At 36.8% G+C, this 72,089-nt stretch overlaps 2 protein-coding genes across 3 annotated transcripts; both read left to right on the forward strand.

Annotated features, from left to right (window-relative positions):
• Positions 1-840: 840 nt before the first annotated feature.
• Positions 841-28,974, forward strand: LOC114295455 (SEC12-like protein 2). 2 transcript variants are annotated; one of them, XM_028239684.2, is made up of 10 exons: positions 841-1,291; positions 4,922-5,016; positions 14,319-14,469; positions 16,546-16,637; positions 16,753-16,852; positions 17,260-17,335; positions 17,445-17,565; positions 22,750-22,866; positions 22,981-23,048; positions 28,539-28,974. In XM_028239684.2, the coding sequence occupies exons 1-10, from the start codon at positions 1,016-1,018 to the stop codon at positions 28,619-28,621; spliced, it is 1,179 nt and encodes a 392-aa protein (XP_028095485.2). In that variant the 5' UTR covers positions 841-1,015; the 3' UTR covers positions 28,622-28,974. The 2 variants fall into 2 exon arrangements, with proteins under 2 accessions (XP_028095485.2, XP_082750176.1); XM_082894050.1 differs by lacking the exons at positions 22,750-22,866; positions 22,981-23,048 and having other exon boundaries at positions 854-1,291.
• Positions 28,975-37,467: 8,493 nt separating this feature from the next.
• On the forward strand, positions 37,468-45,040 carry NUDX25 (nudix hydrolase homolog 25). The gene is made up of 6 exons (XM_028201458.2): positions 37,468-37,703; positions 40,535-40,585; positions 41,422-41,514; positions 42,760-42,854; positions 44,583-44,694; positions 44,778-45,040. The coding sequence occupies exons 1-6, from the start codon at positions 37,638-37,640 to the stop codon at positions 44,880-44,882; spliced, it is 522 nt and encodes a 173-aa protein (XP_028057259.1). The 5' UTR covers positions 37,468-37,637; the 3' UTR covers positions 44,883-45,040.
• The last annotated feature ends 27,049 nt before the right edge of the window (positions 45,041-72,089 follow it).

A 72,089-nucleotide genomic window follows, 5' to 3' on the forward strand; every position in this document is an offset into this window, starting at 1 on the left:
TGATGGAATGTGGCTAAATTAGGATCCTCTCCTTGATTTTTAAGCTTAATTTTGATGATTCGAATTGTTCACATTTTTAGATTTGTTGAGTATATCATACTTATAAAAAATCAAGTTGATCGGATATCAGAAAGTATGTGTTCGAAAAACTATTTATTAAATTTAAAAAAAAATGATTTTTAATTTGATGATCCGAACATGTAATTTCTAATATCTGATTAATTTGATTTTTTACAAATATGATATACTTAATAAATCTTAAATGTAAACGGTTTGAATTATCTAAGTTAGACAAAAAAATAAACCCAATAAACCAACAAGTAGAGAGTCACCGAGAAAAAAAAAGGAGAGATCCTGATTCAGTGAGGCTATCTCCGCACAATTGTCCCTTTGGCCCCGTTTGTTTGGGGTTATAGGAAGGAGATTAAGACTATTAATACCTTGTTTGTTTTGAGAGATGGCCTTTGGCCCCGTTTGTTTGGGGTTATAGGAAGGAGATTAAGACTATTAATACCTTGTTTGTTTTGAGAGATGGCCTTGAGACTACTAATACCTTGATATTACTAATACCCTTGGAAGGGGAATTCATAGTGAGGAGGTAGAAATGGTATTAAAAAAATAGTGAGAATATTAGAATTTTTTTTATTTTTTATATATTGAGAATTTTTTTAAAAATATTAATGTTTAATTTTTATATTTTTTATTTTATTTTATTATTTTATATAAAAATAATTTAATAATTTCTCACTATTAATCCTTTCACTATTAATTCCCTCACTAATAATCCGTTTACTATTAATTCTCTCACTGTTAATACCCTCCCTTCTATCTGTTGACCCTAAAACAAACGGCGTTTATGTTTTCATCTCTGCCAAGCCCGAGATGCCTAACACAGACAGAGACTATAAATACCACTAACATTTTCAATCTCAGGAGCTTCACATAGCGTTTTAAGAGATTCTCAGAGCAAACGCACAGATTCTCCTCCCAACTGCAGATTCTCGGACACAGAGAAATGGCAAAGAGCACAGATTCTCCTCCCAACTGCAAGAAATACGGAGTTCCTATCTACGGAACTTCGTGGGTCCCACCGAACGCACTCAGATCTGCCCCCAACCCTACAACCGCCGACGCCGATGATGAACCCTCCGTCGAGCCATCCCCGCCGTCGATCGCCCCTCAAAACTACCTCGTCTTTGCCGGAGGCGGTGGCGAAGGCCGTAGCGGCATCCCCAACGCTCTCCTCCTCTCCCACTTTGATTCCGCCTCTAATTCCCTCTCCGATCACCCTGTGAGCCCCCCAAATTACTCTTTTCATGATTTATGTATATATGGATTTTTTAATAGAGATTTTTGACTTGAATATTGGTACATATTCAACTACTCAACTTGATTACCCTCATTTACGCTGTGTTGGGTTTGATTAGGGGATTTGGGAAAGGATTTGAAAATGGAAAGATAAATTGTGTGTGAAATTAGGTGAAATAGAGTATATTCTATTTAAATTTCACTTACCTTTTCCCGTTTTCAAATGCCTTCCCAAATCTCCCAGAGATCAAAATAGTGAAATGTTTTTAATAATGCGCATTACACCAAGAATTGACATGGGGATGCTTTTTCTAGTGCCAAAAAACATGTAGTTTTCTACATTTTGTGCTTGAATATTTGCATTACAAACATCAATGTTATGTGCGTCAAGATTTATCTTCGTCTATATTTAGTTTTTAAATTAATTATACTTTTGGTACATGAGATGGTGGTGTTACATATCCGATAACATTAACATTCTGTTTGGATTGAGGGATTTGGTAGAAAAGAAAGGGAGAGAACGAAATTTCTTATCACTTGTTTGGAATGATTAAAGATGTGAGAAATGGTAAGAAAGAAGATAAATGATGAGAAAGATAAATGATGAGAAAGAAAAATCCTTCATAACTTTTTTGTTTCTCACCAAAAGTGGTGAGATTTTGTGAGAAACCAAAATTACTCTTTACAACAACAATTACAATACAAGGAAAATTAACCAAAGTGGTCTATAGACCCTCCTACTGATTCATCATGGACTACAAGGAAAAATTTCAAGCTCAGAGAGATTGGACAGCCATTTATTAAGCACAAAATAGGTAATGGAAGATCTACTATTTTATGGCTTGACAATTGGCATCCTATAGGCTGTCTCTATCAACAGTTTGGGGATAGCATTGTACAAAACATTGGCAGAGCTCTGGATGCTAACGTTGCTGAAATAGTGAATGTTGATGGATGGTAATGGGCTAGAATGAGGAATAGAGCTGTTCAACAAGTTATGACCTTAACTCCTCAAATCTTTTGCCTAATCTAACAAGAAATGATGAGATTGTATGACTGCCTTCAATTAGTGGTACCTATTCCTATAAGTCTGCTTGAGAGGCCCTTAGATCAGTGAAGGTGGAAGTTGCTTGGTGTCATATAGTTTGGTTTACAGGGTATGTTCCTAAATGGGCATTTATCCATTGGCTTATCTGCTGGTAGAAGTTAGCAACTAAAGATAGACTATTAAAATGGGGCATGCAGGTTGATCCTAAATGCAGTCTATGTAGTATTGTGGATGAGAGCCATGAACATCTTTTCTTCTAATTTCTAATGTACCAAAAAAAATATTTATACATATTTTTTTCTTCCTCTGTCCCTTTTTCAAACAACTTTGGAGTAAAATGCTTCGAGTGAGTCGTATTAATATAGATCCTATGGGCTGGTCGGGGGAGCTTCAATGGGCTATCTCTCAAGGAAATAGTAGGAATTTGAGTACTGTCATAACCAAACTTTCTCTAGCTTGTTCTTTGTATCAGACATGGTTAGAAAGGAAAAACAGAGTCTTCAAGCTGAAAGCTAGACACCAGGATCTAATTCTGCATGAAATAATGAGGGATATACGAACTAGGGCCTATTCTCTAAAGGAGATTAAAAGTAATATGCAGAATTGGGAAGTTTTTATGGATTGGGGGGGGGGGGGGGGGGGATCCCTTCCTCTATCCTGCAAAGCTAAAATAATCTTTGTTTTTGTTTTTTTCCTTGTTGGTTTTGTTTTAGTTTTCTATGTTCATGTCTTGTAAGGTTTTCTTAATTTGTTTTTTTCTCTTTTTTGTTTTGCTTTGTTAACGGCTTGTAAGTTGTAGCCTGCGCTGTTCGTTTTTTTGTTTTTGAGGGGTATGTCTCTGTAGCAGTTTGTTTTTGCAGCTTCGCTAGTGAAATAAAATCATAATTTACCATAAATAAATAAATTATAATACCTAAATTATCCCTCTAAATACAAATAAAATAAAATAAAATAAAAAAACCGTAGTGTCCTTTTTTATTCGTTGTTCATCCAAACAAGAATGTGAGAAATTACAATCATTTCTTTTCTCTTCTCACCTAAGAAACTACAATCATTTCATTTCTTTATCCAAATAGAGTGTAAATATTTCAATGTCGTATATTTTTTAAAACTTTTTACAAATCATGTGTGTCCAACTACTAGTATATATATACATATGGTGCCTATATGGATTTGTTGGGTCATTGCGGGAATTTCTATGTGTTTTGGCTAAAATAATCTATTCACAGTGAATAAATCTGATTAAATCATTTATTTCTCCAGTTATTTATATTAGTGTTTAATTTCAAACCTTTTGTTGGCTTTTTAGCATGAGAGTCTTAATAGGAATTATGTACTATGGCATTGGTTTTGTTTCAGCTAATATGAGCCTTTCTTTTTCTAATTCTATTATTAGTATTAGTATTAGTATCAGTATTAGGGAATGCATAGAATAATGAACGTGTTACTAGCAATTTTGATGGGCATCTGTGATAGGATCTTGTATTCCAATTCAGCATTCTTGATCAAAGTACCCTTAGCTAGCATTTGGATTTTAATTTTAAAAGAAGAGGTTGTAAAAAGTCCACCCCTTACCATGATACAATTGGACTTGATAAACAAAAGTTGGCTTGGATTTATAGGCATCATTTGGCTACAATTTTTAAGGATTTTTATTTTCTTCAAGCAAAATTTGCTTTCATTCTTTGCAAGTTTTCTCCAAGAACTTAAAGAGTAATTTTTGAAGCACCCAGTGCTACCAAAAGAAAAAAATTGTCATGATTTTTATTTTTATTTTTATTTTTTGAAAGTACAGGAAATGGAAAAATGTCAGTCAAAGCAACTATAACCACCTCTAGAACCCTTGCTGTGGCAGCTGCAGAAGATTTTTCTCCATCCATGCTCTTATTTTTAAGTAGAATGTAATTTTATTTAAAGAAAAAGCATTTTGCTTACTTGAATTTTGACTTTTGCTTCAACTAGCAAAATACAGATATATCCTTGATTGCGTAGTAAAGAAACTCTATACACCATTTGGTTCTTTATTTAGGAGAAGAAGAAAAAATAGAATGAGGAGGTGAGGAGAAGAGAAGAGAAGAGAGGATTATAAAACTTTCATAAGTTTGATTCCAAAGAAGAAGATGCAAAGAGAAAGGGATGGAAGTAAAAGGATGGGGCTCTCCCTTGATTCTAAAATGTTCTATATGACTGTTTCTCCAAATCATATCATTTCTCTCAAGTACTTGGAACCACTTTACTTCTCCATTTTCAAGTTGTGGAATATGAAAGGATTTTAAATAGTCATCTTCTTTTCTCTTCTCTTCCCCCCAGGGGCCCCAACTAAACAGTGTGTTAAGAAAGCCCAACCGAATGTGCCCATGTAGTATTACTTAAGCTGCCTACACGTGGTCTTTCTTTCAAGGATTCTTTAAATGTACTCATATACCATTCCACAGAGTTACAACTGTGTGTAAAATACTTTATATTCTATGATATGAGATTTGTTGCAGTGTTCGCATGATTTAAATTCTAAAATTTTAGCCTTTTATTGACAAGATTTATGTCTTCATTAATCTTTTATTTTAGGTAGCAAAGCTTGGAACTGGTCCTGATTTGCCTTACAGAATGGCTGTCCATCCTGGAGGAGACTGTATTATTTGTTCTTTTCCTAAAAGTTGCAGGTACATCTCTCTTTCTCCCTCTCTCAGTGACAAGGAACCTTGCAATTCAAAACATTGCAAATTTTTTTTGAGGTTAATGAAGTCACATAAGCTAACTTAAGATGTTTATACATAGAACGGAACAATGGGCTTGATATTCTTTCTTTGGGATTCCAAAAGATGCATGGTAAATTCTTATTTGTTTGATATTCTTCCTACATCGTCTTGGTTACATTGAAAATTCAAATGAGTGCAAGTAGGGATAACAAGGTTCTAATACATACCTTGGTTACATTGAAATTTGAAATTCAAATATGAACAAGAGTATACATGTACCAAGGGTCAGCCTTAAAGTCCTTATTTGCCTTAATTATGGATGAGTTAACTTGGCACATTCAAGATGAAGTACTGTGGTGTAATGTTGTTCGTAGATGATATGTTTTAGTCTATGTTACATGGATTTTTCTCTTTCCCTCAAAGTACCCGTGTCTAGAGAATATAACAGGGTAAGGATGTAGGATATGTGTTTGATATGTTACTGTTGGGAGACACATGTCGGACACACCACTTGGCGTGTCTGTTTTATTTTTTCTTGTTGGACATATTAGGGACACATGGTAGATCAACAATGCAAACGATATACATACTGAGAAGATTAATAGAAAAGTACAAAGAGCAAAAAAAAAATCTTCATATGATTTTTATAGATTAATAAATAAAAAAAATTTATGATAGAGTACCTAGACATATAATACGATGCTTATTGGCCCAAAAAAAAAAAAAAAAAGTGATAAGAGTGTATTGATGCAATAAAGGACATGTGTGATGGTATTGTGGCTACAATTAGGTCATTTGTAAGAGAAACATGTAAATTTCCAATTATTATAGGATTACATCAAGAATCAACCTTGAGTCCTTACTTATTTGCCTTAGTTATGGATGAGCAGATGTATCATGGTGTATGTTATTCGTAGATAATATTGTTTTAGTCTGATAATGTGATGATGTCACTATTCCTATGATGATGTTTTCCTACTCCTAGGTTTACACTCGCTCCTAAGTCTAAGAGTGCTCGTTCTATAGGATGATGATTTCCTACAACACACGAGCTAATGGGAGCACAAGGATCCTTGAACTTTGGAGGAGTGTTGTGCTGAAGAATTGAACTCACATGCTTAGTGAAAAGGACCTTCTTGGACACATGTCCATGACTTATGCTTGTGAGTACAAATGTCCTTAAGATATTTGAAATAAGCCGGAACTTGCTTAATGGCATCAAGGAGGGGAAGGTTGATGTTGACTTGTTTGAATACTTCCATCAAATCTTCCATTTTTTCCTTTTCTTACCAAGGGAGAAGGTGTATCAAGACAAGTTAGGGATGATGCTTTTGGCATATATGGTATTCTATGAAGCATGGGTACTTCAAAAAACATGCTGTATCCGTACCGGATACTTACCGGTGTATCATACCTCGTATGGTACTTCTGCATATGTACCCGGGTACACGAAACACGTACCCAAATTTTTTCTTCTTAATTTTTGACGTACCCAGACGTACCTAGTATATATTCAAGCCGTACTGTACCTCAATTGAAACAATATTTTCCTTCTACTACAGAGATAAAACTCATTTCACTAGATTTCTTTTTTAGTTTTTGTTTTAATTTTAGCATAATTTTAAAATTAAACTATGGTTTGTAAGTTATTTAATATATTTACATTTAATTTTGATTTATACTTTTCCTTTTGGCATTAAATGTTAATTATAGGTTGGACCTTAACAAATTAAACCATTTAATTAAGTTTTGCATTACTCTAAATTAAAAATAAATATTTTTTTACAAGCGTACCAAGCTGTACTCGTACCCTATTTTTTTTTAATTTTACTGTATCGACGTACCCAGATCGTACCAGTACCCGTATTCGTACCCGTATCCGTGCTTCATAGACGGTATTGTTTGAACAAAACTTGGTGAAGTAGTAGAGGGAATGTGGTCCCCCCTTTGATACACTTGTTTCCTCAACTCTAGTACCTTTGAGATTGTCAACTGTCTCACTTTCACTACCATTTTCATTGCCAAGCCTAGCGTCTATCACTCGTCCATTCTTTAGGGTCGTGATAGCTTTTGTTTGCTCATGATATATATCATTTTCGTGCGAACTCTCAACAACGTATTGACTTTTTGGATTGTTCATTGGCTTGGTAGTTTTCATTTCTCTCTCCTACCAAGAGCATTAGCTAGTTGTCCCACTTGGGCTTCTAGCTTGGCAATGGATTGAGTGTAGGAGTGCGACAATTGCGTGTTGGATTCTAGACCTTGAAGAGCTATCAACACTTTATCCTAAAACACATAATGCCTTTGAGATGGAGGAGGATTAGAGTGTTGGAATTATTGTTGCGGTGGAGTAGGGCCATAAGCCGGTGGATTGGGAAAATTTTAGTTCTTGGTGTTGAGCAAAAGAGTTGCCCAGAACTTGTTGCGTCCACGAAATTGGGGTGGTTCCTCCAACTTGGGTTATAGGTATTAGAAAAATGATTATTTACTGGTTTAGGGAACTCCTGGATAGCATTCACTTGCTCTTGGAGAAATTCTAGAAATTGAGTGGCCATAAAACATTCACTCATCAAGTGAGTAGGACTACACACCTCTTTAGAGTTTGGAATTTGGGTTGAACTGTGTCTCATTGTGAGAAATCGATCAACCTTTCTAGACAAAAGGTCTACCCTTTCAGAGACGCCCACAAATTGTCTAACCGCTTTGGAGCACTTGAGGAAGCAGGTGACACAGAACGACTGACAGATGCACGGTGAATGGAATTTTCACTTAAAACTTCAAATAACTTCCATGCCTCATCTTCATTTTTACTTAAGAAAGTTCCACCACAAGAGGCATTGTCCATTTGCCAAAATTGATCAGGCAAACCATCTCAAAAACATTAGACCAATTCCCACTTCTACACTGCGTGATGGGGACACTTGTGAAGAAAATCCCCAGACCTTTCCCAAGTTCCATGAAATTCCTCACCATTAATTTGACCAATACAAATAATGGCGGCATTTGGTTGGTTTTGCCAATGGGAAAGTATGTTTTTAGAAATTCCTATTGAAATTCGACCCATGAGGTTATAGAATCGGATGCCAAGGAATTGAGCAATACTTGGCTCTATCCTTAAGAAAAAAAGGAAACAATTGCAACCTAAGGGCATTGTCTGTAAAATTCTGCAACTTGACCATGGTACAAATTTCTAGGAACTCATCTAGGTCTATAGATATTCATTATTAAGTCCATAAAAAGATGGAAGCATTTGGATAATGTTGGATTAATCTCATATTGTCTAGCTGTCACAACATATAGGCAGATACATGAAGAGTTAGTGCACGTGGAAGGAGTGAAGTATGATTCTAATTGCTTGGGTGGATTGTCCAGTCCTTTTTGAGTTTGGGAGTATTCTAAGACTTTTAGGAGTACGAGAAGATGCCCTAAGAAGCCCAAGACAACGCTCTAGCCCATGTTCATAAATAATTTAACTCTGGAAGACAAGAATGATGCCGAAACATAAACCAAGCATACTTGGACATTGCCATGATTTCAAAAAGAAATTGATAGAAATGTTTGGACATTGGCATTATTTCAAAGAGAAATTGATAGAAATCTTATATAATTATGTTTCTAGTTTTATTAGAGTTTTATTTTATGATTATTTTTATAATTTTTATGATTTTTAGGTCAGGGATATTTTGGTAATTTTTACATTTACTAACATTGGTTGTAGGGGTCGCCCATGGGTTATCATGTCGGTCAAGTTCTTTAATTGATTTTTATTTATGGCTTTCGAAGTCAAAATAGTTTTAGTAGTTTCCTTTTTCGGTTCTAGATAGTTTAGAAAGTCTCCTAGTTCTATGTAAAGCCTTATAATGCTTATAATTGAATAGAGTTGATATTTTATAGAATTTTTAAAACTTTGAAACCTATTTTGGGTTTCGTGTGATGCAACCCTGACCCTAGGTGTGATGCCTAAGGGATTCTAATAGTGATTCTTAGACCTATCTTCATCTATTTCTTTTGTTTCTTAAATTTCAGCGCTTTCTCAGCCCCAAAACAGCCCTTGCAGTGCTGTCCTACATCAGTATAGGTGTCATACCATAGATCTAGGAGTGATTCCTAGACTTATCTTCCTTTTCTTCCTATCTTTCTTAAATTTCAGTTCTTTCTCAGCCTAGAACAGCCCTTGCAGCGTTGTCATCAGTTTGGTATCAGAGCGTAAGGTTTCCCCATGATGTTTTCACATTGTGGGAGATCTTATGGGTGTGTTTGGTTTGTGTTTTGAGATAAATTTTCAAACAAAAATTTGGAGAGAGTTTAAAATTTTTTTTGGTTTGTTTGGTTGTGCTGGAATGTCCCACACGACTGGAGTTGCCTCATCTGTGCTAGTTATAAGGTTTCAATTTTCCTCTCCTTAATATCTGGGTTTTAAGGAGAATTGTGGGTTGGGTTTTTCAATTTGGTATCAGAGGTTGATTGGGCTTGTGATTGGTGTGCCGTTTGTCCGGCTAGTGTATGTTGTAGTCCAGGAGAGTGTGTTGGAATGTGTCCCACATTGCTTGGAATTGCCCCATCTGTACTGGTTATAAGGCTCTAGTTTCCATCTCCTTAATACCTGGGTTTTAAGGAGAGGGAAACTGGAGCCTTATACCTAGGCTTTTCAATTGGTTGTATATTTTGAAAATAGTTTTGGAGGTTGGAAGTTTGGGATGATTTGATATTTTGTTGTAGTTGAGTAGATGTGTGTGAGAGAAAAAGTAATTGAGGAGGAGAGAGGAGAGAGAAAAAGTAATTGATTGATGTATAAGAAAGAGAGAGTTTTGGAATTTTTTTTTCAAAAATTTTGAATGAAACAAAATTTTTGAAAATTTTTCTCGAAAATTGTATCTTGAGATACAAACCAAGCAAGTACTATATAAGTAGATTGACTTGGGAAGAGGGTAAAACACTTCTTAGAGAAGAAATTCATCTAAGAGATCTTCAACATGATTTTCTTGATCAATTGTATGCTCTTGAGCAATGTGATATGCGTTTGATTAATTATGCAATCAAAATACAAGGAATTTTTTTTTATTTTTTTTTATTTTTTATGATCAAATCTAGAGTGATAGAAAGTGGACGGATGATTGTTGCTCATTTCAAAAGTGGGTTGAGATTTGGAATAAAAGAAGAGATGTCTCATGCATATTTAGAAGATTTTGAAGATGATATTGAAACGACTATAAGATTTGAGTTTTTTGTAAAATTTAAGGAGAAATCTATAGTTTTGAAGCCTCCTATAACGGGAGGATTGCTGCAACAACCACAAAATTGTGTGAGACGTGCATCACAAGTAGTACCGAAACCAAAGAATGTTGTCAAAGATGCGCAACTGAAATTACAAGCAAAAGAAAACAGTCAGATCTTGTCCCAAACAAAAGAAGACCAGATTATTAAGGATAAAAAGGTTCCCATTCATGGAGTAGAAGTGCTACAAGTGAATTCCCAAATTGTTCAAGAAGAGACCAGAGATCAAATTGAAGATTTGGATACCATACAAGCTGTAGAGGCTGAAAAATTAAAGCAACCAAAGGCTGATTCTGAGCAAAATATGTCTTTCAAGGTCACCAACGTGTTACCTGAATTTTTTATGTGGTTCCAAGTGGATTGCAAAATTGAATTGCATAACGACATTTTGGTTGAGAAAAAGGTTGAGAATATGGAATCGATGATTGTTGATACAAGCAAGAGCATTCAAATTGATTGCAAGCAGTAACATTGCAAAGCTAAAAGAGAATGGAATGGATTAGCAGATTTTGCAAATCTACACTTGGATCAATTTAAGAGTTCATCTTTTACTTCAATTGATTTTGACATTCCAAAAAAATTCAACTTTAGAGTTGAAAACATCTTGTTGCTTCAATTACTACCTCCACTGAAGGAGAAATGATACTGCCAACTTGATATTTTAATGTGAACTCATGGATTCAATATCAAAACTTGTAGATTCTTATGCCTTAACACTTTAAAACTTGAAGTTGAATTTAATAGGAATCTTATATAATTATGTTTCTAGTATTATTAGTCTTATTTTATGATTATTTATTTATTTATTTTTTATAGAATTTTTAGGATAGGGTTATTTTGATAATTTTTATATTTGCTGACATGGGTTGTAAGAATCACCCATGAGTTCTCTTGTGGGTCAAGTTTTTTAATTGATTTTTATTTTTGTTTCTTATTTGGTCTTAAATTGGCTTTGGAAATCATAGTTTTTTTATTTTTATTTTTTTGTTCTAGTTGGTTTAGGAAGTCTCTTAATTCTATATAAAGCCATGTAATACTAATAATTGAATAGAGTTGATATATTGTAGAATTTTTAGAGCTTTGAAGCCTCTTTTGGGTTTGTGTGATGCAACCCTAACCCTAGGTGTGATGCCCAAGAGATTCTAGGAGTGATTCCTAGACATATCTTCCTCTGTTTCCTTTCTTTCTTAAATTTTAGTGCTTTCTCAGCCCCAAAAAAGCCCTTATTGTGCTGTCCTACATCAGTATGGGTGTCGTACTACAGGGATTGTATTGACTAAAGTGCCTAAAATAAAAAATTGTTGTTACTTGTTCAAAAAAAAATTGACGATGTAAATTTCGTGAAATTGACTAGTAGGTAAAAAAGAATGATGGAGTTCAGTTGAGAAAAAATACTTAGGGTGATCGAATCCACTGCTACTCACATAAAATGAGGCAATTGTAACCATTCTTGAGAAATTATTTAGTCAGATAATTGTAATCCATTATAACTATCTGTTTGGTTTTGAATTTTCAAAAATAATTTTTGAGTTTTGAATCTGTAATTTTTATTTTTAGTGAATTTTTTTTTTAATATTTTGGTCAATTTATTATTATTATTTTTTAGGTCCATCTAATCTAGATGTACTAAAAAAGTAAAAAAAAAAATAAAAAATTGTGAAGAAATCTCTTAAAAATTCAATAAATACAAAAAAAAAAAAACGAAAATGTATTAAATTTTTTTTTTCTTTTTTCTTTTTTGAATTTGTTATAGTATTTAGTGAATTTTGTAATTTTTTCATAAAATTTATTGTTTTTAAGTGTATTTAGATTAAGTGGATCTAAAAAGTAAAAAACATTGTAATATTTAAAAAATTCACTAAAAACAAAAAAATACGGATTGAAAACTAACTATTTTTGAAAACTTCAAAACCAAACATTATGATTGTCTAAAAATTCATATACTGAAACTTTAGGCGTAGACCATTTTTAGTTAGTACGAAACGTCTTACGCTAAAACTAAAACTACTACCGTAGGAATGATCCATCTTCTCTGGGTATGATTTATCTTAGGATCCCAATATATGCACATAAAATTATTGCATCGGAAATCAAACACAAGTGAGATAAAACAGTGATGAATGCACAAAAAGCTTTAAATGTTATACAATTATTATCCAAACTTTACACCCAAAGAATTAATTACAAAACCTCAAGTGTTCCTTGAGTGAGGCTTCATCTAAGCCCTAAGAATGAGAAGTTACATGATTGTGGAAATTTCCATAACTCTCTTAGAAGAGAGCTTAGAAGAAAACTTTCTCTTCACTTGATTTTCTACAACTCTCCTCCTTTTTGATCAACCCAACCTCTCTATCTATAGACGAAATACATGTACAAAGTTTTTCCTCTCCAAATATTTAGGGATATGGTCATAAATACAACATGGTTTAAATGGAAGATTTGAGAAGTCAAATATTGTGGCTAATTGTTGAACACATGAGTTGTCTGATCTTTTATTCATATATGACTCCATGCTACAAATTTTGACATGAGGTTAGTTCCATCTGAAACTAGACTTCTAGGGCTTCAATGTAGACACAAAATTTGCATTGTTTGGACTTGAAATGATTGAAATATGATTTTCAAAGTTGATGCATGTAATCTGTCTTGAATGCAGATTTTCAGATTCTTTGCCCTGAATGTTCTCCCATTCTGACCCCCAATATGGCTGAATTGGAAAATTGTTGTTATACAATGATTTGTAAGCCTTTAAGTTATTTCCATGCCGCTTGAATCAACTCAGTCTGATATCGTATGGAGATATACTTAAAATACCAACTGCTGCAGAGAGAAACTTCCAACTGAAAAATTCAAAATTTTGTTCTTAAATTTGATTGTATAATTCTTTCTTCCAGAAGTCCATGTAAGCCTTTCAAAAAATCATCCTACTCATGTCATTTGAGTATAAAGACTTGGAAAACCTACAAATGTATGAAACAACACAAAGCTATCAAATAACGCAGAATTATGGACTCATGTAGTGTATTTTGGGGGGGCCTAACTGTGTAACATTTTGGCACTTAGCAGAATGTTGGGCGACTAAGAAAGAACACAAAAAACGAGTGTAGCTAAGATGAGGATGTTGAGGCGGATGTGTAGGGTAAGACCAGAAAGATAGAATTAGAAATGAATTCATTTTTGAAATGGTAAGACTTTGGAGCAGTACCAATTGAAATAAGCTAGCGTGATTAGTCTAAAATGGTTTGGTCATACACAATGAAGATTGATAGAGGCAACGGTGACAAAGTGCAATAGGATCTCGATTGAAGGAAATGGTAAGGGGAGGGGAGAAACCTAGATTGACATTAGGTAATGTAGTAAAGACGGATATGAATTTACTTAATTTAACTGAGTGTGTGACCCTTGATAGAACATAATAGAGAAAAATATTCAAATAGCTGACCTCAATTGATTGAGACACAACGCAAGGCTTGGTTTGTACGCATCATAGTCACTCATGTCCTAGCTCCGAACACGCCCTAGGACACGTTTGACCTGTGGTATTTAATTTTTTGTGAATAATCTATTCGCTGTTAAATTAAATTAAATGCTTGACATTTGTGATATAATGGTTTATGATTGACAAAATTGTATGTTGTGTATTGAATTATGTTTGACTTAGATTGAGTGGTTTTCTCATGTTAAATTAGTTTGTTTTTTATTATATTTAGTTGTTTGTTGCTATAATACTCATAAAAATAGAACATAAAAATATATAAATAATATATTTTAGACGTATCCCCACACCATGTCTGGATACTTATCTGTGCTTCTTAGCTTAGAGTTGATGATATGCAATGAAGAAAATACAAATGTCAATGCTTGTAAGTTGAAATAATACATAATTCAAACCATACTTTGTAGATGAAAACCTATTCTGATTTTCAAATTATTCTTTCAAATTGTGATCTTAGTAATGAGTTTATTTTTTCTTGGGTTTTTTTTTTTTTAAGACTGTTTGAATGGGATGGAGTAAAGAGCACTGAAGTTCACAAACTGGGACTGAAACTGTCTGACAAAGACCTGAACCAACTGGAAGATGTTGGACAACAGTTAGCATTGACTTTTAATAATGAGGGCTCTGTACTTGCTCTTGGAGGCGAGGTAGAGTTTATCTTTCATTCTGCTGTTTTTTTAAAGCCCATGCTGCATGCTGCTGTTTGGTGCAGCATATGGAGCTGCTTATAGCTTTTCTTTTATTAAATATTTGCCAAAATGTTTGCTGGAGCTTCTGCTAGCTTATTAGGCAAAAATAGCAGAAATAAGCTGAATAAAAGCTGATTATTGAAAAGAAAAGGGAAGTGTGTTTTGCTTCTGTTTTCTGATTATAAGCTTTCAGCTTGCTAGAGGCTGCACCATACAGGATCATTATATTCTTGTCATCATGTTTGGTTTTTGTATAAGCAAGATGGTCATCCTACATTTTATTGTTTGAGGCTCATGCTAGATGGAAGTTGAGGGAAAAGTTCTTGGATTATCTGATGTTAAAGTATTCTCATTTTCTTAAATTGGAATTTTACTGCCTTCTTGTTAGGGCTAGACACAAATTGTAGCATGGGATAAATATTATGTTACAATATTAACAAAGAAAAAAAACACTAGAGTTGTAAACAAAGTTTCGTTTGATTATGGTCACATATGGCCTTCTGGACTCTTCCTTGTATTGATGAATCTTTTTAAACATATGCTTTTGCTACAGAATTACAATTACAGATTCTGCACTTCATACTGTGAACCTTATATGGGATTTAGTCGTTTCGAACAAACATGATATTATGGAAGAATCTAATTGGACTTGAAATATGTCCAAGTTATTAATGAATTGCTCAATTTGAAAAATAGTTTATAATGCTCGGGAAAAGCTGAAAATGCATTCCTCTGTAAAAATTTAACGTAAAAAGAGTTTTTCCATTCATTACAGTCGTGCTTAATTTTTTGAACATTTAAAGAACATCTCTCTTCTAATTATTCGTTGCACATGAACATAAACATGCCCTGGCAGAGAGGTAAGCTTTTAGACACCTTTTACATGCTGTAGACGTTTAACTTCCATGGATAAATATTTCCCTGCTTGCACCCCATACTAGCTGCTACTATGTGCACACGCAGAGACACATACTGTTTAGGTGCCTCTTACTTTGTGTAGACCTTTGCACCTCCGAAGGATTAGGGTTTCCATGTTTCCACCTGTAATTTTCCCCCGTACTAGCAGCCTCTTCCATCTTTCCTAGCCATGTGAGGGAATATTGTTTTGGGTTTATAACCAAATCTATTTTTTATTTTTTATTTTTTATTTTTTGTTGACTTGTTGCTCTGAATTGAAACTTGCTCTACAGTCAAGCACAGCAGACCCTGTGATGCTTGACTATCTCATAATCTTATCAGGCCCATTTTGTTCTTCCTTAGCTGTCGGGAAGATGTTTGAATGGAAGAATTGTTTGGCTGAACTAAAAAGACGTGCAAATTGAATTTTTCTTGTCCTATTCTTTTATTGGTCCTTTTTTTTTTTTTTTTTTCTTTGTTAAACAATGGAATTGCTTCATTCCATGGGAACAAACACAGCCACATAGTTTCCTGGTAGTTTGTCGTCTTTCTCCACCAGATGCAGATCTTAGATTATGCAACTGATTAAATTTTCACGCAGGGCAGAAAAATGATCCTTCTGATAAAGGTGGACCCACCTCTGGATTAAAGAAGCTGAATTTTTGTGGTTGTATTGTTATTTCTGTAAACATGCAATCTATAGTTCTGTGCTTCACCCACCCTTTTTTGAGACAGTAAAGTTGAACTATGTTACACAGACTCTTCAAAATAAATCAAATCCCCATGTTGGACACCCAACACTCGAACAAGGGTATGGGATATGTGTCGGATACTTTTCAACGGACGTTCTTATGTAATTGTATATAACACTATTATTATATGTGCATATTGTTGTATAATTGCTAGGAATGTCTTTTTGACACTATAAGTTACATATAGCACCATTTTATCTCACATACTTGATTAAAAATATAAAAATATGATATTTTTTTGCCGAGTCCGCGTACCTTTAAATTTATAATTTGACGAATCCAACTTCTAGATATATACCTGCACCCAACACCCGTACCCAAGTCCATGTAACATAGAAGTTGAATGCTGGTTACTATATGATGATCCTATTTTGGTGCAGTACAGGATGGAAAGTTGAGGGTTTTCAAGTGGCCTAGCATGGAAATTATTCTTGACGAAGCCAATGCTCATACCTCTGTGAAGGACTTAGATTTCAGGTTCACAGTAATAGCTTCACTAAATTAACTTAAGCCTCTTGATTTTCATTGTTAAAAAAAATTCTTCATGTGTAATGTTCTTTTGCTGACAGTGGGGTTTGGCCATGTCATGCAGCCCTGATGGGAAGTTTCTTGTCTCAGTTGGAGGTGGTGGTCCTGGTAGGATTTGGGATGTAACAGCATTGACACCTGTAGCTTCTTTATCAAAGGAAAATGTGAGTAATGATGTGTACTTAAAAACATATCTAGTGAACTAAGTTTTATACAAACCCTTGGTGAATTAGCAGAATCGCTGATTTTATTTGTCCAAGCAAGGTCTTCCAGCTCACAATTTTTCAGTGGTTAGTCAATTTCTTAACATGCTGTGCATGATACATCCAACCAATTGATCCTGTTTATGCTGGAATGGAAATCGAATTATTACAATTATCTGACTGACCTAATGAATTGACCTGTCATAACTCTTTGTGGGGCCTTTAGATGATGACCTTAAAAACCTGACTCTGTGTTTGACAGAAATGGATTTTTTTTTTTCCCTGAAAACAGCCAAGTTCTTCCTGAACTGCTAGTTTTCTGTGTGTATTGTGGTTGTGCAACTAATTTGATATGTTGTCCTGTCCAGGATGAGCATTTTGGTTTCTGCAGATTCTCACAAAATAGTGACAACAAACAGGTTCTATATATCACTGCTATGCGAGGTGCATATTTAGTATCAGATGCCTTCCTCCTTTTTCCATCTAAAGAAAGTTACTTCTTATTAAATTGTATTGTGAACTAAGAATCATGAATCACTTTCTGCTTACATAGGTCAAGGTGGAAATATTGTGAAATGGGACACTTCCTCATGGAGGAGGGTGAGCTCAAAGCACATTATTCGAGACCCAATTTCTGCTTTCAATGTTTCAGCTGATGGAAAGCTCCTTGCAATGTAAGAATTCTTATTTTATTTTGTGTTAGGTTCTATGAGAGAGATTTCCATTGTCCCTTTAAGATAGCATGCGTGTGGTTCTGAGGGCATGTTTGTGGTGCTTATTGAAAAGGGGGGGACTATTTGTGGTCAGGGTAAAAGCCGAATTTTCAATGGGCTTTCTTTCTTTCTTTCTTTCTTTCTTTCTTTCTTTCTTTTTATTTTATATATATGGGCATTTAGGTCAGTTTGTGACCCTTTTACCAAATTCCAAAACCAAAAGCTAGAAGAAAGCAAAGCCAATTAAGAAAGCTAGTAAAAGGGTGGTTTTAAACAATCAATAAGAATTGGGGAATGACATCATTTTTTGGCCTGGTAATATATTTTTTTATTTTTTTATTTTAATATCTAAAAATGCCTAAAGGATAGTAACAAGAGTACTTGCTTAAGAAAGATTATGTTGGGTAACAACTAGATATGGGTGTTGGGTGCAGCTATTGTGTCAAATTCATCTAATTCTCACATCGAAGGATACCAAAAAACAGCTAGATGCTATGTTTCTTTAATACTTAGCCATAACAGTTTAGAGGTAGTAAGGATGAGTGCCTCGTACTATTGGAAATAGATGGTTGCTTTTTTGCAAACCCAAGTCGGTAGGATTTTTCAAGAAATACACAAAAGCTAATAGTAGACTCTTTTCTATCAGGACAGCTATTCCAATCTGCATTGGAGAATTTTATTTTGTTGGGGATAAAATGGTTTTTACAAATGCTTAATTATGATTCAAATTTGCCTACTTAGGCATAATTAATGGGTGTATGCATGTTCAACTAGACATGACAGACTCGTGTCACACATCCCATACCCTTACTCAAATGTCTGAATGTCTGACATAGGTACTTTACAAATTTAGAAGATCAATGTAACATGGGGTAGAAGTTCAACCCTTCACTATCTTCTCGAAGGTAAGAGGAACTTTGGAAAAAATTTGAGGAATAAAATAAGAGGAAGGTTGTTATTAAAAATAGTTAGAAATCATCATTCGTGTTCTACCAAGTAAAACAAACACTTCTACAAAGGCGGCATGTTCGTATAGGACACTGACACTCGTCAGACAATTCTTGACACCTGTCGGTAATGCAGCCTGTTGTGATAAGGTTGGAGCCAAACAGTGTTTTGTTGCTAGCTCAACAATTACCAAATGAAGATCACTCCACAACTAAGGGAGGGAGAAACTAAAATTAGAGAAAAGAAATCAATAGGAGAAAACAAGGAAAATGGTTCATAGAAGTATTATAAAGGTAGCTTCTTGTCTTACAAAATAAGAATGAAAAATATTGTTGCCCTAATTTTCATAATGGCTTTTATAGGTGATTGTTGTTCAACAGGCTCAATATTTGGCCTTGATCTTTTGAATCTTTGCCTTACAAGTGTCAGAGAACAAAAGGGTAGATACTTAATTAGATCATATCTTTTATAAGGAACCTACCCTTTTGTTTCAAGTTGTTTTATAAGTGTTGCTATGGTCTAGTTAATTATGTACCCTTTTGATACGTTTAAGGATGATGTTAAAAAGATCCAAATTGAGCCCATCTTTCTTGCTTGGTTATAGAGCTGTTTTTGTTTGATGGTTGTTGAACTAGCAACAAAAAAGTGCTTGGCTCCAGCCTTCTCACAGAAGGCTACATTAGTTAGTTACATCTACAAACTTGTCCTATTATTAATATAAAAAAAAATAGACCTGAACACTTGGGGGACACATATTGATCACTTAGACACAAATGGAACAAATTACAAGTGTCAACAAAATAACTTAAAATCCCGTGATAAAAGAAAAACAATGTAGATCTATATTTAGGGTGATGCTAACAACCCCCCAATGGGTTGTCATTAAGAGAAAGAAATACCAAAACAGTTAGAATCTCAAGGTATTTTTTATACATCTCAAAGCACTTACCTATTTGCACTTTGGCAATTTTTTTTATGTATTAATTCCTCATTTAAACTTTAGAAATTGTGTTATGTTTTATTTTTGTTAATTATATTTGAGTATTCATATATATGAAATATAATAATATCTAAAATTATATATTTTGTGTCTACACATATCGTATCTTCATTTTTTGAAAATTGCCGTGTTGGCATATTTGTGTTTGTGTATGTACTTTTCTATATACTAGAAAATACTATGAACAAAAGGAGTTAATATCAATCTTTAAAAATTTTATTCACAGACAAATTAAAAGTTTGAGGTTCTACAGTTCGTAAAACTAAAAAGACCAAAAGAGAAGGGATTAATAGATACAAATCCACATTCTTGAGATTTTAATCATTGGTTTCCAAGTTTCTCTCTTCAAAATTATGTTGTGTCTCATTTTTCTAAGCGATAATAGACATGTGTGTTCCCTATAAGTGTGTGATGGGTGTCTAATTTCTAAAAATAATATCATATGTTTGGATGTGTGTAAACATGTGTTGGTAGTATTTGATGAGTGACAGTGTCTGACACACTAAGTAGCATGGACACGGATACGGACACACGACACCACACGGACATGCCAACAAGGCAAATTTCGAAAATGTAGGACAAGATATGCATGGGACATGCTACAAAATTATATATATATATATATTTTTTTTATAAATGTATTATATCTTAAATATGTGAATAGTTTATTCAAAGGCAATGAAGAAAAGGAACATAATACTAATTAATGTTAAAAAGTCATACATTCCATAACTTAAATATCAAGATATCATTCACATAACGTTTGTATTCTAAAGAATGCAAAATAATTGTAGTTGTAGAACATTGAAATATACATGATATATTCATTTTATAAATGTTTCAAACATATTTAGAGTGTAAAATAATTGTAGACATTGAAATACACATGATTTATTTCTCTTATAAATGTTTCAAAACATATTTAGAGGTTGTTAAAATCGGGATCCTACGTTGGATCGTTGGAGATGTTTATAGGATCGGATCGTAGAATCGGATCGAGGATCGTAAGATCCTACCGAAAAAGACAAATTACATAATAATTTAATTTAAATAAATATTTATTATAAAGTATACACAAAATGAGCCTATATTTTATTAAAAAGAAGTGAAAATATTGTGAAAAATATAATACTCTATGTAAAATGTACATATAATAATATACAATAGAAAACTCGATGGTAAAAGTTTTGTATTTTATCAAAAAAGAAGGTGAAGAAGAAGAAGAATTCTATAACAAAATAATTCACAATCTACAATAATGCATAAAAAGTGAAGAAAAAATATTTAATAAAGTTGGATATGAAAATAGATTAAGAACTCAAAAGAGTAGCTTAACCAAATGATAAGATTTGTCGTTAGCATCCCTGGTGGAGCAGATTCAAGTCACAAAAATAATCTCTCCAAAAATTGGAATAAAGTTGCAATCATCTTACCCTCGTCAGACTCCGCTAAAGCTAAGTTTGTTTCTCCGACTATTTAATTTTCTTAAATTACCGCAATATTTGAATGTTTGTTTCTTAGTTTGTTTTTCTTAGTCTATTTGATTCAATACGACTTAATTTTTATCATTTATTTTGACCACGTAAATTGGTATTTAGACAATAAACATAAAATTTACAATAAAGTATGTTATACAATACAAAATAAGGCTTGTAAATTGGATCGGATAGGATCGGATTCGGATCGGGATTCCATGATCCTATAAGATCCCACTACCAGGATCGAAAGATCCTACCTATAAGGAGATTTTTACACGATTCGGATCGATTGTACTTAAATGGATCGTAAGATCGTAGGATCGTAAGATCCAGATCGGGATTCTGATAACCATGAGTGCACATTGTTACTATTAAAAGATTCTTCACATAAGTCATGTTCGGAGGATTCAAGAACTGTCACCAAAGTGTGTGTGATGTATTTGAAATTATGAATTTAAAATTTTAATTAAGGTGCGTGGAAGAAGTGTTGGACACGTTTTTAGGAGTATCCTTGAGAGTGTTGGTGTCCAATACAACAAGCCTCCTCCATAGATGTGTTTGTGCTTCTTAGCCAACACGTGCCCAACATGACACAACACCCTTTTAAAAATGTCCATGCTTTTTAGGGTTTTTTTATTTTTAAATTGCCATGTTTTTAAGGTATAGGCCAATTGGAAGTATGCAGTAGTACAATCAAGTTTTTAGCCTTAGTAAAATAGTGAAATCTTATTTTATAATTTTTTATTGATATTTGTTATGTTATTAGGCCTTTCTGTATGTTTTTTATTTGGTGAAGATGAGTTTTGAAGTAAAGGCTTAGTTTCCAAAATAGGAAGCCTTATTAGGTTTGAAGTCCTTCGAAACCTATGTAAAGTCATGTAATGTTTCTAATACAATAGTGAAAATGTCTTAGTTTGAGAAACTCTCTTGTGCTGTGATGCAATCTTCTTCTTCTTCTTTCAGCTTTCGGAACCTTTAAGCATTAATTTGCAAAACCAGTCTAAAGCCTTTTTCTCAACCCTAGGAATCCTACTGCACAACTCCAATTCCTTGCCTACCATGATTACATCCTTGAGTTCAAAATAATTTATAACAGCCTTAGTTATATTGGCAGCCCCATAATTTCTTCTATTCTCTGTTTAACTACAGCTCCATGCCAAAAATCATGAAGCTGAAAATCCATAACACGGTGCTTCCATCCAAAATATAACCAAAGTAAGAGATCAGATCAGACTGACACAGGACGAGCGGAAAGAATACTCCTATAAATTCTAACAGATGCGGGGCACCAGAAACGAAATCTTCTTTTAGGGTTGCAATTAAAAGTTCTGTAGCTAGAAGGTTGGTAAAATTTATGGTGTTGGTTAGAGTTACAAAGGGCTAGTGTCAGTAGTAGAAGTAATAACTTGTAATACTAGTAGTAATAACAACTACTACTCGTGAAGCTCTGGCATTGGTCTCCTTTATTTAAGAAAAGACTAATTAAGGAATTGGTGGAAAACCCTTGAAGTAACCATGGTGCACTTGCGGGAAACTCCTTGCTGAGGGCCTATGCACCTTTGGGGATTAGTCTGGCTTTGATCCGGACACCCCGGTGCCAATCAAAAATAAATAAAAAATTTGGCCTACAATGCTACCTATATCAGTCAAAATCTTATCATATGTTTTTTTCAAGTACTCTGAATTTAGTATTTATGCTTTTCATTGATCAACATGCAGAGGAACAATTCAAGGGGACATTTTAATTGTAAATTCTGCCAGTATGCGCGTGCAGAACATGGTTAGAAAAGCACACCTTGGCCTTGTAACTGCGTTGATGTTCTCCCAAGATTCAAGGTTTTAATACTGCTAGTCCATTTTATATCCCTTCATTAATCAATGCTTGTGCTGTAGTGTGGCTGTGCTATCTATGAAATGTTGCTAATAGGGAAGCATGTGCCTTTTAAATAGGGCTTTGGTCTCTGCGTCCATGGATTCAAGTGCAAGGGTAACTCTAATCAAGGACAAGAAGAAAAGTGGTATGTTCCTCCTCCAATTTCCTGATACTGGAGAAATAAACTGTGTGAATATTATCCCCAATCAACTTGGAAATGATTAGCCTGGTTTACAGTTTAGAAAGCCAACCACAGCCCAAAATTGGATCTAAGCTAAGATTTGAGATCCATCAGCTGTGTATTTAATAGAACCAACTAGATATGAAGGGATGGCAAAATTACCCGAACCGATTATATTTGGTCCAATCCGATTTTAATAAAAAAAATTTGGGAAAGCATTGATAAGGTATGATAAAGTATATGGCTAGGTAGCTCAAAACTGTCATGGTTAGGGTAAAGTATGAAATTGTATCATTAAAATAATTGAGTTTAAAGGCAAGAATTCACTCTCAAAACCGAAAAAACCCAACCCATTGACTGATCATGGAAGGTTGGGGTGGTAAATTGGGTGGGCTTTTGGGATGAGTCAAAACGGGTACTGATTAGAACGAAGCAACCCCAAACCCACCCAATTAATGAGGGAGTTCTGTTTGGGTTGAGTCAAGACTGGTCGGGTTGGATATGGGTAACCAATTTGACGAGTCTACTCTTTTTTTGTAAGGTGGCAGATGGTCTACTCTTTTTGGATATGGTTCCCCATTCCCTCTTCCTTTTCAAGTGACTTCTGGTCATATTTATTATATGTATACAGTTCCATATAGCATATGTACTACACAGGTAAACACAAAAAGTTAAAATGGACCCAATTTTGACCCAGTGTATATATGTATCTTTATTTATGTATATGAAGAAAATAGCTCTCTTTCTCAATGATTGGAATTCTTATCCAAGTACCAAAAGGGAGGAAAAGAAAAAGAAAAGAAAAGGGAAAAGTATCTAATGAAAACAAACATAAGGACAGAGAGATTGAAAAACAGTTGAAATTTTTTCACATATAAAGAGAGAAAATTAAGACAAAACAAACAGAGAGAGAAAAGATGAAGGATGAGACAATAGTGTCAGATGATCTAGGATATTAACTAAATCAAAAATATTCTTGGAAGTTGGGAACCTAACAACCATTGCTACTGCATTTATTATAAAAGGAATTAAAATTATCATGATCAAGATGGTTTGAATAGTGTGTGTAGGATTATTATGATGGCAGTGAAGGGCAACATGATTAAATGTTTTGAGGTTGCTTAGGTTATTGAGTGTGCATTTCCATCTTCCATCTATTTGCAGATGATACCATAATTTTCTTTTGGTGTGTGCTTAGAGCCGGTGTATGGATTGCTTGTGAATGTGGGTAAAAAAAGTAGGGTTGTCCTTGTGGAGAGGTGCAAGATATCCATGTTTAGCTTTCAAATATGGGATTTAGAGAAGCATTCCTTCCTTCACATTTAGGCCTTTTGCTTTGGTTTTCTTACAATGCCACCACCACAATTGTAGGACAATGGATTGAATGTTTTGAAAGGAGATCGACAGAGTGGAAGACACAATACCTCTTGGGAGGAGAGCTTACCCTTGTTAAAAGTACCTCATCAAGCCTCTTACCTACTTTTTGTCTATATATATATAATATATCATCCTTCTTATGGGATTTGAAAAACCCTAAAGATAAGGTCTTGAGGAGTAGTTCAAGTATATCATCTTGTGAATTAGGAGATGGCTTGCATAGCGAGGGAAAAAGTTGGTTAGTGTATTTGACATTTTCGAAACTTTAATGATAAGGCACTATTTGGGAAGTGAATTTAGAGACATGCTTATGAAGTGGGGAGCTTTTGGAGGCCCATGGTGGAGTGTAAATTTGGCTCTTTGGTATCGAGTGGACATCTAAATATGTCCCACAAGGAATGCTACTGAACATATCGGTAGCCCAAAAACAAAAAGAACCAAATATGTGCTTACCACATTGGCACAGGGACCCTAAATGGTAAAGAAGTAGTCAGAAAACTTGTTATCACAGAATAATACTACTGAACACACTGGTAGCCCCGAAACATGTAAAAGTCATAAAGTTTGCGTACCACATCAGCAAACTAGTGGTCAACACAAGGAAGAGGGAAAAACAACCTGATAATGAAATTAAATAAATAAAAAAAATAAATTGGTGGAGTGATGCAACGAAGAATCATGCAGCTAAGATAGTCGCAACTCTTCTACAAATCTGTTGAATCAAAAGATTATCAAAGTTGTTTTGCCCTAAGGCTTACAAGCTTATTTATAATAGAACTAACCCTAATTTAACTTAGGAAACAAAACAGAAAAGGATAAAGCTTGTTAATTATGCCTAAATCTAATAAAATAAGAAATTTGCCAAAAATGGAAAGATACGAGTTAAGCTCAAATATTGAAAATATAATGAAAACTAAGAATGCAAGAAAAAACCTAGCCTCAAATGGATTTGCTAAGACCAAGTAATTAAAGAAACAAATCTTTCCTAAAATGGCAAAATCGAGCAATTGAAGGCCTAAACAGTGGAATTTGGCCAAAATCTATTGTACGCCATGGCAAAGCGATGGGTACTGATCGTGATGCCATTTTCCTTGTTCGGACTGACTCTCAAGCTATTCTGAGCATGTGCCATTTTGCGTCTACTAGTACTTTCGTCCTTTGCCCTGCATATCTATGAGTTCCAAGACCTCTATGGCCAAGCATTCTGCATCATCCTCCCTAGGTTGGAAAGAATTCGCCACATTATCATCATTAAGGAACTCTATGGCCAAACAGTGTCTGTCATAAAGGAACACTTGTTCTTTGCCGCAAAGAATTTTTCTGCCCTCAAAACTGTAAGGACCTCTCGAATGTGCTGGAGATGTACTTCCACATTAGGACTATAAATCAAAATGTCATCAAAATATACTACCACAAACTTACCAATGAAGGGTCGGAAAATCTGATTCATGGCTCGCATGAATGTACTAGGGCCATTAGAGAGCCCAAACGGCATAACCAACCACTCACATAACCCCTCACGAGTCTTGAAAGCAATTTTCCATTCATCTCCAAGTTGAAGTCGAGTCTGATGATAGCCACTCTTCAGATCTAATTTGGTAAATACAATGGCGCCACTCAATTGATCCAGTAAGTCATCTAGCTGAGGAATGGGGAATCTGTAGCAAACTGTGATTTTGTTGATTACGCCACTGTCCACACACATCCGCCATGATCCGTCCTTCTTGGGAGTGAGCAGAGCAAGCACAACACATGGACTAATGCTCTCCCGAACATGACCTTTTGATAGTAGCACCTCCACCTGTCGTCTCAATTCTTCATGTTCTTTAGGACTCATTCGATAGTGGGGCCTGTTTGGTAGATTAGACCTAGGAACTAGATCTATCTGGTGCTTAATGTCCCATAGCGGTGGTAAATCATCTGGAAGCTCTTCTGGAAACAGATCATTGAATTCCTCCATTAAAGGTTGTACTTGCTGTGAAACTGTATTACTGGTAGAGCATTCTCTTCCCAATAACACATACACAACTGCTGATTCTTGCGCTGCCCCTAGGAACTCCTTCCTTATCAGCAAGTTATTTTCATCCCCTGAGGAAGGCTTGGCTGCCACTACCCTGCTAGGTAAAACTACAATTTTTGTTTTGTCGAACAAAAAGTTGCTAGTGTTCGTCTTTCCATCATGCTGAGCATCCCTATCATATTGCCCGGGCCTCCCTCCCCAACAAAAGGTGACAAGCATCCATGGTAATCACATCACATCATGCTTTATCCTTATATTTTGTCCCAATTGAAAAAGAGACTAAGCAATGTTTAGACAATGTTAAGAACGGTTGTGAGGTAAGAACTTCAGAACGTCGCACGCATGTGCTTCAACAACTTTTCCCATGCAGTGATCTTCTGCTTTCCCTGATGCAACCAGGTCTGTTTCTGTTGTTGCCACCACGCAGCAGCACGTCCCCTGAATTTGGTTGCCACCAAAGGAACCCTTTTGTCAAGGGGAACCTCCTTGAACTCCAAGATTTCCTCTACTGCAGCCACCCAATCTAGAAATTCTTCAGGTTGTAAACAACCCTTGAATTCCAGATTATCAGGTTTGAAACCCAATTCCCACCGATTGGATGTATTATTTGCCATCGGTGGTCTGTATGCACCAAACAGGTTCTCGTCTTCATACTCAATATCAAACCCTTCATCCTCCTCCACATGTTGTGGATTTGGACAACGGTTTCGAGGCACACCATTACCAACCGTCATGGCAGCGAGCTGCTCTCTCAGCGCTTCAACTTGCCCAATGAAACGTTGTGTTATCCGGGCCTCTAGTTGTGCTTTTTGATCAGGAACCGAGCCTAAACTCTGATACCAACTGACACAGCGTAGAAACGTGACAGCAGCAGAATAGCGCAGCTAAGACAGTCGCAACTCTTCTACAAATCTGTTGAACCAAAAGATTACCAGAAATATAGGAAAAGAAGAGAATTCACTCTCAAATTGTTTGTAATATATCAAAGGTGTTTTTCCCCAAGGCTTACATGTTTATTTATTATAGAACTAACCCTGATTCAACTTAGAAAATAAACCAGAAAAGGTAAAGCTTGCTAATTACGCCTAAATCTAATAAAATACAAAATTTGTAAAAAAGGGAAAGATTTGAGTCAAGCTCAAATCTTGAAAATATAATGAAAACTAAAATTGCTGGAAAAAAACTAGCCTCAAATGGATTTGTTAAGACTAAGTAATTAAGGAAACAAATCTTTCCTAAAACGGCAAAATCGAGCAATTGAAGGCCTAAATAGTGGAATATTGGCGTACATCCACACACACACAAAGCCCGATGGATTACATCTTTCATTCACTCAACTTAATACTCTTGTTTACATGATATACCATATATATAGAGTGGGAGATATAATTAAATCCTTCAGTTGAGGAATTAAAATAAATCAAAGATACAAAATAATCATAATATGCACAAATCATGGGATCTCCATATATTTTGATATCTTCCGTATCTTCCAACAACATGTGCTTGATGTTGTGTGTTTGGTGAGATAAAACCCAACACATCTATGAAGATGTACTGATAGCATTTAGATAGCCTTTTCAACTAACCTTATTTCGGCTATTCTTGTTTGGTTGAAGAAGTTTTGTAGCACTTCTTTTTTGTTGGTGGATTTTATCAGAGTTATATTTTGGTGAAGTTTTTGTAACCTTATTTTTCTTTTTGTTTGACTCTGGGCTCTGAGCAGTGACACTGTGACACCTCCTTGACTCCTTTTAAAAAAAAATTACAGTTTTAAAATAAGTGTTAGACATGGCCCTAAAAACAAGAAAATAGTGGAGAAATTACAAGATAAACACGGCCATATGGTTTTCAGGACTTATTTGATAATTTTTCGTTATATAACTGACAATTTTATTGTTTATATCCTCAACAATACCTTGCTAAAGATTTATAAATTGTCAGCTCTTTCTTTTTGGTTGCAATATCTTTTGATAAAATCTAATGTTCTATTCCAAGTTTTCTACTTAGCTCATGAAAATATAATGATAAAAATCAATTTGTTTTTGGTTTTGCAGGATTGAGCTTGTGGGTCATTATATTAATCATTTTGCTTGCGATATCTGTATATTATATGAAGACTGAAGGTATTCTTCCTTAGATACATCTGTTTTACCCTATATATATATGAAAAATTACCTTTGCCATGGTGAACAAGTTGACTTTACCAAGGAGAGGTCGGACCTATGACTATTATTATTCTAATATGAATCGACAGACTTGGAAGCCTGGTTTCTTAGGCAAAGCATTGAGGATTGCCTTGTTAGGTCAAAAATGTTTAGATCCCTAAAAACATCATTTAACTTAATGATATGACATGGTACGTTTCAATTTTTGATTTGTTACAAATTTAATCGTATATGGTTCAACTCTACATTGTAAGTGAATTTTAAATTTTAATTTGTCAATTTCTAACAATTCTACTTATAATGAATATTGTGGCTAGCGGTGAAACCATCATTGTAGCGTGCAATTTTTTTTATTTTTTATTTTTGGTATTTTGTAGACTCGGGTCTCTCAATTGAAGGTTGCTTATGATCTTGATTACACAATTTCTTAAAAAATTGCTGACTTTGTATGTTATATTGTCTTTTAATACAATAACAAAAAAATTATTGAATAGTTGTAATTATAAAGTTGGGCATCATCATGTGTATTTGGTCCAAGGCAAGTTGCTAGTTTCTCCATTGAACCATTGCTTGGCTGCTTCAGGTGGTGTCACTTATATGCATAATAACCTATTGACTGAGATAAAAATATTTTATGTACATTACGTAGTCGAGTAGATGTGTATATTTTTCATTTTTTCTTTGTTATGCGATAAAAAGTGTTGAATATTTGACCACATCAAATTTAGTCCTTACTTTTGATTACATGACTCCCCTCTATATCACTATCTTCTATGTACTTTCATATTTTATCTCGTGGGCCTCATCTCGAGTCTATAAAGATGATTCAAACTATTCATTTTGCAAGCCTAGCAGTAAAAATGAGTTGTGCAAAAAAAAATAAAAATAAAAATAAAATTCAGACATCATTGGATACATGAGCAAATTATATTTTATTTTTTAAAATGAATGGTAATTATAAGTTTAAACTTAAAACTATATATTTTATAAAATAAAGTACAATTTGTACATTTATTTATTGATATTTAACAAAATTGATTTTTTACACAGATGGTTTTTATTATAAAATTTACAAAATGAATGGGTCATATTATCATTATGGGCCTAGAGTGGGACTTTTAAAATAAAATATGGAAAAATATAAGGGATAGTGATATAGAGGAGCAATTGCTGATAAGTAATGAGTAGAAGGTACGCCATATCAATTTAACTATGTAGTAGTGTATCTCTGAAGATAAAATAAGGAGATATAACAGTTGAATGTAGGTTTGTAAAAAAAAATTTAAACTAATGATAAATTTTAATAACTAAAATTATAAAAAAAAATTTATGAATCAGTAGTTATTTTTGAGAATAACACTCATCAGTAATTTCCCCATAAAATAATGGGAAATTCGCTTATAAATTTTAATAAGTGAATTTATTATTTAGTAGATCTTATGACAATTAATAACATTTTTCATTAATCATTAATAAAAAAAGGTTACTAATTATTAATTTTTAGTGGTAGTTTGAAAATTGTCATAAAAAATGTCACTAATTATAAGTTTTAGTAGTAGTTTAAAAAAAGCGTAACAAAAAAGTTATTAATTTTTAATTTTTAACAACGGTTTGAAAAATTCGTTACATAAAAATGTTGCTAATTGTAAGTTTTAGGAACAATTTATAAAAATCTTGACAAAAAAAAAAATCATTAATTATCAATTTTTAGCAACATATGTAAAAAATTGTCATAAAATTATTTTTAACGACAATTTTATTAGGACTTGATGGAAATTAAGTTTAATTATTAAGATCTATTAGTAGTTTCCGTTAAAATAATTATCGGTGGTACTACATGCACCAATTAGTGTACATACTAATATACCAACTAGTATTGTGATATTATTATTGATCACATTTATTATATAAGCTATAAATATTTAAAACTATACAAATGATATCATATATGTATATTAATTGATATATGTAACATTATTCAATAATTATTCACCATTGCAGATATTTTAACCATTGTAAATATTATTATTAAAGGGAAGATCTAGAGGAATCTTATTTTAAGACAGTTGGGAAGTGTTTGATTGCAGGACTTATATACCGCCTCATAATAGTATTCATTGAAGTTGACTTTTCATCGAGGTTTATGTTTCTTGTTTGAGAAAAGATAAGGATCATGAAAATTTTTTCATGAAACTGATCATAAAAAATTTATGACCCTTAGATTACCTTGATTAGTGTGTGGTGTTTTATTTTAAGTGTAATCTAAGAGTCATAAATCTTTCATGATCATTTTCATGAAAGTTTTTTCATGATACGTAGCATTGCTCTTCTTGTTTTGTTTCGTTTTAATACACTCAAAAACATCATTATACTTATCAACAAATATATATATATATATATATATATATAATTACTTTATATTTTATTTGATTTACTAAAATAAAATAGAATGGTCATATTTTAAGCTCTTTTACCAAATTATTTCATTCCTTGCAATGGTAAATGATAGTTTCATGTACAATGTATTTATTATTATTTTTTTAATTAACTAAACATGATAATAGATATTTTGGTAAAATGATTATTGTCTTTTACCCCATTCAATTGAACCAAACATGATTATTCCATTTATAATTTTCAAAGAGCTTTTCAAGAAATTAGCTTCTTGCCTTGATTATTGAGGTAAGACTATTTTTAATCTTGTATCTCTTTACTTTGAGGATGTTTATGTGATGCTATTATAATGTTGATGCTATAATTACATGTTTGAGTTTACAAATATGGGTTTTGCTTTTAAAAATGAAAATTTCTCTATATTATCTTAAGATTTCTATTAAGGTTTTATGGATTATGGAAATTTTAGTTGAGATATAGCATTTAACATGATGGAGGGACAAAAGCTCCAAATTTGATGAAAACCCTAATTTTTTTTTGTAATTAAGTAAGAATGAAATCAAATGAAATTGATTTTCAATTCTTTAAATTGATGAATGAATTATGAGATTTGAGATGTATCTTGGTTCGAAGATTTGTGAAATTGGAGGCTTTTGAAGTTTTCTTTTGAATTATGCGAATTGTGACTTCATATTGCTTTAATTACTTGAATGGTGAAATCTATCTTTATTTTTCATGAATGTATAAATTCTTGAAAATCTTGGAATGATTGTTTAAGTGGGTGGTAAATAGCGTGTAAGTCTAGATAGGGAGTCGAGTTTTAAAAAGTGTTGAGTGTGTGGTACACGCGCAGGGAAAGTCTAGGTGCCCAATTGCCCCCCTATCTTGAGCTTACCGCCGGACGAATGTGAGAAATGTTTTAGGGTGTCCATTGGTCCTACCGTATTGTAGTCGGTAAAAGTAAAAAAATGAATAATTTTGAATGCCCATTCCCTACCATATCAATAGCCGACAAATGTGAGGATATTTTCAATTCGGTATCGGTTCAAGTACCTTGTGCACTGAACTAAATCGAAACCGACCATTTCAACACATATTGTATTTATAAAATATATATATACACATATATAATCTAATAATATAATGATATTAATAAGTATAATAAATTACTAACCTTAATTATTTAATCTTATCATCTCTATAATCTAAGTTTGTAAACTATAATTATGTATGATCTTAACTCTAACTCATTTTTTTTGAAACCATAGTAATTTTTAACTTTTATTTTTTATTTTTTATTTTTGTTAATCTAGGAATTGAAAAGTATTTATTAAATAGATGGATTGGATATGTTTGAAATGGTGAACAAATAATTATTTAACATTTTTATATAGATTAGTGATTATTATATTTAAAAGTGACTCACGTTTGAAAAGTCCTAAACTGATTAAATTGCACTGAACCAAACCGTTTCAATCAATTCGGTGCGGTGCAGTTTGATGGGAAAAACAGTCTATATTGGTATTCAAAATAATAAAATAGACATTATCGGTTTGGTGAAATTTTTCTCCTAAATACTGACTGCACCGAACCGATTATATCCCTAGGGTAGAGTATGGATCAATGGCCTCCCACTCTACTTCCACCCCATTTCTGCTGCTTGCCCCTATCCCTGACCCTCATGGAACTCTCTCTCATTCCCACTCAAACTCACAATTATAACTCTCACCCCCCGACTTTACCTGATCTGCAACACAATAAGAAATTTAACAATAATATTAAAATTTAATAATTAAAACTAGAAAATACTATTTATAATTAAAAAATATATTATGTATTGTACATATATTAAAATTATATTATATATAACATAATAAAAACCGAATAGATATTATATATATTCTATAAAATTTTAACAATATATTATACACATATTACATATGTATATATGTAATACTATTATTTATATTATTACTATATTTGTGGGTCAGGTAGGGTTCGAGTAAAAAAACACTCTCCCTCGCCCCTGACTCGAGCCCAATCAAATTGTTCAAAAGTTTTCCTAAATCCAACCCAACCCTATTCAACCATCCCATTAGGGTCGAGAGAGTCGGGGACCCCGGCAGATCGGAACAATTTGCCCTCCTTAGTCTTACTAAAGGAATATTGGAGTAACTATGCCAAAAATCTAAGGTTTACTACAATTTTTCCAAACCTCAAGGCCTCAGTGTAATTTACCTAAATTTTATTGTGTATGCTCAACTTTCAATTATATAATCAATCATTTTACATGTTAAGTCAAGTTGCAATATTATTCTTTTGTTCATCTATTGTTAATAAAAGTTATGGAAATTAAAATTAAATTTTTTTTACCAAAAATTTACTTTGATCTGTATACTTTTAATTTTTCTATCAATTTTATTAACAGTAGATTGACATATTGATTATCATAATTAAAAAATTATTCGGCTTCTCTTAAGTTCAGAACTTGAAGGAGTCCATGGAGTGTACCATGTATCCTATTTTAATAATACAAACCATTTATTTTATAAGCTACTCTATGAATATCATCTACGGAAAAAAATTCAATCGATTTGATAATTATAATATTTTTATTTTAAAAAAAAAATAGAGGACAAATATATTTTTAAAAACATACTATCATTTTTTTTTACATAATGATAAAATAAGAAAATTATGACTATTGAATCGAATTAATTTTTTTCACAAATAATATACAAAATTTTTTTTTATAAAATAAATAAATTAAATCATCAAAACAGAACACATGATAAATTTTAGGAACCTCTCAAATTTAAATTTGATCTTTAAAAGAAAACATAATTCATAACAATAAGGGACAATAGCAAAAATTGTTAACAACATACCTGTGTTTGGCAAGTAGGTTTGCAGGTTTTTTTGGCTATTTTAGCCATAAAAAACAAAATAGGCTATTTTAGCCATAACAAACAAAACATCACATCCAACCCATAATCATTACATTCTTCTCTCACAAAAAAACTCAAAAAAATCAAAAAGCCAAAAAGCCCTTCCCAAACCAAGCTTTTAAGCCCAGGCTAAAATAGCCAAAAAAGACAAAAAGTCAAAAAGCCAACCCACTTCCCAAACGGAGGCAAAATAATTACAAAGGAATAAAAATACATGACTTATTTATATAATTTAATGCATAAAATGTTTATACTTGTATCACTTTATAATTATTTTGTAATGGTATCATTTTTCTGCAATTGTCCCTCACAAAATCCCTTATTTATTTATTATTTATTTTATTTTTGTTTTTTCTTGCACCTGAAGAAAATGATTGTAGTAATTAAAGTAGACTACAAGTGTTATTATTACAACCATCAATGAGATGCTTCCACTCACCGATAAAAAGTCAACGCTCGAGCCCCCTTTTGTTAATTTCTATATTGCACATTGACCACATTCTGCCCTCCGTGCTATCGTGCGCCGTCCCTACCCTAACTCTATTTATTTGAACATAGATACAAAGAGGACAACCTCACAAAGCTTATCGTGGACTCACCATTCATATGTAATCCCTTTTATTGTTTATTTTACAAGATAAATTATACCAACTTTTGTTGAGATTTGAAAAAAAAAAAATGTAATAAACTTTATAATTTTGATATAATTACATAAATTTTCCTCTTTTAGTAAGGTTTAAAAAATCAAAATTAATACAAATAATATGATGATTCAAAGATAAATAAGACAAAATATACAATTCAGAGTTGACACATCATTTTTCTATAAGAATTGGGTTTCTTTTATGTTTAAGAGCATCTATCATGTTACCATCTTTGAATTTTGTGGATAAAAATTTATTTATAAAAAAAAAAGAAAAAAAAAAGGGTATTCATCATTACATTAGATGCATTTAATTAAAAAAAATTTAAAAAAAAGTAGGGTAAAATATACTTTCACTTCTAAAGTATGACCATCAGCTTTAGTCCTTAAAGAGAAAAAAAAAAAAAAAAATCTCATTTTGGTTTCTATTCAAAAATTATTTCAAGTTTCAAATTCTTCTCTCTTTTTCCTTCTAACTTATCGCATGATCTTTTTACTTTTCGAATGATGCATACTTAACCAGTTAATATAAAGTTTAGTTTTTGAAATTGAATGGATTTGGGAGGTGTGAATGTTTTTAAGATTAGGTTGAGTTTGAATTTATGGATTAAAGTGGAAAAAGTTATTTTTTTTAGGAATTAAGGTGAGAAGACTTAATTTTGTAAGGACTAAAATAAGAAACTTTTGAAACTCCAAAGTTGCCCTAACTATAAAGAGAGTTGATAATTGAACAAAACTGAGAAATGAAATGACAAAGAGTTTAGAGTTTACACTTATAAAGTTTGGAGAAAATACAGTAAATCCTATAGTTTTAACATAATTACGTTAACAAGAGACTAAAACTAATGCACATGGTATGAAAATATAAAAATATACAAAGCAAAATATATCATTTTTCCATTTATATAACTAACAAATTTTGATAAAAAGAGAGTTAAATATTATATGAATTAAAATTTTAAGGGAACCAAATATAATTATTTCAAACTTGTGATGATTGCAAATTTAGTTGGTTGTAATTTGACTCTTTAGACTAAAATTCACAAAAAGACAAAATAGGTTAAAATAGTCAATAAGACAAAATGTCACATCAAATTCATAATCATTTTACTTTTTCTTTTATAAATATCACATCTAATTACAAAAAAATTCAATTATCTTTCCAAATATAAAAAATTTAGTCTATTAAAATAGTCAAAAACTAAAATAACCAACTTTCCAAACAAGGCCTTAGCTTCCTTGTTAGTTTATGCTTGCAATGGTTTTTGGTTGGCTATGTAATTTGAATAAGAGAACTATTATCACTTACCCAAAAAAGAGAACTCTTATGTATGTTTGTTGTTTTCTTTGAATGAAATTTTTATTTTGTCAAAAATAAAAGGAAAGCAAGAACCACAACAAGAAATAAGTGATATTTAAGGGAGTGTAAGCGTAATTTATTTCAAAAAAACAAAAGCATAATAAAATATTATAGATTAATTATAGGGGTGAGCATGGTCCGGATTGGACCGGATTGGGGTAAAATCAGGACCAATCCGTTATCTACGGTTCCTGAAAAATTGGAACCAATCCAATCCGTTTCAATCATGGAACCAATCCAAACCAATCCATTTAAATACGGATTGGATCGGTTTAGGATCACGGATTCACATAATTAAATAACAAAAATATATATATATAACACTTTAATTTCATAAAAATATAAACATAGCGCTATATTAGTTCCACAATAGTAACATCTATTTCTATAATAGCGACATATTGTTGTAGAATTTAAACAACCATAAAAAAACTGGTTTCACCATAAGTATTTAAACCATTACAAATTAAAATTAAAAACTAACAAACAAAAGTAATAAAAGAAAATATTATACAGTTTTAGGTTTGAGTTTAGATTTTATATAAAATAAGAGAATATACTATGGGGAGGATGTATAATAAAAATATATACTATTTGTATACGGTCCGGATCGGTTCCAATCCAGAACCGTGGGGTTCAATCCAGAACCAATCCGTGTACTACGGATTTTTAATTCTTCAATCCGGAACCGAACCGCGGATTTAAAAAACCAATCCAAACCTATCGGATTGGACTGGACTGGATCGGATTACGGATTTTACGGATTTCTTGCTCAGCCCTAATTAATTACACAAACCTCTCTTAATGTTTAAAAAAAAATATAATTTTTTTACAATTTTAAGATAATAACACTAAATTTTCTTCTAATAATTTTAGGAAATTAAAGGCATCATGGTGTGAAAGGGTAAGAATTACTAATGAAATTATAAAGGGTACTAAGTTGACTTTTATGTCAAATTTTTGTAACTTCAAAAGTTTATTAATCATTAAGGTGAGGGACCATGATAAGAGGGTAAGGTTGAGCACTATGTATATTTGCTCGTTGTAATTATTTTAATAATTTACTAAACCTACTGGAATCCATGCAAGTTGTAACTGAAAAGGAGGGAAAATTATTTAATATTTTTGAATTATTATGTGTTTCTACTCTTTAATTAATTATTATTTAATATATTTATTATATTCTCTAATTATTAATACAATATCTATCCATCTATTTTCTCTATTAATTATAATATTAAAAAATATTACATGTTTATATTTTTAAATTACTAAATAATTATCTGAAAAGGTGAGATACGCTAATACCCAAAAGAAATTTTTTTTGGTGGTATGAATTTATATGATTTAAATGGCTTGAATGTATCAAAATGATATCATTTTATACTCAAAATGATATCATTTTAAAATATTTGAATTATTCGAGTCCGAAAATTCGGACCAATGTATCCAAAAACCCAAGAAAAGGAGGGGTGCGCAGGATAAGCGACGTAAAGCTACTCCAAGCCGCTCAACTTATTCTCTCTCTCGCACACTGTATATATATGACTTTGTTCACATTCTGATAGTGATCGCATCACAATCTCTCTCTTTCTCTCTCTTGAGTTCTGACTTTTTTTTCTCTCTGATAGTGAGAGAGAACAATGGAGGACCTTCCAGCTGGTTATCGTCCCAACGTTGGAGTCTGCCTCATCAACGCCGACGATCAGGTAATTCTACAACCTTCTCTTCTCTCTCTCTCTCTCTCTCTCGAGCTTCTAAATTTTGAGTCTAGCTGTTTTGTATTGGAGTTCCAAGACGCAGATAAACCCTTCAATTTTGTTTCCAGATTTCAACTAGACACTCTGTTTCTCACCTGTTCTGTCTTTACAGCCTTTGTCAACTGTTTGGGTTAATTGCACTTTGCATCCCTATATTTACTTCAAATTTCATTTTTCTGTTGTTTTTAAAAATAAAAGAATAAGAAATCGCTTTACAATGTGAGTGCCGCATTATTTTGATGTTAAATTTGTTAGTGGAAATTATCATGTGGCCCTGTAGCATTTTTTAGGGTAAAATTACAATTTTTTTTGTCTTTTTCTTTTTTAAACTCAGCGTATTTTTATGGTATTTTTTTAAATTTTGGTTACGATAAGTGACTAAAGTGGGATTTGATGTGTAGTAAAAGGGAGAAGTGTAATTTATGCAAACTTTTTTTTTTTTTTTTTTTTTTTTGGGTTCTCTTTATGATGAATTTGCATGTAAAATTTTAGAAGCATACTCTTCTAAGGCCGAGATCGGAACCTTTTAGTGTTAATAATTCTTTAGAGTCATCGAACTTGGAAAAAATTCTTGAATTAACCGTAATACAATTGCGGGAAACTCCTTACCGAGATTAATAGGATTTTGATCTAGACACCCAGTGCCAATAAAATTTTTTAAAAAAAATCCTAGAAGCTGTGCAGCCTATAATTTGATAATTTTTAAAATTTTCAGATTGTTCTGTAATTATTATTTTTATTTTTAAGAATTCACATGTGGAGGCCTTGGTGGTTGTATGAATTCTCGGTGACTTTCAATCAAAGCAAGAGTATAATTTTTGAAAAAGTTCTGGGTGGATAATTTCTGGCAAAAATATGGGAAACAGATGTTGGTTTTGGGATATGTTTGAAGTGTTTTAAGCATGTTGAGAGATTGGTTATTTGTAAAATGTTTTACATGAAATTCATTTAGGCTCCGTTTGGTTGAAGGATTTGTAGAGAGAAATGGAAATAGAAAAAGAAATGTAAGCTCACTTTTTGTTTGGTTTGGTTATAATGGAAAATACATAGAAAAAGAAAGTGAGATGAAAATACAATTCCACTTTTTGCCTTTTGGGTTTACTTAGGTTGTGTTTGGTTGGGGATTTGGGGAGGAATTTGGAAAGAAAAATGAAAAAATTTCACTCATCTTTTCCTTTTTCCTTTTCAAATCCCTCTCTAAATCTCCCAACCAAACATTGTCTCAGGCTCTTTTCTTTCTCTATATCCCAACTCAACCCAACATAGCTTAGAATTCAAATCCTATAAATTCTTTCTTCTATTCTTTCTATGTTCCTTTCCCATTCCATTTCCATCGTTAAATTCTCCAACCAAACACAACCTTATAGAAACTAAAATTAGGTTTTTTTTTTCCCTTCTTCTTCTGCATGTCATTCTATGTATGTACAAACATATACATATGTGTGTGTGAAACAAAGGCCTAATTTAGTTTGGTTTGGTACAGCTGAACTGTACATATATATGTGTGTTTCTCTATCTACGGTTCAGATTATCAAAACGGGACCCATGGTGGCTCCACGGGCTCCTTGAGTTCTCTCGAGTTGATATTTGAACTTGAGATAAGCTCAACAATATGTGTGTGTGCGCGCGCACAATATACTCGCTCATATACATGCCTATATAGTAGCTTAAATGAATATATCTACGAAGCACCTATATTCGCTTGCTTATATAAGTTCCTGTCATTCAATTTCAGTATTGCTGAAGTATTTCCCAAGTTCAACCATACAACGAAAAATTGGAAAACAAATTGACGAGGCCTTGGGCAAAATCTCAATAGGAGGTCTTTTATATTTAAATATTTTTATCTTTAATGTAAAATTCAATTTTCTCTTCTATTCTTGTAACTAAAATTCGAGCTTATTCACAATCACAACCTTTATTACTAGGGGCCTTAGGACAGGGAGATTATTATTATTTTTTGAAAGTTAAATTTTGTTTTTTTATTGGTCCTTTGGACAAATTTTATTTTATTTTAATTTTTATTTATTTATTTATTTTTTAAGCCTTTACTATTGATGACTTGCGGATAATAAGGAATTATTTTATTTTATTTTATTTTATATGGATGTTCTATTGGGAACCTTTGGACAGGGAGGGGTTTCTTTTTACTATACCTTTTGACAATGGTTTTTTTATTTATTAGCCTTTGGGACAAGGATATCTTTTTTCTGGCCAGACATCAAATAACTAAGAAATCCAAGACCTTTTAAAAAAGTGGGGCCTTGGGCGATGGACAGAATGGACTATGGGTTAGATCGGCCCAGAGAGAGAGAGATACCAATACTCAATAGCTGATTACTGGCAACAAATATTGGAAACATTAGCTTCAACATTATGATGATGATGATGATGATGTAAATTAGATGGTGTAAAATTATTTGAATGATTAGGATACTAAAATGTACTTATGTTTTATAAAGTCAGAAAAAAATTCAAATTTGGCCGTGTAAACTGTATGATGGGACACTGAAAAAATATGCATATTTGTTCCTTGGATGTGTTAACTTTTTTCTTTGATTCATTTCATGCATTTGTTACACATTTTTATGAGTACTTTTTTTTAATTATATCTGGGATGCTGGATCAGTGAAAATAGGGATGTGAAGTAAATTTTACTTTCTTTGTTCATAAACAAGTGTTCTACCTCCTCCTCCTTCTGCTCCCGTTCTCTCCTTTTTACTGTTTCCGTGATGTGGATGCATGTGAATAAACGGTAATCCTCTTTGATTTACTTGCAGATTTTTGTGGCTTCTAGATTGAATGTTCCAGGAGCATGGCAGATGCCTCAGGTGATGCCACTATTCTGTTTTCTTCCTTTTTTTGCGATAACGAAATGATTTTTCGGTTTGAACATGTCACAATTCACTTGATTTAGGAAAAGGTTTATATCCTGCTTTGCCTAGACTCCTGTTACATGACATTCTTGAGTAGATGATATAAGTCTTGTGTTAATTGAAGGATAAACCTATTAACACCTGAACTTTCTTAAATAAATCTTATCATGATATAATATTTCCTGCAGGCAACAAAAATGGTGAGGTCAAAGGGATCATCTATTCATTTCCCCTCTATATTACTGATTTTCAACCCACGGACCTTTGCTATGTGGTTTAAGCACCCCTATATTTTTCAAAAGATAAAAATATCTCAACAGTTTGATTTTGCATGGAAAAATCCAGTAGTAGTTGAGTCTTAGGCTCGTGTAGATGGAAAACACTACCACCTGGTTTACCTACAGATTGTCCACAACAGCCATCCCTGTGGCGGTAATTGTTGAGTTAAAAACTAGGCCTGCCGAGCTGTAACATAATTTTCTTCCTGTTATTGAGCATATTATTCCTTATTCATTTGTCGTACAAGTCATTTCATGTGAATATATACTTGCAATGTGATAAACCTTGTTTTGGGGGCTCACTGAACTTGCACTTTCCTAGATGCTTAGGAGATGTTTTTCTTTGTTCACATGGAGTACCTCACCGCCTTGCTTGAGTTACTTTGACTTTTAATGGTCCATTTCAATAAATTTGGTTTCACATTTTAATAACTTTCTGGCCTTCACAGCTCATCTTTTCAGACTGTCTACATGTTTTGACTTTCTTTGTTGTTCATTTTTTGTCGAGGTTAGGGTGGGATTGAAGAAGGGGAAGAGCCAAAGTCTGCAGCAATTAGGGAATTGCAAGAAGAAACTGGGATAGTGTCTGCCGAAATAATTTCTGAGGTTTGGTCAAAATTGAAAATTCAATCATGCTCTTTTATTGTTATTTCAATTCCAAAGTGCATACTAAGGTCTCGTTTGGCAAGAGGCTATTTTAGCCAATTAGCCAAAAAGTTACTAAATTAGCCAAAAAGCCAACAACCCATACCAAAAAGTTAAAGATTCTCTTTTCTCTCTACTTTTTGCACATCTTTTCGTAATTAGCCAAAAAGTCATCCCAAACATACAAGTTTTTTTTACCTACCTTTTTAGCCAAATAGCCAAAAAAGTTACTAAATTAACCTGTTCCCAAACGAGGCCTAAGTGAGTAGGGCATACAATATAGGACATTGATGTCATCATACCTTCTGTCTGAGTGCTTGTATAGATTGGAGTAATAATAATCACTTAGTTTGTCTCTAAAAAAAATGAACATGGGCACAAACATAGACATGGGACACAACAATTAAAAAATATTTTTATTTGCTATATAGATTAATATTACGTCCACAAGCAATCAAAATTATACAAAAACTGACACTAATTCAACATATCTATTAGAAAGAAGAAAAAAAAAAAAAAAAAAAAACCAGGCTTACGTTAACTCTTATTGTTTTTCTTTTTTTATGGATGATCTATTAATTATTTAAATTTGAGAATAATCAACATCCAACATCCAACATTCGTCAAAAGCACTAAAGATGGGGGAAAAAAAAGTTGGTGTGTCCCCATTGCACTCCCGGCATATCCCTTGTAAACAAATTAATTAAATAAAAGGACGCACTATGTGACGTGTCCCTGAGTATGACACCGCTATAGAGTGGCACCTGTTTGGAAGTTTCAATGATTCATTTTGTATGTTATAAAATATCAACTGTTAGATGCGTCTATCTGAATGGTTCGGTCAATGATTGCGTATAACTTTAGTTATAACAATGTCATACTTTTGTTTAAACATCATATTATCTAATATGATTTTATTAGTCATGTTTGAAAAGAAACAATATATAGAAGAAAAGGAAGGAAATCAAGGTTGATTTGTACAGAATAAAGAAGCTTTCTGAGTTAAATACCAGTGAATTCAGATTGTAGTATAACTTCGTTAAAAAGAGAGGGAAAACGTAGACCATAGTATATGTAAACCTTGAATATTGTCCAAAGCAATTAATGTGGTTTGGCAGTCCTAGTTTTCGAAATTTATTTAGCACCTTTAACAAAAACAAAAAAATATTTTTTAATTAAAACACCTAATAAGGTTGTAACTGACAGGTTCCAAAATGGTTGACTTATGACTTTCCACCAGCTGTGAAGGCCAAAGTCAATCGTCTTTGGGGAGGTGAGTGGCATGGGCAGGCGCAGAAGTGGTGAGTACAACGAACATATTTCCCTTTTGTTACTGTGTAGAATGTAGATGTACTGTTTGTGAAACACTAATGTGCCTAATTGATAAATATTACTTGATCATTTATAATTAGCAAATGACTATAAGAATCTATGACTTGTTCCATGAGTTTTATCCCTGGCCTTATGGTGGTGTATCAAATGAAATAATGTCATCCAAATCTTAATATAAAATGCATAATGCACTCCATTTTATCTTCCGTTGCTCGTCTTTTTTGCTTCTCATCCTATTTTTTCAGATACTTGCTTCTCCATTCTTCTCTCCTTGACTCAACTTTTCTTTATCGATCAATGTGATCATAGGATGTTGTGAGTTTTGATGTATTATCTATTAGAAGAAAATAAACTTTATTTGAGTTGAGGAAATTGAAATGCCATTTTCACATATGTTATGAAAAATATTATAAGAGCATGTATTTTGATTACTGTTCATCAAAGCCAGAGTCTGTAGTTAAGAAGGTTGTTGGATTTCATTGAATCAATGCTTGATACTCTTCCCTCAAAGGGTTGATGACATAACATCATTCTGTCATGGAGTGGAAACCGGAGTAAATTTTGTGTGCTTGTATTGGAAGTTGTAGTGCAACTGAATCACGAACAAAAGGAAAAAGGAGGATATGATCTTATTTTTATCCTTTTCCTGAGTTTTCGGCGGTGAAGTATAGCGCAGACTAGTTACTTGGCTGCACATCACATTGATCTGCACAATGCTTGTTTCTCCTTATATGGAGTCGGAAACTTAGAGGAAACTTGTCCATTGTGAAGTTATTGCTTTGTATATTTTTTCTTTAGGATGACAGCGTTGGTCACTGATGGAAGTGTTGGGTTGATATTAACCCAGCAACAATTTTCACTATTTCACATGACAGCCAAGGTTCTAAATTCAAAGATATAATTGAGATACAAACTAGAAACACGGACATGCGACACGACACAAATACAACATGGACATGCCGACACGACAATTTTTGAAAATGCAGGACACGACATGACACCTAGGGGATATATAGTTTTATATATTTATTATATGTTACACTAATTTATTATATCATTCAAACACATTAAAGAATTGCAATATTACACTAATTTCTATAAATTTACATTATTTTTCTTTTATTATTGTATCCTAAGTTATTTTGTTCAAATTATTAAATTAGTTTTATGTTTGTGTAATCGATGGACACGTGTTTGAGCGATAGACGTGCAGTGTCTGGGTCTAAAAAAATTTAAAACAAATGACATGTTTTGACGAGTGTCAGATATGTGTCGGGAAATGTCCGACGAGTGTTGGTGTCCAACACGAACATGTCACTTGTGTGCTTTTTAGGATACAATTGATGTTATGAAATTTTGAAATTTAAATATTTAGTGTAGAATGCCACTACCTTGGCAAATTTTTCTAGAAAAGAACCTATTTTGATCTGTCAACAAGTAAAATTTATATTATCTGCATAGCTCTCTATACTTGACATTTGGTTTCATTCAATTCCTTTTAAGGGTATGTACTTGGTCAGTCTTGCTAAATTCTTTGATTGTAAATCATTTTCCTATCATTAAATATGTAGATTAGTGTCATTATTTGTTGGTTGTTATGCATCTATTCTTATATTGTCTGCCATTGAATGGAATAGTTCGTATAGAATTTCTTGCTTGTTATCTTCTAGCATTAGAAAGAATTTGGCAATTGACAGGTTTCTTATGAGATTTACAAAAGATGATAGAGAGGTCAACTTAGCAAGTGGCGAAGCGGACCCCGAATTCTCCGAGTGGAAATGGGCAAGCCCTGAAGAAGTTATTGAGCAGGTACGCTGCAAATAATTATAGATTCGTCGCTCACCGTGTTTGTTTAAAAGGCTTACTTGGACATTGGATGTGACCGATTACAGGCAGTAGACTACAAGAGGCCAACATACGAGGAAGTTTTAAGAACCTTCAGTCCTTACTTCACTGAAAGTGGCAAAGCTGCTAAATGTCAATCAGCAAAATGGTGAACATCGCGGAGGTGGTTTGCAGCTTTCTTCATGTTGCTAACTCAATTTTCTCATTTGGAATGTAGAATTTTACTTTGCTCTTTGTAAAGAGAGATGGCTTTTAATGGCCTCTTAAGAATTGGTACTTGCTTATAAATGTAATAAAATGTTTGTGCAAAGTCTCAGGTCTTTTTTGTGATTTTGACTGCAATGATGTTTGCTCTCAAATGAGAAATTGAAGTGTCCTCTTGGGGGGGAATGATATAAAAGTAGAAAGATATTGGCCCTTTGGGTGCATTTTTGAAGCTGCTTATAACTTATTTTATTTTGGGAATTTGTGCAAGAACTGGTTGGAGTAGCTTTTGTTTTGTTTACAACTTGTGAACTAAAATAGTTATAAGTTGAAATTTTTTGATTATCTAAAAAAGAGACAAGCTAGTATGATTATGAAGGTTGTTGCTGTTGTATTTAGGCATTTATGGTTTTGAATATGATGCCCCGTCTAAATGTCATGCACCACACAACATATACAGGAAGTAGAATTTTTTTTCTTTTATAGTTTTTTTCTTTGGGCATTTTGGCCTATAAATTCAATTTTCAATTTTGTTGGCCAAAAGTCTAAGCGTTAGAATACTTTGTCTAAAAAGGCAAGCTTAGACAAAATGATCAAAATATTCCTATTAATATCATATACATGGCAGACTCTGCCTCATTTCCAAACAATCTCTCTCTCTCTCTCTCCTCTACCGTCGTTTCTTCTTCGTTGCCTCGTTCCACAGCCCTTTTCCATAGTGAGATCCAAATTCGTAGCTTGTCAAACAGATCTAGAAAAGGATCAAGGTTAAAGAAGATGAAACTGTCATTGATGAACCTCTAACTTAGCAGGCTACTCTTGACTCTCGTGTAGATCTCTCAGAGAGAGAGAGAGAGAGAGTGTGTGTGTGTGTATGTTAGCGGTTTCTATTACAGAGTGTTCGGGAGCTGTATAGGAATTTTTTAGGGCCTAGAAAGTCTGAGAAAATGGCAAGAAACGGAAGAGGAGAAAGATCTCTCTCTCTCTCTCTCTCTCTCTCTCTCTCTCTCCATTCATCTCCGACATCTTCGTTTCTGACACCACCGTTCTCCCCTCATACCACCACCACCATCCTTCCAAATCTGAGTTAGAAACCATCATCGAAACCCTAACTTTGAACCTTCGCTATAAACCTAACCCTGAGCTCCACCACTACTCTTTCTCTAACTCTCATCTACTACCATCGCCACCTCCATTGCCAAACACCACCATAGCTACCAACCATGGCCACCACAACATCGACTACACCATGGACATCCACAAATCTCTCTACCACACCGAAGACGTCCCTCAAGGTCTCCCATTCTCTCTTTCTATATATAAATCTGTATATGTATATATAATTTTTCTAGGGTTTTGAATTTTTGGTGTTGTTGTAGAGATGGTGGAAATTGTGGCAAGATTGAAGATGCTGGAGAAGTTGGTTGCCCTATTGATTTCGCTATCTTCTCTTCTCTTTCTCAGCTTCTCTCATTTTCAGATCTCCTCTTCTGCTGCTCTCCTGTTCTCTACACAGATCGATCGATGATCAAGATCTAGATCTGTGTAAATCAAAACCATAATCAGATCTATGTAAATCAACAGATATGTGTAGATCCATTTCCTCAGATCTATCTACAATTTGTTTTTTGTTTTTTGTTTTTTCTTGTAGTTGAACAGATAAATTTTTGAGAAAAACATTGAACAGAAAGGCTCAGATCTATTTAACAAATTGAACAGATCTACTTCCCTTTTTCTATTCAATACACCCTTACTGTGATCTATGTATTTTTATTTATTTATTTGGTAGTTATTGTTGTTGTTATTGTTGTTGTTGATGATGAAACAGATTGAAAAAAACATATAAACAAATAATATAAACATATAAACATATTTGAATTTCAACAGATAAAATTTGTTAAAATTGAACAAATAAGAAAATTGAACAGATAAATTTAAACAAATAAGTGAGAAAATTGAAGATATAATAAAATTTGAATAAATATTTGTAGACAATCCATTTTTGACCGCCCTTACGACTTGGACGTCACCACTTGCACACCCAATGATGAATGTGTGTATACTTGTTGAGTGCTCGGAAGTCCTCAGCGGAACACCACAGCTTTGAACCTTTCAAACCCTACACACCTCTTGCCTTGTTTTGGACCAAAACCAGAGTTCTTCAAGCCTGTAGACCCTTGTGACCTGCCGGTCACAACCTTTGGCTGTCGGCCACCATTAGTGGCCTGTCGACCACAATTGTGTTTTGCAGATATTTTTTTGCCAGCTGTGCCAGCTATTGGCACAGATGCATGCACTTTCTTACACTTGTATGAGATGCATGAACTTTCTTACACTTGTATGTATTGATATTTCTGAGGGAGTGTGATGTTTTTCTATATATAGAGGACCTCCCCTCTTGCTTTCAAGGTTAGAAAATTTTAGAGCAAATTATTTTCTCTCTCTACAATTCTCTCTCTCTCTCTCTTGCAAATTTCTTGACCTTTTGCCTATACACTCTAAACTAAACCTTACCATCTTTGAGTTGAGTTACTTTTGAGCCATCTTTGAGCTCTTGAGGGTGTGTTTGTGTTGCATTGTTGCTTGGAAGTGCTCTCCTCTTCAAGAGGTATAAGGCTTCGCTTGTTTCCTTGGTTTTGTTTGCTATTTTCCTATTTTTTTCCTACTGTTTTTCTATTGTGTTTGGACTGTTTAAACTCTGTAATTTTGGGCTGAAACTTGTGGTTTAAGGCCTTAAAGGGTGGAGGGGTAGTTTACCTCTCTTTCCACCTTGCTTCTCTAGCATTTACCCTTGTGTTTCCCACCTTTACACTATCTTTTTTTGAGCTTTTAAACATTGATTTTTAGAGCTTTTTTAGTGGCTATAATGTTGTTTTGAAGTCCAAAATTAGAGGGGTTAGCCTCCCTTCGTTGTGTCTTGCTTTCTAGCCTAAGATGCTCCATGTTTTAACTTATTGTTCTAGCTATTTTTATCTTAATTCCAATATGATTTAGGACTTATTTAGCATTGTTTTAGGATTGTTTTTTAGTGTTCATTGCATTTTAGCTTTGTATTGCATACTTGTAGTGTAATTGTCCACATAGGTTTGGTGGTCTAGGCCTTAGCCACCATCCTATTTGAATTGATAGCACTTATTTATGGCTTTCCATACTTGTGATAACCTTTATTCACTTATGCAACCTCTCTCCTTTCTTGGCTTTTGCTTTGCTTTGAAAGTTGGTTCAAACTAGTTGTTTGTTTAAAGCATGAGATTGAGGTCCTATGCTTAATGGTTTAATCCCTTTGAGGGTTCATTACCAACGGCATGAAACTTCTCTCATGTCTAAAACAACTTTTGGTTTGATTCTTCTTTCCATTAGCGGACTTAAAATTCATCTTTGGACTTAAATTACTAAGGAATGGTTGGTAATTAAAATGAAGTAATAAAATTGAAGACTAAAAATGATGCAAGATAATAACTTGGTTGGGTTTAATCGGACATTAATTGAACCCTTGGGTCTTGAATCGTTTCATACTTGCTAGTGATGTAAACGGTTCAAGAGTCATTGTCAACCACTTCCTTTGATTAATCCATGATAGGGAGGAGGTTTAAGAGTCTTTATTTGTTATATTTATTGAACTTGCACCCTTTGGTTCATAGGCCATCATGCAATGAAATTGCATCAATTGATGGTTTGTAAATCAAATTTTGCCATTCCTTTGAGCTGTTTGATGATAAGGAGGGGTAAGTTGTGCAAACAACCCTTGAGAATACTTGTGCTTGCTCTGCTTGCTCTCTGTTGCAGAAGAAAGAACCAGGCATCAGTGGTCGGTAAGCCACTATTTGGGGACGACAAGCCACTACTTCTAGCCTGCCAGCCACCTTTACAAAATCCAGCAGTAGCTTTTGAGATGAAACAGAGTTAGTTTTGAGGTGAAAAACAGTGCAAGTATTCGAACTGTGTAACCAAGGCTTCCTGGTTGTCGAATAGTGTGCTTTTCGGGTGGAAATCCGCGCATGCATGAGCATTCCTTGCTCCTCGGGGTTGTTTAGTCTAAGTACTTAGCTCAGATATTTGTTGTAATTAATTAGTTGTAGCTAGTTAATATTGTAGAGTGTTGTAAATAAGTAGTTAGCCAAACTAGTTATTCAATTTTGTCTTGTAATAATTAATTAAATAGCTAGAATAGTTGATTAATTTGTTGCTGTAATAGTTAGTTAAGTAGCTTAGCTAATTTATTAATTTCTTTTTGTAATAGCTAGTTAATAAGTTTAGCTAGTTAGTTTATTTGGACCCTCATGCGTGAGGGCGCAAAACTCGTAATAATGTATATGTCTTCTAACCCCACGTCTTTCTCCATTTTATGTAACTGCTTATGATGGTTAGTTTAGGGCATCATGTTTCTTTTAGCATCTTTCATGATTTGCGTCCACTTGTTTTGCATGCATTGAGGTTCGGTACATCATTCTAACTTGCATTGTCGTTTAAATATTTCTTTGAAAAAGGTGGTTAAACTGCATGCTATCAAATTGATTCATATGCCATATTAGTCGCCGAGCCTAGTGATTGCATATCGCATGTGTTGCATTAGTTATAGCTCATAGTTAGGATCATGCATTATTCTAACTTTATCATCTTTTTTGGCTTAGAGTACTAGGTGAGCATTTTGCTTTAGCATAATTGCATAAGTGTGATTGTTGTCATGTCTAGCATGCTTGCCATGAGGCTAAGTGCTTAATTGATAAATTGCTTGAATGCCTGTAGATGAAGGTTGATTACCTGAATTGGAATAATTTGAGTAATGTTCATATGCGATCACTTTTTCAAGTGGTACATATTCGAAACAATTTTCAAAAACAAACATGAAATCAAGTGTTCCAATTCTTGCAAATTAGTCTATACTTGTCTGTGTGTGCATTACATAGTAATGCTAGCCTAATAAACGAAACAAGAGAATATAATGTAAATAAGATTCACATCATGATTATTAGAGGCCGATCTTTGATTGGGCGAGCGTGGGTGCTCAATTTATGACCTTCCCCTCTTGTACCTAAGTTCTCGAGCCGAGACAATCTTGGTGATGACGGACACGTGACCTTTGGCATGAGTCATGGGTTTCCTAAATTTTTTAAAAATATTTAGGTGGCGACTCTGTATTTGGCAAAGCAATCCATTTTTTGGCAATTTGATTCAAAATTAATTTTTCAAAAGATTTGTCGGATTTGGATTCTTTGGTGTTTATCTATTTTACATTGCAGTTGTGAGATCAGATTCAGAACTGCGGGAGTTCGATATTGTAGGGCCTATTCATCTTCCGAAAGGGGGCACGCAAAGTCGAGCTATAGTTTCTAGTGACTCTGTTGGGGAAATTAGAGAACTTGACTCAAACTTCATGATGTGAAATTTTATCTACACTTATATGTTTCTTTGCATTGCATATGCATTGGTGCCCTTAAGTCACTGTGTTTGCCATCTGCTATTGTTGGATGGTTTGCTGAAGGCTTGCCTAAAAGCTTGCCAAAAGGCTGACCGGTCGTGGGCTCTGCCATGATGAGAACACGACCCTTGGATCTGGACTAATGCTGTACTGATTGATCCTCCTTTCATTTCTCGGTGTTAGATGTGAGAGGTATATTAGGTAGTCTTGCTGAGGTACCCTCTTTGACCATTCAGCCTAGTTGCATATCGAAAAGCTATAAAGGCTGTTCCAAACTAGGACATGATGCTCACCTGAAATGCAAGGTTGCGTGAAAACTGCTTTGTTTGAATAGTGAACCCTAGTTCCTGACGAAACTAGGACAAGGTAACCTTACCTCCTCATAGGGGTGTTTTGGCTCTTCCTTATCTAGTATGTGCTTTACAGTAAAACTGTACAGGAATGTGCATAGCAGTTGTAAGTTTGGTATCTATTTTTTTTTTGGAGGGGGGGGGGCAGAATTCTGTGTGGAGTGCAGTCTTACAGCTTTGATCATGTCTGTGTTGCTAACATCATTAGCTAAGGTGCTGTGCGGTTTCTGATTACTACTTTCTTTTTGCTTTATTTCTTTTTTCTAGGTAGTTTATCACCATAGCTTCAGAAAGTTTGGATATCTCTCAAGTATTTTGGACCCGGGTTAGAAGGCTTTGTAAAGCCGGGGATCTTGTTCGGGGACAGCCCGTGTTTATTTCACTTCTATCGGTTACAAGACGGCGGAGAATCATGCAGAGTTTACTGGTTTAGTTTTTACAGCAGTCACCCCTCAATTCACCTATATCCAGTCAGGTTCAGGGATAGTCATCCACTTCTAGACCAGCGCGAGATCACTTGCCTATTCTGATGACACAGTATCCCCCAGTCAGTATGGAAGAATTGATACATCATTTACAACAAACAGTTGAAACCCTACAGCAAGATGCTGCCCGTCAGGCCAAGGTCACAGACCGTCAGGCCGAGGTTATAAATAGGCTACAACAACAGCAACCACAACCGACAACGACCTCTGCATCCCATGCACCTCCCATCGGTATCCTAACACCCAGAGCTACTGCTTATACTACCAATGTCCAAGAGAATTAGGGCAATCCAGCAGAGTTGATCCCAGCACAAGCCTCCAAAGCACCTGTGTATCAAACTGAAGCACCATTTGAATTTGAGGTTGACCCAGCTATACTCAAGGTCAATAAACTGGAGAAGCTATTCAAGAGAGCACAAGGTGTTAACTCCATCCCAAACATAGAAGACGGGTATACAGATTCTGCAGTGACATTTACAGATTGGTTCAAAATGCCGCACATCGATCGATTCGACGGCTCCAGAGATCCAATAGTTCACCTTCAGCTATTTTTGAACATCTTGCAGTTGATGGGCCTGACTAGACTACAGAAGCTGTCTCTCTTTGGCCATACCATGTTTGGTATAGCGGCCATTTGGTATGTGAAGTTAGAAGATTCTATCAAGCAGAATTGGGAGGAGATGGCCAAGGCCTTTATTGCACAGTATTCGTACAATACTCAGATCAAGGTCACAACTTGTGATCTTGAAGCAAAACGCCAAGAGCCGAAGGAGGGCTTTTCTAAATTTGTGACAAAGTGGAGAGCTAAGGCCTTGATGATGACCACAAGGCCTTCTGAGAAAGATCAGATTAGAATGGTTGTCTGGAATTTGCATAGCAAGTTACAGCAAAAGATGATCATCCTACCTCTGTTCACATTTACAGAACTCCATGAGATGGGGGTGCAAATCGAAGATGCCATGAAACAGGGGCTGATTATAGATGAGAATGAGCCGGCAAAAAGACCATTTGTACGTAGTTCCAATGCTGTCGAGGTTAGTATAGCTACGAGGCCTTCAGATGTAAGCGTTGTCACCACAACCAAGACTGTTAAACCCTTTGCCAACACAAGCTCACAAACACCCTCCAATCCTAACCGATCCCAGAGGACCTTCAATCAACTATACATGACCCTGTCTCAAGCCATGAAAGTGCTAGTCAAGAAAGGGCTCCTCAAACCATTAGAACCCCGCTCATTAACTGATCTTTTTTCACCCAAACACAACCTTGCAAAATATTGCGCATTTTACCAACAACATGGTCATGATACCGACCAGTGCTTTCGATTGCATCATGAGATTCAGGATCTCATGGACAACAAGGTGATCGCTCTGCCTCAAAAACCTAACGTGACCACAAATCCACTCCCAGTCCACAATCAGGTGCCCCTACCTCAAAATCTCAACTTGATCCATACACTGGCCACCCCTTATGATCCCAGCGTATGTATTACCCCCTCCTACCTACCAAAACTGACATTGTTCATTACAGAAGGTGCAGATATGTGCATGATGGACACATCTGACCCCTAACCCAAGCCTATGGCGACGCTTACAGTGGAAGGGGAGTTTATCTTGAAGGAAGGTACGAGTCTGTTGCCGGAGTGTTTGGAGGACTTGCTTGATGGGGCGTATGATCCAAGCTGCTACATTGTGCCGACTGATCAAACAAAGCCTGAATTGGTGCGGCCAGCCTTGTTAGATGTTAATGTGGTCAGAGAAGATGACCCAAACTAGGGGTTAGATGACTTTGAAGAACTCAAGGAGGATTTGGCTAACCTATAGTTCTTTGATGAACATGATCAGGGGGATGTGCAGATAGGGTGGTTTGACCTGAACGGATCAACTGACAACTCTGGATGGCTGAGTGATGAGCTGAATAAAGAGGAATGAACTGAAATGAAATCGGAGGGAAAAGAAGTAGTGATTGTGTAGTGGCCGGAAGGGCTGATGAGAAAGAAAAGCTACCAGAGAACACTGGCATGGAAAATTCAGCTCAGGAACTAGGCACTGTGAGCACTGCGGACTCGGAACAAGAAGCTGCACTGAAGCAGTTTGAACGAGAGAGGGTTGAAGACAACTGTGAAGCTATAATGACCCAATACCTTATGGGGGATATCTATGCTGTGAAGGCTGTGAAGGTGATACAGGAAGAACTGGACAACTGTTTGTCGGCTGTTGAAGGTGTATGGTGGGATGATGATGATCTGCATCTGGCCCACACCGACGAAGATTGGGGCGAGTGCCTTCCAAATAACACGTGGTATGCTGAAGAAATAGACCATCTAACAAGAAGTGGGCAGTATTTTAAGCCACCACACTTAGATCAAGCTGAAGCATCTGGAAAAGATAGAGAGGTCGAGAAACAGAAGGAGAAATAGCTAGAAGAAGAGGTAGTGTTGAAATAGCTTAAGAAAATCTAAGCTAACATCTCCATTTGGGGTCTTCTCATGGCCTCCCGAGTACACCGACAAGCAGTGTTGTCGGTGATGGACAAGGCTAAATGCCCATTAATACTACCCCCAAACATGGTTTTGGGATTGGTCTTCCCAAGTGGTACTAGACCAACTTTAACCTTCTCTGACAAAGAACTACCGTCGGAAGGCTCGGTCCACAACAAACCCTTGTACATATCTGTGGAGTACAAGGAGAAATGGGTGTCAGTGGTGTTGGTAGATACCGGTTCGGTCATCAATGTCTGTCCTTCTTGCACTGCCTATGTAATTGGCCTCAAACTAGCAGACTTTGTTCCTACAACCCAAGTAATTCAGACATATGATAATACGAGCAGAGAGGTCATGGGCACGGTGCAAGTCAGTGTTCAGGTGGGCCCAGCTGAACATGAGGTTGAGTTTCATGTCTTAGATGTGCTGGATACCTTCAATTTGCTGTTAGGGAGGCCCTGGTTACATCAAGTGAAGGCCTTCTCCTCTACTCTCCACCAAATGTTGATGTACCCTCATGGGGGATAAGTGACGATTGTTTTTGGGAATTCATCCATCCATCCGTCACTAGAGGTAACTACACTAGTGCTGGAGATCACTTATGGCGAGGAGGATGTATTCCTCTTAGGGTTCGTTCTGGCTAAAGCTCAGGTAGTGCAGACCATACTAGCCGCAGACGAAAGCATGTACGTTAACTCCCAGTCTATCTATTTCATAAGTAAACTGCAACATGTTCCAGGAATGAAACTCGGAAGGAGTGGCCGGAAAGGCGTTGCAGCATTGACAGATGTGCCATACAACCCACATGCCTTTGGACTGGGCTATGTGCCCACCAAAGAGGATTGGATTAGGAAAAGGGAAGAGATGAAAGGTAGAGCCAAGGCTAAGCAAATCGGGAAACACTATGAGCTCATCTATAGGCTAATCCGTGGGACACTGAATGGCCACTTTGTTTAAGAGGGAGAAGATTTCCCCTTTTGCGGCTTTCGCGAGCCTTGGGTGAATTCCTCGAATCAACGTGTCCCCAGGTTCGAGATCTTTTTTGACCTGCAGCTACAGAACGGTGATGATGAGGAAAGGGCTGAACCAATCATCGAAGCTAAACAGAGCATGGACACTGACTTAGACAACAACAAACTTGGAGTAGGGGTAGCACTGGTTAGTCTTCTGACAGACCCTACGGCCGATTCAGAGAACTTGGAGGATAACCTTATCATCTCCGTGATCGGGGAAGAACCGGGTGTGAACCCAACCAGCAGCATTTTGGATGCGCAGTTGGAGGAAGGCTTTCTGTCCAGTTCTGAGTTTGGTGATGAGCTAGAATCTGATTTTATTGAGTCTATGGGGTCGGGATCAAATTCCAGTTCTTTTGAGTCCGAGTTTGGTATTTTTGGGAGTAGTAACCTCAGATACCAAAGTCCTATCTAGGTCTTCATTCAGCTTTTCTTTTGAGTTTGTAACTGAAGATCTGGACCTTTTGAATGAGAACTCTGCAGATTTTGTGTACTTTTCTATGCCGTTGGTTTATTGTATTAACTAGAATTTTCAAAATTTTAATAAAAACGAAGAGGAAGAAATTCCTTTGGTTTTGAAAAACTTGATTAACTGAGAGGAGGAGAGGTTTGCTAAACCCTTTGTTGATGAAATCATTGCCATTAATGTGGGTACTGAGAAGGATCTGTGTCTGGTCCAGATTGAGTCCACGTTGTCTTCGGAGGAGCGTGAGTGCTTAGTCACTTTGTTAAAAGATTTCAAAGATGTTTTCGCGTGGTCCTACAAAGACATGCCTGAAATCGATCTTGAGATTGTACATCATCGGATCCCTCTTGACCCCGAGGCCCGACCGATCAAGCAGAAGCTGCGTAGAATCCGTCCGGATTGGGTATTGAAGATCAAGGAAGAGGTCACCAAGCAGATTGATGCAGGATTCTTGTTAGTATCTGAGTATCCGACTTGGTTGGCCAACATCGTCCTAGTGCCGAAAAAGGATGGTAGAATTCAGATTTGTGTAGACTTCCGGGGACTTGAACAGAGCCAGTCTGAAGGATGACTTTTATTTGTCACACATTGATGAGTTATTGGACTTCACTGTGGGCCATGCATTGCTATCCTTTATGGATGGGTTTTTGGGGTACAACTAGATTCTAATAGCGCCCGAGGACAAAGAGAAGACCGCATTCACTACGCCGTGGGGTACTTACTGCTATCTGGTTATTCATTTTGGTCTGAAAAATATTGGAGTTACCTATCAGAGGGCTGTGACCACCATTCTACATGACATGATCCACAAAGAGGTCGAGGTGTACGTGGACGACATGATTGTCATGTCCAAAGAACGAGAGGGCCACTACACTGCCTTGAAGAAATTCTTTCAACGGATTAGGGAATACAAATTGAGGTTAAACCCGCAGAAATGTACCTTCGGTGTAACGGTAGGGAAAATATTGGGCTTTTTGATTACACAGAGGGGCATTGAAGTAGATCCTTCCAAAATCAAAGCCATCCTAGAAATGCCACCACTGAGGACTAAAAAGGAGGTACGAGGCTTTCTGGGTAAAGTGCAATTCATAAGACAGCTTATTTCCAAATTAACCTTGACTTGTGAACCACTATTTGGTCTCCTGAAGAAAGGGAAGAAATTCCGATGGGACGATCGCTGTCAGTTTGCCTTTGAGCAAGTTAAGCAGTACCTTTAGAACCCGCTTGTGTTGTTGTCGCCAGAGCCGGAGAAGCCTTTGATTCTATACTTGTCAGTGACAGACACGACCATGGGATGCATGCTCGCTCAAGATCTGAAGATAGGGTGGAGAAAGCCATCTACTACTTGAGGAAGAAAATGCTAGATTACGAGACTCGCTATACGCCGTTGGAGAAAGCTTGCCTAGCCTTGGTATGGGCAACCAGGAAGTTGAGGTACTACTTGTTAGCTTACTCTATAATCTTGGTTTCGAGATTAGATCCCATCAAATATCTGTTTGAGAAACTAGCGCTTACGGGTAGGCTAGCCCGTTGGTTGCTTCTTCTCTCTGAATTTGATCTCAAATATGTCACCCACAAGTTAGTTAAGGGAAGAGCTGTAGCGGAGTTCCTAGCAGACCACCCGGTAGAAGGAGATGAGGCAGTGGAATACTTGTTCCCAGATGAAGCCATTCTGCAAGTTGAGAAAGAAACTTGAACGATGTACTTTGACAGAGCGTCTAATCAGTATGGTTATGGGATAGGTGTGTTGTTGATAGCACCTGACGACTCTCATATACCCTTAGCCTTCAAACTTCGATTCAAGGTATCCAACAACAAAGCAGAATATGAAGCGTCTATTGCTGGTTTAGAAGCCGCCCTAGAACTAGAGGCAATAAGATTGGATGTCATCGGGGACTCGAACTTAGTTGTTTCTCAAGCGAATGGAGACTGGAAAGTCAACAAGAAAAGATGAAGGTTTACTATCAGACCCTAGATGTTCTGATTCCTAGGTTTGAAAAGCTGACTTTCACGTATCTACTGATAGAGAACTACAGGTTCGCTGATGCTTTAGCAACTCTATCTTCTATGGTAGACATCCCGCTTGGAGTCCGGATGTGTCCAATTATTATTGAACAAAAATACACGGTGGCTTATGAAACTATTGCTATAATAGATGAAGTGCAAAACAAAAACCCCTGGTACTACGATATTTGAAACTTCTTGGAAAAGGAAATCTATCCACCAGGAGAAATGCCAAGGACAAACAAGGAATATGGCGAATAGCCGTCCAATTTATCATCTGCGGAGGTAAACTGTATAAAAGAGGTCATCTGGGAATGCATAAGTTGTGTGTGGAAGAAGAGGAATCAAAGCGCCTTATGGCGGCTATCCACGGTTAGGAATGTGAAGCACACATAAAAGGTGTGATGCTGGCCCAGAATATTCTCAGGCAAGGTGACTATTGGTCCATAATGGAGGAGGATGGTATTGGTTTTGTTCGGCGATGCCACAAATGCTAAATTCATGCCAATCGCATGAATACTTTGCCGTCAAAGCTGTACAACATGACATCGCCATGGCCCTTCTCAGTCTGGGGAATTGACGTTATCAGTGCAGTCACACCAAAATGGTCAAATGGGCATGAATATATCTTGGTGGCAATTGATTACTTTACAAAGTGGGTGGAAGCCCAGTCCTATGCAGTGTTGAAGGCATCGCATGTGGCTAAGTTCATCAGAAACAACATCATTTGTCTGTACAGAGTCCCGAACGAGATCATATCAGATAATGGTTCCCACTTCAAGAAAGAGGTGATAGACTTGTTAGAGAAATACAATGTGACTTTTCATAAGTCATCTACCTACAGGTTACAAACCAATGGAGCTGTTGAAGCTGCCAACAAGAACATCAAGAACATCTTGTAGAAGATGGTTGAGGCCTACAGGGACTGGCTAGATAAATTGCCATTCGCACTCTAGGGTTATAAAACTTCGATCCGGACATCTACAGGGGCAACTCCTTATTCTTTCATCTACGGGATGAAAGTCGTTTTGCCAATTGAAATAGCAATCCCGTCACTGCGAGTTATGGCTGAGTGTCAGATAGTAGAGACGAACTGGCAATAAAATAGATTTGAGGAGTTAATGCTATTTGATGAGAGAAGGCTGAAAGCATTGTATCATGTTCAGGGTTACTAGCACAGAATTGTCAGGGCTTTTAACAAGAAAGTTAAGTCTCAGAATCTCAAGGAAGGAGACATGGTGGTGAAAGACAACCAAGTTTCCATTCATGACCCTAGGGGCAAGTTTAGACCCAATTGGATTGGTCCTTATATCATCAAAGCTATCTGGTCGGGTGGAGAGGTTATTCTCATGGACTTAGATGGCCTGGAATTTTCACAACTGATCAACATGGACAAGTTGAAAAACACTATCCTTGAGAGGCTCGCTAGGCCGAAAACCTGAAAGGGCGACCTAGGAAAAAGTTAGAGCATGAAAAATTAGAAATAAAAAAAAAAATTGAGCTCGCAAGGTTGAAACCCCTAAAGGGCGACTTTGGCAAAAGTTAGAGTGCAAAAGGAGAGAGTTAATACTCGAGTGAACTTGAATCGAACTACGTAAGGCCTGATTCCCATCTTTGGGATATGTAGGCAACTTCATCCTGAAGTTCAGCCGTAATCACTTTCAACTCAACTGTCTTGTCCATGTGTCTGATCAAGTCATCTTTTGTCTGTTCTTTATTTGAGAGTTCTGTGGTGATCTTTATTCTGGGAAGAAGAGCTGGGTACAATGCAGAGCAATAATGTATTCAATTAGGGGCAGTTATGATTTTTTGATTTGGGGTTGTGCATCTTGAGGATTGATTCCGTGCGTGTCAGGTGGTGATCACTTTTGAAAATGGTTTTGGAAAGTTTTAATAAAATTTAATTTTGTTCAAAATTTTACCTTTTACAATGCAGACCATTTTTGGACCAAAAGGAATATTTTTAGTGCTTATAACTTTAATTCCATTGATTTCAACATAAAGTTTTCCAACTCTCTGATTCAAATCAAAGTTGCTTTTACATCATAAAACTTGAAAAGAAAGGTCAAAGCAATAAACTGGGGGCATAGGTAAGTCAGGTGCTCCTGCATCCTTTGCTCGTGCTTATGGAAGCTTCTGAAGCCAAAGTAGGTTTGGTTTATGCCTCATCCTCGAGCCAAGCCAAGCACTCACCAGAAAGGGTATAACTGAAACAAGGGGCAGAGTCCAGAAGCTCTCTCGTTTTCCAAGTAGCGAGGTACCTAGCTAAGTGTGAAACATGAATCAGGAATGAAGCCGGGTATTTGTAGACGCGCCCGCGTGAGGCCTTCGTGCTATAGTTCGGACTCAATTTGTGTCACGGTTCTTAATCTAAACCAAAGAGTCCAAATCCAGCAAATCGTTTTGAGAAAATAGATTTTTAGAAAAGAAGTGCCGAACATGGACTGCTTTGCCAGGTACAGAGTCGCCACCTAAATATTTTTTTTAAAGGGGGAATTTAGGAAACCCTGACTCGGTGCCAAAGGCCACGTGTCCATCATCACCAAAGTTGCCTCGGCTCGGGAGCTAGGGTACGATTGGGGAAGGTCAGCTATGAGCACCCCCTCTCGCCCGATCCGAAGATCGGCCTCTACTAACCGTGATATCTGTTTTTGAAAACGTTATGTGTTCTTATTCCGGTTATTAGCCTAGAATTACTATGTTATGCGCACAGCAAACAAGTATAGACCAAATTGCCTAAATTGGAACAAAACATTTCATGCTTGTTTTGAAAATGGTTTGCTACTCATAAGTAGGCTGAAATGTAGGTTTTGCCACCCTTAAGTGGGCTTTAGAAAAGGTGGTTTTGCCACTATCTAGTGGGCTTAAAACTCACAATTTTAATGCATTATTCCAATTTAGGCAATTCAACCTCCATCCACAGGCATTCAAGCAGTTATATCACATAAGCAGCTAGCCTCATGGTAATCATGCTATTGTGGCAACACTCACACGCATGCGGTATGCTAAAGCATAAATACTTACAATGTACTCCGTGCCAAAACAATAAACTAGTTAGCAAACATGCGTGATCATAGTTCATGTTAAAGTGGCTAATGCAACGCATACAGAATGCAATTAGGATAGGCTCTGCTAATCCTAAAATGGCATGTAAAGTGCGGCAAGTAGCACGTATTCAAGTCAAATTTGAAATACGATGCAGTAAGCATGATGCGCCGAGCCCGGTGTATACAAGATGAATGTATGGATGTACGCATGCATAGCATAAAGTATGCTAAATTAAACATGACCTAATACTAACCATCAAAAGCAGGTAAGTAAAAGGGAGAAAGAAGTGGGGGATTGGAAGACATGCACACACACGCACCCACACTTATTACAAATTCGCCCTCGCTCGGAGGGACCGAAAGAATAATACAAATTAACTAACTCGCAAGCTAATTAATTATTACAAATCACCTAATTAATTTACAAATTAACTAAGCTAAGAAAAGCAATAAAAGGGGGCCTCGGGAAGAGGGTCCAATGCACGCGTGCTCGGGTCTTGCTCGGAAGTCCACTGCCATGCACAAGCTGCCTCTGTTTTCACTGCTCTACTCCTCTGAAGACTGCTAAAGTCTCAGGATGTGCTCACTAGATGTTGGGGAATGCCACCGGCTGGAGGGAATCATCATCGGCTGTGATTTGGTGTTGATCGGCCAAAAATGAATCCATCGGCCACCTATGGATTGCCGGTCGGCACTCTGTGCAGTCGATCGGTAAAAAGTTCCTGCAGAATCTGTTTGATAGTAGTAGAGGACAGAGCTTTGCATGGCAATGCAATTCAAGCAATGTATGCACCAGCCATATCCCTTATCATGTTTATGACTCAAAGGGACATGGTCCTTGGTTCTCGGACCATCAATCGCGCATTTCAATGCGTGATGGCCCAAGAGACCAAGTTATGCATGTTGATTTCAAATGCAATGCAAACCAACAAACAAAGGCCCAACTCCCATCACTAAATCAAGGAACAAGGCATGCATGCTAGATGGAGTGCAACCTAGGCATGTGAACTAGCATGCAACATGGGCATACAATGCATTTATGCAAGTATGTAAGCAGACATGCAAGGTAAGCATGCAAACAAGCAAAGGATGGACTTAAGCTCGTTTGGGGGGCCCTTAAGGAAGCCCAAAACAGTGGCCATCAACCAAGGAAATGAGGCCAAATGCACATGCAAGCATACATGACAACATGGACCAACATTTAAGCACATAAATGAACCTTTTAAGCGCACTTTAAAAGAGGCATAGCATGAACAATTAACATGCAAATGAAGCTCTGAAAATCATGCTATAGGAGGCAAGGCGCGCAACCGAGACCTCCGGGAACTCAAGACGAACACAATCATGGATGATCACCGAGTGTTCCAACGGTGACATCCAAGTCTTCAGGCCGGTCAAAAATGGGGTGTCTACAGTTGCCCCTCTTTGACAGAACTCGGAAGTCATAAGAATGACAGGAGTGAATGTCAAAGCCCAGAGACGACCCATTTTTGACAAGGCCGAAGACTTAGACAAACATGCAAGACAAGCAAGATATGTGCCCGAAGGCAGGGGCAAAACTGCACGACAACGCACAAAGCCGAACATAACTTATGATCATGCAAAGAAAGCTGTAACGAAGCATAACATGCGACAGTTTTAAGCTAGCATACACCAAACTACACTACTATGCAGAAAGGATGTAAGAGAATTATGTAATTCTCGATACGTCTCACTCGGAGAATACAATACTTGCGCGGTTCGTCTGGTTGCACCAGCCTCAAATGAACCGTACATACAATATCGTGCCTGAAAGAAAGCAAACTTAACAGGTACAGATATCGTTAGCAATATGCAAAATGAATGCAAAATGATATACGATATACAAAACTATGTATAGTAATGCAGATGAAAATGCAATGCAATTGAATTATAATAAAATTATGAGCGGTTCAAAACCACACAAATGTCAAATAGATTGATGGAAGTAACAAGTCTGTTTACCATAGAAAAGGTGCCGCAACCCTCAAACCAACATACCAACGTGGAATAGGCGCGTACACATGCAGAACTATGAGTGATGTAGACGGACACAAGAACAGGTAATTGGGTGGAATGATATAAGTGGGGAAATGACCCGCTGAAGAAAGACTAATGATCCTAATGCTGGATGCAAAAATTACACTACAATGTAATATATATAATGGATATGGTAAGCAGCCAAACCAAATCTTGCCTAGGAAAGGCATGGACACACACAAACCACGTCTAACATAGAACGGTCATACAGAACTATGAGTGTATAGACGTAAAAAGTATGGGCACATACCAGACCATGCTCAACATGGAAAGGCGCAAGCCCTAGATGGAAGTGATGCGGTGAATGCATGTAAGCTACAATGCAATATATACAAATATGCAATGGAATGGAATATTTATAATGGATAAGGCACGCGGGCGAAACCAAATCTTGCCTAAGAAAGGCATGTACTCAAACAAACCGCATCTAACATAGAAACGGTGCCGCAACCCTCAAACCAACATACCAGCGTGGAATAAGCGCGTACACATGCAGAACTGTGCTTCGATGTGAAAAGTGTGGGCACATACCAGACCAAGCTCAACATGGAAAGGCGCAAGCCATAGGTGGGGGTGATGCAGTGAATGCATGCAAGCTACAATGCACTATTTACAAATATGCAATGGATGGGTGTAAATGCAATATTTACAGTAAGATGCATGACATATACATTATATTACGGTGAAATGCATGACATATGCATTATATACAATGATGCATGACATATGCATTATTTACAATGTAATGCATGACATATGCAGTATTTACAATGATGCATGACATATGCACTATTTACAATGATGCATGACATATGCATTATTTACAATGTAATGCATGACATATGCAGTATTTACAATGATGCATGACATATGCATTATTTATAATGTAATGCAAATGATGCATGTTGCTTTTTTGAAATGCGCGATAGCGCGCGGCGTAGGACGCATGATAATACATGAATTTTGAATACGCGGCAACGCGCGATTATTGAGATACATGACGATGTAAATGGACTGTGCACATCAATGCACTAAAGGTCTTGCACCTTCCGAGGATTTAAGGTCTCCTAGACCGTCGTATGTACAGGACGGTATGATGCGCAAAATAGCCCGATGGAATGCATGCAAAATGGAATGAGATGCGCAAAATAGCGCGATGCGTTAGACAACGCGAGTGCACAAGACAGTGCGATGCGCAAGATAGCGCGATTGAATGCATGCAAAATGCAATGAGATGCGCAAAATAGCGTGATGCGTTAGACAACGCGAGTGCACAAGACAGTGCGATGCGCAAGATAGCGCGATGGAATGCATGCAAAATGCAATGAGATGCGCAAAATAGCGCGATGCGTTAGACAACGCGAGTGCACAAGACAGTGCGATGCGCAAGATAGCGCGATGGAATGCATGCAAAATGCAATGAGATGCGCAAAATAGCGCGATTGAATGCACGCAAAATGCAATAAGATGCGCAGAACAGCGCGATGCGTTAGACAACGCGAGTGCACAAGACAGTGCGATTGAATTGAAATGCACAAGACAGTGCGATTGATTTGAAACGCACAAGACAGTGCGATTGATTTGAATTGCACAAGACAGTGCGATTGATTTGAAATGCACAAGACAGTGCGATTGACATGTGTATGATACTTACAAGATATATGCGCAACAATGCGAACTAGATAACGCATAACCAGCGCGCGTTCACGACAAAGCGTCGTAATGCAATGCAAGTAAGGCAACTTTCACATCTTGTAAGGGACAAAAGGATACAAAAAGGATACTCCTCACACATATTCGAGTGCCATGCACAGAAGACACGGTCCGAGGCCAAAACGGAGGCCGATTGAGCTTCAGAAATGCACTATTCTTGCACTGACTTGAGCGATGAAGGCCCCAAACTACAGATCTAACCCAAACGAGGTTGTAGGGGGGCTCACCGGCCGGAAGGGGAAGTCACCGGCTGTTCATCGGCCATCAAAATACATCACCGGCCAAATATTTGGCCGGTCGGCCAAAAATGTAGCCGACTGGCCAAAAATGCCTGAATCGGGGCAGTTTTGACTTTTCACCTCGGGTCTTTTAAAATAGGGTTTCAAACCCTATTTTCTTACTTCTCTCTAGCCGAAATTTCATCCCCTCTCTCTCTAGAGCATTTTCCCCTCTTCCCTTCTCCGTTTTCTTGCGTTTCACGCCCGTTTCATCGTTGGATTTGCGAAGTTCTTCGCGTTTCGAACATTTTGAACCGAACATTTCTTTGTTTCGGTGCTTCCTTTGCCATTTCCACTTTTTGGGGTTTGTTCCCCTCGTTTTCCTCTCGATTCCTATACCTTTTTCACTTCCCGGCTTTTTCGGCCATTTTCCACCCTCTCGGGGGTTGACTTTTCGTTGACCTTTCATATTCCAGCCTGATTTTCACTTTTTCGGCCATTTTCTCACGACCATTGACATGGCAGATGATATCCCACAGGGCGGGACTCCCCCGGATCACGAGATGGACCCCGGGGCCGAGCTCCTCCCCTTGAACGTCCGCCCGTTCAACCCGGCGACCTACCGACCGGCGATTCACGTGCTTCCTCCCGACGGACTTCATCAGTTCAGGAGCTTCGAGAGGGGCGTGCCTCCAGAGCTTCTCTTGCGCGAGCCTACATCTCATTTGTCCTTCGGCGCTTTCGAGGTATCATTCTTCCCTCTGCTTTACTTTCCACAACGTAGAACACTTAGCTGCCATAACTGATTATGCTCTTTAACTGCTTAACCTAAATGCACTGAGGCACTGTACACTGTAATCGACCGTGAACACACTTGCAACTGTTATTTGTTCAAATTTGAACGCACGCACACCCACTGCACTTGCCCTGAACCACTCAAACAAACTGACACACCAGTCACTGTAGTTCACTACGAGCACACCGGCAATGAAAACATGTACACATGCTATACTTGCACTGAACCATTCAAACACGCCGACACATCACATGTTGCAGTTCACTGTAAGCACACCGGCACCCGGTATCTGTTTGAATCTGAAAGACTTGCACACATGCTGTATTTGCCTGAGTTCTGAATGCCTTTCAAAACTGGTATATTTATCATTGCTTCGCAATTGTCTGTTCGAAAACAGGGAGATTCCCATACCGTCCGGGGGTATGGGAACATCGCCGCTCGTGATTGGTACGCAGAGCTACTTGATGCGGTCCGCCACATCGTGGACCAGGCCGGTTTTGGTGCATTCTGCAGAGGGCTGTCCAGACCTACTACGAGTAGGCCTCTCCTTGCTGCTCTAGCAGAGAGGTGGTGGGACACCACCGACTCGTTTCATCTTTCTACGACGGGAGACATGACGATGACTCCCTATAATTTCTCGATGCTCACAGGCATCGGGGTAGGGGGTGATCCGATCCCCTTTGATACTGATATGGACGAGTGGACGGTTGCTCAGATCCATCTGCTCGGCGAGGTGCCGTCTCTTGCGCGTCCCGGCTTCGTCCGATATTCGTGGTTCGAGGTCCAGTTCAGGGTCCAGCCGGCTTTGACCGAGGAGGCTCTGCTGACCCAGGAGGCAGTGGAGCAGTACGCCCGCAGCTTTCTGATGTTTCTGCTGGGGACTACCATTTTCGCCGACTGGGTGAACATCGTGCCCCTTTGTCTACTCAGTGCACTGGTGGATGTCAGGCAGATTTTGCACTATGACTGGGGTGGTGCCGCTCTGGCCACCCTCTACAGGTACACGAGCTCAGCTTCCCGCGGTAGTGGACAGTTGCTCGGGGGCTATTGGCGTGCTTGGGTGGTACATTTCCTTTTTCTTCTTCACATTTCATTTCTGCTTTCTATCATCTATACTCTGTACTGTACCCTGTACACTGTACACACTGCGGCCTGCTTTATAATGACTGTATACTGTACACACGGCACACACATACTCTGCTTTACACCGACTGTACACTGCTCACACTGTACACTTTGCTCAACACATTGCACACGGCTCTGCTATTTTTGTTTTATTCTGCGTCCTGCTTTATCTGATGATCATATTGGTATTTGGTTTGCAGTTGTGGGTCTACGCTTACTTTCCCAGGTTAGCCCCAGTACCCGATGCGGAGACCCTTCTCGTCATCCCGTTCTCACGTCGCTTTGACGGGAGGTGCGTGCGGAGGCCCCGGGAGACATTTACCTTTTTCCGTCGCTATTTTGACACCATCACCCCCGCGGAGGTATGTTCGACTTTAGGGTTTATTTGAGCTTCGCTTTTCACTGTATGTTTTGAATAACAATAGATAACAAACTGTATTTCATTTTCAGATCACCTGGTAGCCTTGGGCTTCGTTGCCAGCCGTGACCCGGGATCTGTTTTCCGGGGCAGAGGAGACTACACGCTTCTGGATCTTGCTAGAGGGCCCGGTCTGTCGGGCTTGGTACCTGGGCGAGCGTTTCCTACGCCAGACCCTGGGGTTACCAGAGCAGATAGTTCTGGGTCTGCCTCCTGCCCACATGAGAGATACTGAGAGGTTCACCGCCCAGGAGATGGCCAATTACACGATCGGCTGGGATGCGGAGGACTTCAGGGGCAAGGGCGACTTCAGAGAGTACGTCCAGACCTACATTATGCGGCCTCTGAGCAGTGGCCGTCGAGCTGAGAGAGGGAGACCGGTGGTGCTGGCAGCTGGAGCTGGAGCTGGAGCTGGGGGAGGGACGTCGAGGACGGCTCGTGTCCGTGGCAGGAGCGGAGCTCGGAGGGGTCGGGGGGTTAGCTGGCCAGCGTTACCTACAATGATGACATGCCGAGGGCAGGGTGGGGCGACGTACCAGATTTCCTTTGCTCCTCCTCCGGCTGACCAAGAGTTGGTCGGGTTCTATGACTTACCTCCGGTATGTACTACTTCATCTTGCATCTTGCATTGTCATTTTATTTCAGTTTATTTTGATATTCCACAGAATACTGATGCATTTGATACTTTTGCAGGCTTTTTCCGAGTATACCCGGCAGTCCTTGGAGCTGAATGCCTCCATGATGGGGATGTTGTAGCGGACTTTCGATCTCCTGGCCCTCTACAGCATTCCGGTATGTTCTTCTGATCACGGTCTCAAACCATACACATAAGCTGCTTTACATAATCTGGTGCACAACACAACACTTGATAAGCTGCTCACGTCATTCATACACTGTACTCATACACTGCATTCTGTACTGATAAACTGCTCACGGCATTTGCACATTGTACTCATACACTGCATTCTGCACTGATAAACTGCTCACGGCATTTGCACATTGTACTCATACACTACATTCTGTACTGATAAACTGCTCACGGCATTTGCACACTGTACTCATACATTGCATTCTGCACTGATAAACTGCTCACGGCATACTGATGCGTTTGCCTCTTATACTTTTCAGCCTCCTTTCCAGATTCCCACTGTGGGAGGTGTTTCAGCTGGACCTTCTATTCCTACCGGAGGAGCTGGCAGAGCATACCCCCGCACCAAGGCGGGGCGCGCCCATGTTGGGAGTAGCTCACGGGCACCCGTCCCTGATGATGATGATGAGGAGTCAGAGGCGGAGGCAGAGGCAGAGTCGTCGTCGGAGGAGACCGGAGACGACTCGGACTCGGACTCAGATGACAGTGCTGATGATGTTCCTGGACCTTTGTAGACACCCAATTTTTGACCGTCCTCAAGACTTGGACGTCACCGTTTGAACACTCGGTGATTATCCATGTTTGTGTTCGTTTGGAGTTCCCAGAGGCCTCGGCTCGCGCGCCTTACCTCAGGATCTCCGAACTCGACCGTTTAGTGTCTGGTTTTGCACCAAACAATTGTGTTTTGCCTTGGAAAGGCAGGGTAGGGCTTGTGGGCCATCCCCACCCATCACCGGCAGTGGCTAGAGGCCACCGGTTGGCACTATTTGTTGCCGGTCAGCACTTTTTAGTGCCGGCCGGCACTCTCTTTGGCCAAGATGGCATTTTTGGCCGGCCGATTACTGTGCATCTGCTTTAGCAGATATTTTAAGACAGCTGTCTTACTTTTGCTCCCCTCCATACACGTGTATGGAGGGATCTCCCTCTTATGATGCTTGTCTTGTAAGCTTTACAAGACAAGAAGTGCCATATAGAGAGAGGAGAGCTCTTGGCTTGAGAAGAGACATTTTTTGAGAGCTTAGACAGCCATTGTTAGGGTTTGAGATCTAGGGTTAGGGTTTGTTACACCTTATCTCTCTCTTTTTCCCTTTTGTGTGTGTTTTAGTGTGTTTAATCCATACTATTGCACACAAACACATAGTGTTTCACCTTCCTTTGGCTCTTGAGGTTCTAAGGGACTGGTTTTGAAGTTTTGGTGTTGGATTCAAGCTAAGGAAGGCCATTGGAGCACCATTGTTGAAGAGGACTACAAGGGTAAGAAACTTACACCTTTATTCCCCATTTTTGCATTGATTTTCCACCTGTCTTAGAGCTATTTTTGTGCTTATTGTATAACATAAAAAAGTTCTGTTTTTAGGCCCTCTTTATTGTTTATTAAGAGTGTTTTGTTGTTTGAGGGTGGTTGACCCCCCCCCCCCTTAGGCCTTGAAAGGCCTCATTTTGAGCCATTTTGTGCTAGCTCCGGGATTTTGGTGTTGGGGTCTCTTCACCATTGAAATCTTGAGGGATTTCAGTGGTGAAGGTGATGCCTTGAAGTCCCAAGAAGGAGAGGGCCACCCCATCTCCTTGTTGTCCTTGAAAAGGGCATGTTTTGGCCTCTTGAGAGAGCCTATGCTTGAGTGTGTGTTGAGCATGTTTAGGCTGTTTTTCATGCTTATATATCCATAATATAACATGATTTTAAGTTGGTTTTGGTACTCCATGCATGCTTAGCATAGTTGCCTTGTAATGCCTTGTTTATGCCTTAACATGTCTTAGGTTGTTAGCCTTTGTTGGAGCATGTTTTAGGCTTGGTCTTGTGAAGATTTAGTGCATGTTTTGCCATGTTCTAGGTCTGTCCTAGGTTGTTTGGGTCGAATTTGGCATGCATCATATAGCCCCTTTGTATTTGGGCTTGTTGGCCTTGAGTATGTGCATGTGTAGCATGACATCTTTGCATCGATTTGGTGATTTGGGGTCCCCCCACATGTTATTTCAGTCCCATTTCCATGCTTGTTTGATTGCCTTGCATGCCTTTTTAATGCTTTGGAAGCTTGTGTAGCAATGCTCCATGTTTTGACCATTATGCATGCCTTTGTTTTTTGAGTCATTTGGATGCCATCTAAGTGGTCCTTAGGCCTTGTATTAATGTCCCAAAACTCTGTTTTTGGTCAATGAGTTCATACCATGTTTGGTCTTACTAAGTGTAGTTCAATGCCCCATTGGTTTGCTTTGAACACTTGGGCTGTTTATTGCATATTTGGCTTGATGTATTGTTTGGTTTGGCACCATGTTTTAGCATGATTTCAATGCTTATGTTGCATGTTAATTAGTCCATGATTCTCCCTTTCAAATGTGTTTGAGGGTTGTCCAATTTGTGCGTAAGTGTTGGCCCCTCAATTAGGTGCATGTGTGCATGTATATTTGGTCCTTCATTATAGCATTATGGCTACTGTTTTAGGCCTATTTAGAGTTGCCTAATTCATGTTTAAGTCCATCTTCGCACCCATTTGCATCGCCATATGTATGCTTGTATGCTTGCATAGGTTAGTTGCCATGCCATGTTGCATCCTTAGCTTGTATGCTTAGGTTGCATTGCATTTTGCATGCATTCCTTGCCCCTTGATTTGGTGATAGGGATTAGGACTTTGGTTTGATTTGGTTTGCATTTCATTTGAAATCAAAGTTGCATACTCGGTTCTTTGGGCCATTATGCATGGAAATGTGTGATTGGTGGTCCGAGAATCGAGGCACATGCCCCTTTGAGTCATTATCATGATAAGGGACATGAGTGGTGCATACATGCCTTGAATTGTGCTGCCATGCTTTGCCTTGCCCTCTGTTGCTGTCATTTGCAGATTCTGCAGGAACACTCTGCCGACCGGCAGTGTATAGTGCCGACCGGCAATAATTTCTCTGCCGACAGCTTCGTTTTGTGCCGATGTCCACACACCACTGCCGGTGGTAATTCCACTCAGCCGGTGGCACTCCCCAGTGTCCAGGGATGCAGTTCTGAGGTTTTGACAGCCTCCAGAGGAGTGAAGGAAGGAAAACAGAGGCAGCCTATGCATGGCGGCGCGTTTCCCGAGGCGATTTATCTGTTTTCTTAGCTTAATTTAATTTGTTAATTAAATTAATTAATTTGTAATATTAATTAGCTTGCGTAGTTAATTAATTTGTAATATTTATTTGGTCCCTCCGAGTGAGGGAAAATCTGTAATAAGCGTGTGTGAGTGGTGTGTATGTCTTCCAATCCCCACTTCTTTCTTCCCTTTTACTTACCTGCTTTGTTGGTTAGTATTAGGGCACGTTTAATTTAGCATACCTTATGCTATGCATGCGGGCATCCATGCATTTGTATTGCATGCATTAGGCTCGGTACATCACGCTAACTGCATTTGTATTTCAATCCAAAAATTGAATATGTGATAATTGATCGCATTTCATATGCCATGCTTAGGTTAGCCGAGCCTACTTCGATTGCACCCCGTATGCGTTGCATTAGGAAATTTAACATGAACTAGGACATGCATGTTTGCTAACTGGTTTATTGTTTTGGCACGGAGTACGATGTAAGTATTTTTGCTTTAGCATCTCGCATGAGTGTGAATGCTACCATGACAGCATGCTTAACATGTGGCTAGATGCTTATGTGTTATAAACTGCTTGAATGCCTGTGGGTGGAAGTTGGGTTGTTTGAGTTGGAAAAACCCATTGAAATCCGTGTTTTAAGCCTACTTGCGAGTAGCAAATTCCAAAGTACTTTTCAAAACAAACGGATACGCAATGCTTATTTCCAAATTAGGCAATCTAGTCTATACTTGTTTGCTGCACGCATAACATAGTAACGCTAGGCTAATAACTGGAATAAGAACACGTAATGTTTTCTAAATCGGATATCATGGCTAGTAGAGGCCGGTCTTCGGACCGGGCGAAAGGGGGTGCTCATAGCTGACCTTCCCCGATCGTACCCAAGCTCTCGAGCCGAGACAACTCCGGTGATGACGGACATGTGGCCTTCGGCACCGAGTCAGGGTTTCCTAAATTTCCCCATTTTAAAAATATTTAGGTGGCGACTCTGTATCTGGCAAAGCAGTCCATGTTTGGCACTACTTTTCAAAAATCTGTTTCTCAAAACGATTTGCCAGATTTGGACTCTTTGGTTCAGATTAAGAACCGCGACAACAAAAATCGCGAGTCCGAACTATAGCAGTGAGGCTCCCCCTCCGCGGGCTTGTTACAACCTTCGTCCAGGAAGAGGACGAGGACGGACCCCTAGACCCACGACCTTTTGTCATTGATCCAGACTTTTGCTGGTTTCTCTTTTGTTCTTTTTCTTTTGTACTTTTTGCTGGTAATCAGAGTACCTTGTACTGCCGCAGGCAGATTTTTATTTCCAAAACCATGTACTTGAAAAAGATGATGAAATGAAACAAACTTTTTGTCTGAAAAAGTGTTGCATTTGTACATTTCATATATTGCATCGTATTGCATCATGTTGCACCTCAATGTAAATGAAATTGATCTGTTGTCTGAAAATTGAACACTTGCATTGTAATAATCAGATAACGAACCAGCCAACAGCAAAGCAACCCATACCAACCACTACATATTCTGAACACTCGGCTCATACTCTACTGGGGATTAATCTGCATACAGCTCATAACACAACGCTTGGTTCATTTTGCACACAGCGGATCCTGAACAAACAGCC

Source organism: Camellia sinensis, chromosome 11 (assembly GCF_055761805.1).
Source record: "Camellia sinensis isolate YWXY chromosome 11, ASM5576180v1, whole genome shotgun sequence".
Classification (NCBI taxonomy): domain Eukaryota; kingdom Viridiplantae; phylum Streptophyta; class Magnoliopsida; order Ericales; family Theaceae; genus Camellia; species Camellia sinensis.

Excerpts from the sequence above, each read along its gene's own strand:
- LOC114295455 (XM_028239684.2), top strand. The coding sequence starts at position 1,016 with ATGGCAAAGAGCACAGATTCTCCTCCCAACTGCAAGAAATACGGAGTT. Across the intron at positions 16,853-17,259 it reads CTTCTTTATCAAAGGAAAAT|GATGAGCATTTTGGTTTCTG; the intron begins GTGAGTAATGAT and ends TGTCCTGTCCAG. Across the intron at positions 23,049-28,538 it reads CAAGGACAAGAAGAAAAGTG|GATTGAGCTTGTGGGTCATT; the intron begins GTATGTTCCTCC and ends TTGGTTTTGCAG.
- NUDX25 (XM_028201458.2), top strand. The coding sequence starts at position 37,638 with ATGGAGGACCTTCCAGCTGGTTATCGTCCCAACGTTGGAGTCTGCCTC. Across the intron at positions 42,855-44,582 it reads CATGGGCAGGCGCAGAAGTG|GTTTCTTATGAGATTTACAA; the intron begins GTGAGTACAACG and ends GGCAATTGACAG. Across the intron at positions 44,695-44,777 it reads CTGAAGAAGTTATTGAGCAG|GCAGTAGACTACAAGAGGCC; the intron begins GTACGCTGCAAA and ends GACCGATTACAG.